Below are 71,900 nucleotides of genomic sequence, written 5' to 3' on the forward strand. Positions count from 1 at the left end.
TGTCTCTGTCAGGTGCCCTTTGGTCATAGATGATTGTCCATATACACAATACACAACACAGACATAGTGTTGAAGTAGATAGATACAGTAAAGAGATACTACGGGAAAATGTATTCTTACACAAGTTCATACGCAAGTTTTACAGAGGAAATAGTATAAATGTTGATCACAGTAAAAGTATGAAATGTTCTGCCTGCAGACAGACGCACGCTGGTGCAGACACTTGCATGTGCAAACACAAGCAGACAGACGCATCCCCACAAACACATCTAATCTATCCCAAAAATAGTCTGGCACATCTTGGCTGCAGGTTTTAACTAATTTGACAGGCATGCATGATAGCATATAGAATAACATTTAGGTGCAGTTTCCACAATCTGCTAATCTGCACATAATAGTGAACTCTCTCATTAAAAAGTAAATCTGTCACTCTCTAGTATTAAAAATTAAAATCTGTGTATTTTAGTAGGTCACAGCAGGAGTCTCCTCTTCATTTTCTGCACTTGCCTTAATCACAGTAAATGAAATCCTCTTTCTGGGCAAAGCAGAAGCTCTCTGGCTACAGCTTTAATGGAATAATATGCAGAATCACATGGCGCATTATGAGAGAAAACACTGTGAGGAGGCTTTAAGGTTGTTAGATTGCTACTGAATAGAAAAGGAAAATACGCAAAGAACCTAAAAAGTTAAACATTGACGTGCTGAGTCAATGTGAATAAAGTAAAGCTGTACTCAGGAAATACAGAGCGTGTTTTACCTCTCAACAAGCAGCTTCAGTCTTTCCCTCTGCCTCTGAGCAGTCCTGTCTGTAGAGAGGAATACACACTGCCTCCCTCTCTCTCTCTCATACAAGCTCTCTGCTCTCTCACCAGCTCCCTTCGCCTCCCTCCCTCTCTCACGATAACAGACACACTCCCACTGTGCCAGCAGCACATGCAACATCCCCTCTCGCTCTGCCTGTGTCATATGCACAGAGACAGTCAGGGACGTCAATGAGTGCTTTCCCTCACACGTGCGCTCGCATACACATCAATACGCCACATGCAGACAGTGGGCAGCCCCAACAGAGTGCTGGTGTCCACTCCAGTGACCTCTCCTGTGGCCTGAGGCTGAGAGAGAGATGGCAAGTTGGAGCTGGACAAAGGGGGAGAATTAGATGGGCTGCACAAAAGATACCAAAAAAGATGGAAATTAACCTAGTGCTGGTTGATATGGAGATGATAAAAAAAGGTGGCAGAACACACTGGTCAAAGCATTTATGACTTAAAAAGAAGACAAAAAAAGCAACTGAGAAGGTGGGAAAGCTTTGACTGTGACTGTAAAACATCAGGAAATGTGACAGAGATGAAAGGTAAAAAAAAAAAAGATGATGACAATGAGACGCAATAGATAAAAGGAGAAAAAAAGGAAGAAAAAAAAGCAATATGCTGACATATGAGCAGCACATACAACATACAGTCAGAGCATATAGCGTGACATGAAGCAGACAGCAGCCTTGACCTAATGTTCCCCTTTATTTATGAATACCCCCAATTGGGACTGATTTTACACACACACGCACACACACACACACACACACACACAGTCTGCCTCCCCAGCTGCCTCTTACTTATTTGCGACCCCCCCACGATCACTCACTGGCAGGCATCTACGGCACTCTTGTTATTTTCTATATTTACCCGCTCAGACTTCTCCTATCCACATTGATCATCGTCCCGTGTGACGATGTCCACTCTCGTCCACGGCGCCTGCCTCTCCTGCAGCCACCAAGGGTTGTTTTTGGCTATTGCTGTGGTGACCAGGGGGACGAGTATGACAAAAATAATAATCCTCTTTTAATACATGCTGCTAAGGCACAACAGCTGGTAGTGCCCAGTTGTACACCATTACAGAGTGCGTGTGGAGGAGGAGGTGGGGGCAGGAAGACAAAATTCCTTCCCTTGTCATGAAGCCTGCAGGATTTTAACGGACGTGAAGAGCTGAGAAAGAAACGCGATGGGTCCAAGTGCAAATGTGTTGTCTCTCTTTTCTGTGTGTTCATGCTGTCGGAGAGTGAAGCACAACAGCACAGTTACAACAAGGTCATGAGCCCACTCAGTGGTGTGTGCCACTGAGCTGCTGTGAGCGGGGTCACAGGAGAGCAGAGGCAGCTCCTGCCAACAGTTTGACATAAGCTGCGGACAGGGAGAGTGCTTCTCTCTTGAACAGCGCAATCATGTCCTCTTGTGATAAAAGAATCCACTCAGAAGCAACAAAGATTAGGAAAATTACTCAAAGCACAATCTGTTGCATAGCAGTCTCATCTATTAAGGCCACCGTCTGTGGACAAAATTGTGTCCCTGCCCCCTCTGTGGTGAATTCTACTGTGATCGTTTAATGGCAGTGCAACACGGTGACAGGAAGCTATTTCTCTTTGGTTCTGAGGGACTGACAGTAACATCTCCTTAAAATGTTTTGCATTTGAGCTCAGCTGTAGCAGCAAGGTCAGTTTTTTGTATATTTCTATATATATTTATTTTTGATATCTTTAATCCTACATTATACTTCCATTTTGGCAATTAGATGCAGTTTATAGCTCTTTCAATGTAATGTACAATGACAGCATGATGATTTATTTCACACATGTCATACATTACATGTGAAATTCTATGGAGTGTCAAAGGTAAAAGCCATGATGCCCTGACAAATACAGGATGATCTTCCTTTCCCTATCTCCCTATAAACAGACCGATGCAGGGCTCAACAGTAATGGTCTCCAGGTTGCCACTGGCAACCATCTGGAGAAATTGGCAACAAATTCTTGGCCTTTGGTTGCCATCAGTGGCAAGGACTTTTAAACACATAAAATGTGATAATGTCCCCAGTGTGGGCTTAATAAAGTCTCATCTTATCATTTATCTTAAAAAATAGGGACAGCAAACAGCAAAAGGTGCACCCTAAAAAAATACTGCAAGTGATGTTGGTGTGTAAGAAGGCATAAAACAGCAACCTTTTTCTTCTTCTCTCTCTGCTTTTTCAACCACAAGAACTACCAGCAGCCTGAACAGCTCCAACTAGTGTAAATACTTGATACCAGATCATCTTAACTTTTCAGTAAACAGTAAACTATACTGTGTCAACAAGAAGGTACATATAAATTCAGTAGTGCACATTGCAAGTTTTCACTATTGTGTTTACATCACACAACGTCACACAATACTTTTATCTGTTGCATTTGTGATATTTAAATATCGTTGTTACAGACAGAACCGGAACCAGACAACTCTGCACAAGTGTTGCTGTGTTTACTTGCGTGTGTACCACAGACTTTAAAAATAATCAACACAGCTACCATGACATCACCCATCCCATTGGTTTATGGACTCTTAGAAGACTTTGGCATTTAAGCCATAGCCACCTTGGTTTTTTGGAGTCAGAAGTGACCACATTTGGGTGTGAGGCTGGCGCTGTGGAGGAGTGAGGGGTGTATCTGACTGAGAAGCTGAGGACACTATCAGCAGACAGCCTGTAACTCAAGCGGCCCCAACCTTAAATATGAGTAACTTTAAGCCTTCATAAAATGAAAACAGGGGATCTTTCCACCCCCTGGGAGTTGCCACTTGGTGGTATAGGCAACTGTTTTGGACAAAGGTGAAGCAATTTAAGTTGCTTGACTGTTGGGTGAAAGGTTGACAAATCCCTCAACATCACAAACGAATGGCAAAATTGATTCAACTAACCGAGAACCAGAAGAACATACTGTAATAATGCTTTTAAACATTCTTCTGTCACATTTTTATTATTAAGCTGAATTACAACTGCACAATATTTTAGTTCAAATAAGGTGACTAAAATGACAACTATATTTTCTGTTTCAGCAATCTACAGCTGATGCCACCAAGTCAGTGTTGAGCCCCACTCTGGAGGATTGACCATTGTGCATTAGAAAATGTATTTTTGGCAAAAAAAAAGTAGCTTCTAGTTGTCTCCAACCAGTTCAGTTCAGCTCATATTCTGTCATCTACTTTCTTACTACTTAAAGCACACAGCAACAGATCTATTACAGCCTGACAGACAGCACATAGTCAGTTTTCCTGCAAGATGCCATCTATCTGAGTTTTACTGCATCTTGTGCTTTCTCCTCCCTCACCGTGAAAGCTCACTACTGCCCCCCTTTGATAAGCCTAATAGCACTTCTCACAGACAATACTAATGGGTATCATCAGAATATTGTGTAAAAAATTATTCTTTAATAAGCACAAAAGCTTCAAATCAATCTGTATTAGACCGTCACTGAGACTTCCCAGTTGTTCGAGGACTCTCGGGAGCTCCTGCTATGCCATGTTAACACATGACTGAATTACTCATAGCAACCTGTCTGGTTACAGTTGGGGGGGGTGGCCTTCTTTAACCAGACATCTAGGTCAGTGCACATGGCTTACTCCACTTAAGACTCACACCATATTAACATCTGAACCTCTGACAGGAGAACCATTTGCTGAGGACAGGAGGAAGGTAAAGTGGTGAACTTAGGGAGGAGACGTTGGGCTTACCTTGACTTCACATGTCTTGTGAACTGCAACCTTGCACTCTGCACAAAGAAAAGAGAGTAGATATTTTATTTTGACAGTCAGCTTTAGACACAGAGAGGACAGTCAGGGTGAGCAAATCTCTGTCAGACCAAGGTGTGTGTGACTGAGATGTGGACTCACCCTTGCAGAAAGCCCCGGGGTTGTCGATGTTCTCCTTGCACACATCACACACCCGTTTCCTCTTGAAGCTCTTCTCCATAAAGGCGTGGCTCCCCGCTTTGGCGAGCTAGGGACACACAGGGATGTCAAATCTGAGCATTCTCACAACAAATAGGTGATAAAGGAAGTAAATCACCTTATTATTGAAAAGACTAAAACCATACCAATGTGTAAGTGACTGTGACATGTTCAGCTTTAGCATTTCCCCATTGTGTCTGAAGGCATTTTATCGCCTGCATCGCTACTGTCCTGTCAGTTCAGATGTGTGCCATTTCAGTGACGCACCAGCATGGAGCACTGAAGCTGTACCTGCTGTACACTCAGCTTTCTTCACTAAAAACTCCTATCATATCACACTGTGTTTTAAGGCATCCTGTTGTCTTGTCTTTTAACTTGTCCTCATTCTGTCTCAGTCTGTGGGGCAACTAAGACGATGAAAAACAACCAGTTTTCTGTGCTGCCAGCCCCCTCCTCTAATGTGCTGCATGGTCACAGGTGAGCTAAATGTAATTTAATTAGACGGATGTGGTTGTTCATTATTTTAGTGGTGACCTTTGTGATGCTGTTGGCTGACTTTAGGCCCCTGGCTGTCTGAGTCTAGACTGAAATGTGGTACTGACATTTATTTAGGCAAGTGTTTGGCAATCCCCTGACTGCAAACAGCAGGTCAAAATTTTCATGTGTGCATTACTTTGGCTTACAACCCAATTCTTTTTAAACTAATGGCATTCCTTAGCCTCTGCTGTACGCATGTTTAGTGCTAATTATCAAATACTTGCATATCACACTTTAGCCCTTTGAAACCTGGATCAACATCAGTTTTCTTGTGCTGCATTTAAACGCCTTTCACAAGCTATTTGACTCTTTGAAACCTGAACAAATTTGTTTAATTTATTTCAGGATGAGGAAAAAAAGGCCAGTGACCAGCTTGACAGGAAAAGTCCCACAAATTGCAAGAGATCTGACCTAAAATTTGTTTACTTTTTTCCTGGTAATTTTATTGTCAAGTTTTAACTCATTTTTTGCACATTTTTGGGCGATTTCGTAAGTTGCTCAGATTTCAAAGGGTTAAACTAAAATGGTGAATGTTTTACTTGCTAAACATAAGCATGTAAGCATGCCATGATCGAAGCTGTACACCACTATTTGATTTTTCCAATGGAATTTGGTAAGGACATTCCTGTTTCCCAGAGAATGACCTCTGGCATTAATTCACTTGGTCCAATATATTGGTTTAAGACCAAATTTTCCCGATATGAAGGGCATCCCTTACGTCTAATGCTCCTTTGCTCTTTTAGCATCATCCAAACACTCTAAACTAAATTAACGAAAGTATTAAGCATTTTGATAAATATCAACATATTAGCATTGTCATTGTTAGTATGTTGCCACGCTAGCTAGCATTTGCCTAGTAGCAGTCTTCAGCTGGCACAGCATAGTGCTCACCGTTGACCTTAGTTATTCTTCGTCCACCTTCCATAAATAACCAATCAAAATGCCTTTTGCCTCTCTCTACGCATGTCAATACAACACATATAAAACTACATATCATGCAATTACTCATTAAAATACTCCCGAACAATATGGCAATAATATAAATGACTGTACTGGCCAACAGTTCACCTGACAGAAAAAATCTTTTGCTACATACATTGTAAGGTGAGAGAGGAAGGTGCAGAGAGCTAACGGCAGAGGCTAGTTAGCATTAGCTGCCGGCATACGATGAAATGGAGATTTCTACGCTGTTACTCTATTCTGCAGTACTTAATGTTGACCATACACGCCAGGTCTCCACGGCACTATATTCTCTAATCATAAATAGCAGTTGAACAAAGACAACATAACCTGCACCTAACTCTTTGCTATGCTGTAGATGTCGGTCAGTCAGGTGCTTAACTCTGAACTCTAGCATATCGCAACAAAGCAAAAAGAAGGCACCACCTTGTGGTGCTATTTGGCATTGCAGTACTACCACAAATAGGCTGATAGAACGTAGCAGTACCATATTTGAGTAAAAGTACAGATATCTTAGTAGAAAATGACTGGCAGAAGCTTAAATCACCTATTAGAATATTACTTGAGTAAAGGTCTTAAATAATGAGATATTTACTGTACTTCAGTATCAAAAAAGTAATTTATTATAGCCTATTAAATGTAGTATAGAGTATAAGTAAGAGTAAAAGTACAAGTAAATGCTGTTAGTACAAGAATTCTGAGAATTATTAAGGTAATCTCTTCGAACATACAGCACCTAAAAAATGGAGCATACTAAACAAGGTCTTTTTTTAAAATAAAACAAAAACAAATGAATGGTTGCAGTTAACAAAATCCAGTTTTTCCTTTCCTCCGATTACTTCATTTGTCCGTCCGCCCCCTCCTCTCTTCCTTAGTTCCTACCCTATTTATATAAGTAGTGAAGAAGTATAATGGAGAAAAAAAGTACACATTTTATTTAGGAAATGTAGTTGAGTAAAGTGAATGTTGACAGGAATATAAGAACTAAAGTAAAGTACAGATACTCATACAAAACATACTGTAGTATTATTTACTTTGTTGAATTACAACACTATATATGTACTATCTCTTATAAGTCTGTGAGTCTGGCTGAAGTAGCTCTCCTTTTTGATTACAGTGTTACTATTAGTTTCCTCTCAACACTGCGAGGTGGTACAACACTAGACCATCATGGCAGCTGTGTAAACATGCGACATGAGCTTTCGTTGGTGAAGCAAAGAAACAGACGAGGATAAATCCTAAACGGACAGACCCACTGATACTGTTCACTGTCTTTCCCAAAATGTTAAAGTCAAATCTCTCCCCTTCTCTCACTTTCTCTGATACTATTTTATTGACTAAAAAGTTGGATATACTAAGAATTCCGCAATGGAGCGGCATGATAAGAGCATAAATTTAGATGATAGAGAAGATATGAAAACAAAGCTCCAACCCTGGAGAAAACCCCATAAAATGCACAGTTTTGCACACACGCACGCACACACACACCACACACACACACACACACACACACACACACACACACACACACACACACACACACACACACACACACACACACACACACACACACAAATAAACGTAATGCCCTGAGTCATAATCCATGGACTTTTCCTTTTATAAAGCAATACTAAACTGTCCCAGTAAAAAGAGGGACAATGTTTATATAAAGCTATGGTAATGTTCTCCCAGAGCAATGCCTTCTGACAGCATGTGAAGCACATTAAACCATTAAATCTTTCCTTGAGCAGAAGGAGGTGCCTGGAAACATCAGGAGGGAGATGGTGTTTGTACTGTGTGTGTGTGTGTGTGTGTGTGTGTGTGTGTGTGTGGCAATGGGTGAGGTGGTGGAGGGCCACAAACAGCATACCTGAACAAACTGGTGTTTCTTTTCCTGTTAAATGACTCGATGCATTTCTCTGGTCTTAAAATAACATTTTTCAGGCTTTTTTATTTATTTATTTTGAACTTTTTCCGACGCCTTGGATTTTCCTAACAGACGGGGCATTGAATTTAACTATGAAAGGTGAAGGTGCATGCACTCCAGTCTCTCACAAACAACATTTTTATCCAACACCAGAGTCTCACTTGGCCCACCATCTTGAGTGGTGGAAGGAAACTCATTCTCATTCATTAACCACAGTATATTATAAAACAGCCACGTCTCTCCAGAGGAGCATGTCTAAATCCTTTATGACTAGAAATGTATAATTAATGTTTAATGTGGCCCTGCCCTAAGCTTTGTGTGATTACATAACTGAATGTAACTGCAGCAGATTCGCTCCGACTGAACTTCTCAACCCTCAACAAAACAAATACACAGAATTTGGGACTTGTTTCATTAAAAAAAAAAAAAAAAAAAGCTAAATCTCTACTAAGTGTTTTACATCTACCTACAGTTGATAAGTGTAGGTAAAATAGAACAGTTTAGTAAGTAGCAACATTTAAATACACAAATACATCACTTCATTAGTTAAAGAGGATAATAAAAACTTCATTAACTACATACTCAACAAGACAGAGCTTTTAAGTGTGAAATTTTGTGAAATATGCTCTCTTGCCAAAACTTAGTTGAAATGATCAAGATTACTCTCATGTCTGTGTACTAAATATGAAGCTACAGTTAGGAGATAATTAGTCTAAAGCAAGGGAGTCCATTTTTTGAGAGGAGGCCAAATAAGATAAAGGTAAAAAAAAAACCCTTTAGGGCCTTAAGCTCTTCCAATCATGTGTTATGAAAAAATAAAATAACATACAAATGAGAGAAATGCAACAGTTCCATCTTTCAGTAAAAAAGTATTCAATTTCCCACCGCTCCTGTAAGCACTGGCCCTCGCTGTTGACTTAAGTCTTTTTTTTTTATATACGCTTGTTTACCGTCAGTTAATGAAAACACATAAGTTCTGTCCACAAACTGTATGATAATCCTGTCATGTTGAGGTGAAAATAAAAAAATGCTTAGCTAACTTACTTTGATGTTGTCAATCTGACCCCAAATGAAATTTTTTGCCATCAAAATATGTTTTTTATACTTTTTTATACAGTCCAACCCATTACCACACTAATGTGTGGTAATGGGTTGGACTGAAGTAAGACTAAACGTGGAACACAGAAATGATTGACAATTTATACAATATGCTTTAAATAAAAGTCAAAACAGGGCGGGGTCAGAATGACCCCAGAGGGCAAAAGGCGTATGGCAATCGTCTTGTGCAATGGTGTAATGTAACAAAGTAATAATACTGTTACAGAATTTTTATTTTTGGGGAGTATATATACCATACTTGAGTTTCTATTTTTCTGTCAACTTTTACTTTACACCACTACATTTCCCCTAATCTACTTACTACAAAACATGCAAGGAAGGGAGGAAGGGACAGATGGACAAATAAAGGAATGGGAGGAAAAGACAAACAGCATATTGTTCAAATCCTTTAATTTGTTAAAAAAAAAAAAGACCTATTTTTTCTCCAAGTGTAATGTAATGGACTTGCTTGACTAACTAATATTGTATGGTGGGCCACATGCAGTATATTTTGAAAAACAAGCTGTGGGCCATTTAAAATCAGGCTGCATGCCATGATTGGCCTGTGGGCCAGACGTTGAACATGCCTGGTATAAAGCCTACACAGTAGCATAAAGCCTACAACAGAAAGAAACAGAAAGACTGGCTCTCTGTCCAAAAGAAAATAAACTTTTTTGCACATATGCATTTCAATGTATACAAACAAGATACAATGTATTAATTAGTGAGCTTAAACCTGCAGCGGGGCAGTGTGAAGCAAATAAAATATTGTCAAACAGATGCTTAATTGCAGAGCAGTTACAGAGCAACATCAGACTCTCACTCATTTGGAGTCATGTTTCTGTTCACCTGGAGAAATAGAATCAAAATTTCACTTTCTTGTTGCACTACTTTTGGCCTCTACGACCTCCTTTGGGAAATATGTCAATCTATTTCTTACTGAACATCACAATCACATGCATTTTGCTTAAACAAACAGAACAAAAATAGTATTTAAGTCTGGCTTAGAAGAAAGCATAGATAAGTTTCATTTTCAATATGATTGAATAATAAGGTTCTTTAGTGAAAATATATGTGTTTGGGAAGTATTCAGTACAGGGCTAGGCCTCTTTTGGTAAACATGGTTCCCAATCACTCAACAAATCAATATGTTCGCCATTTTCCGTAGAGGCATGCAAAAAAAATCATTTTCTTCATGAATTTAAGGTAACATGGAACGACTAAATGACCATTTTGTGGGTGACGTGTTCCTTTAAACTCACTATAAAGCTCTGTAAAGCCGAGAGGCGCGGCAGATTCAGGTGATAACTCTCCGTAGGTTTATCACTGTGAGCCAGGCCTCTCCCATTACACTTTGTTTTAGCATTCTTATTTTATACAATATTAGAATAAATACATATGCTATGCAGCCTACAGATTTTGCTAACTTCAACAACAGCTAGCCTGGCCAGAGCCACTTGTTTCCAGTTTTTAAACTAAGCTGACATAAACTAAGCTAAGCTAAGCTAATCAGTTGCTGTAAGTAGCATGCTATTTAGTATAGACATAAGAGTATCAATCTTCTCCTCTAACTCATCAAGAGAGCAAATGAATGTATTTTTCAAAATATTGAAATATTCCTTTAACTATACAGTCAACAAATCATAGATTTCCAGCACTGGCCACTGAACAAAGAAGTAATCCTAATTCAGTGTAATCTGTTTGCCACTGTAGAGAAAGTTACAATACATGGTAATAGCAATGCCTATAATAATAATAATAATATAACAATATCATCAGCCATACTATCTATTAAATTATTGTAAGGTGTAGTCTACCAAAAGAAAGGCATAAGCGATAAAATAAATGCATTGTTGCATTCATTTTTCAAAAAAATGTAGTTATTCTTCTTATCATATTTAACAACAAAAACCCTCGCATGTGGATAAACAGTGTTTGTTTTGATCACTGACTGGAACTGATCAGATGCTCACAGGCACAGATGGGACACATTATTATGATGCTGTACGTATTGATCTTATAATCACAGCAGCAGAGTAACATTGGACTATTGACTTATGTCCTCTTCTGTTATGATAAATGGAAGCTGCTATAAACCATGGCATCCATTGAACGTGTTGATTATCTGTGTTTGTGTGTGTGTGTGTGTGTGTGTGTGTGTGAGTGTGTGTGAGAGAGAGAGAGAGAGAGAGAGAGTATGTGTGTATGGAGGGATTTAGGAAGAGAGACAGTGAACCTGACAAAAAAGAGGGCATGTGAGGGGAAAGGATCAACATCCCCTCCAGCTATTTACATTTTAAATGTTATTACATAACTCACAAATTTTGGAGCTTGAATCAATTGGACTTATGTAATGGCCCACTGAAGTGCTGTACATGTAACTGTGTCCCTTCATAAACCTGACCTGAGATCACTTGTAGTATAAAAAGTAAAATCCTCAGTAATAATGCTAAGGCGTTGAAAAAAGCTACAACTTTATCAGACTCATCTTCTTTCCACACACAGAAAAATTGGCAGCATGAAATCTCAGAATATGCTGAAAACACAAAAGTCAGAATCCGCTAAAACTACAAGATAAACATTTCATAATGCTACTGTTATAAATATTTCTCCTACATCCAAAATATATATTTTTCCTCTTACCTGTAGTACTATTTATCAATCTGGACTACAACTATTGCTATTATTTTCTTTCCAGCAAACCACACCCACAGCTGAATCCCCACTTAGAAGTGTGCATCTAATCAGATATGAGAGGCTCGTGCTCATGACGGCACATGATGTAAACATTTATGGTGCCAATCTCAGCGGAGCTGTAACGTTATAGCTTGTAGGGTGTAGTTCAGTAGAAAGAAAAATAGTTCATTTATTCAAGAGAAGGCAGACATCTCTACAGCTGATATTTCTGACACTCGGCAAATCACAACAATCTAGACTGATGAATAGCACTACTGGTAAGAGAAAAGATATGTACTTGTGATTTTGGGGTGAATTGTCCCTTTGATATTAAGTTTACGTGATACTACAGGAGTTAAAAATACCAAAATACCATAAATAACACAATGTAATTAGACACTGAATAGACTTTTCCTTTGCCATTTGCTTTGGGACAACTAAATAACAAATGTTTTTTCCACGTTTATCAATGGATTGGAGTTTTTTGGCAGCATATTAGCCAAGTCTTACTAAAATTAAAAATCACTGAAAACATAACTCCATAATATAAATTACCACCCAAATACATCTTAAGAGACTATAATAACTTGGAGTGCAGCCTTGTCTCCCTCCTAAAGGTCCCTGACTTCTTTCAAGAAACAAAGATCTCAGATGATGGCATTTCGTTTTGGATGAACACCATTTCATCAGTTCCATGTTGAAACCTCAAAGCAATTACACATCTTTTGATGCCTGTGTGACAGTTGGAAGTTCAACCTAAAAAGAGCAGATGAATCAAGGGTACCACCTGCTGGACGAATAACAATATAGCTTTTTCTTGAATGGCCTAAAGAATACAGACCTTGTGGTATTAACAGTGTTGCAACTGCTGTCAAAAAATCACAAGATGACAAATGTCCCTTAAAATAAATTAATCGTATTTTAATCTACAAACACACACCCACATGTTTATATCCTTCTATTCATTAGCTCTTATTTTGGAAGCTCCGGGGACAGGCTGTTTAAATTATTTACCTCCAATTAAGTAGTTAAACCTGTGATGAATGCAACTAATGACATTCAGGATTTAAGTGAATTATTTTACAATGAAGATGCTCATTTTATGCACATTTTACCTTAAGTAAAATGTCAAAGGTTTCAAAAGGATAGGGATGGGATTTTGTTTCCTTGTGCTACTGGGCATGATGAAAGGTTTGCAGTCGACCTTTTCTGTTCTCCAAATAAACACATTTCTAAGAACACAACATGCTACCAGAGTTGTCAGCAGCTGGTTGGTTGATCTAGCACTTTAGCTGAAATTGTGTGATATTAATCATCTGCAAAACAATGACAAATGGTATCAAAGTGCAGTCATTAAATTTAAAACTGACAAATTAAATGACTCATAAATCTCACAGCGTGGGGGTGTCTTTTTACAAAATGTCTCTGCCTTTAGACTTCTCTCTCAGCTGTTGTTTTTGATTTCCATTTCTCCTGATCAGCACATGAGAGAACAGTAGAAGGAGAAAGCATAGTAAGGGTTGACACAAAATTAGAATCCAACCACATTGACAGTATTTGTTTTATGCGCTATAATTTTGAGCATTTTAAGCCTTCAAGAGGCCTGGTTTTGTTGAGGATTGTTTTTTTTAATATTTAGACTAAATGTGGACTGCATTTCACTGTACAGGTGTTGTACATTTGATAGCAATAAAAAGGAACTACGGTTGAGGGGACATTCAGTCTCCAGAGGCTCCCGTGACTATCAGCAGTGTTGCAGTATTGCATTGCAGTATTAAAGAACCCCACCCCACTTGGATTTTTGCAGCCAAAGCCTATGTCACTCTACAAGCATCTCTGACCACTGCAGAGAGCCTAGAGCACTCCACTTCTAACATGGAGATGAAGAGAGGGTCAGGCACAAACAGAAGCATAATGGATTTCTTTATGACTGTGGCTGCATGCGCTTTTCATTACTGTGAGGACAACAGCAGCGGCAGCAGCAGAATTTTATTCCAAAACAACTCAAGAAAGTTTTCTAAAGCTGAGTTTGTTTCAGACATTTCTGTTATGTGTCTGAATGCACAGAAACAAACATTTTATGAAATGCACACATTGTGCTGATTCATTCAAACAGCACAAATATGCAGCTGCAACACACACATGCAACTCTGTACTCCTTTACTTGTGAGGAGGCCCCTCATTGACATAATGTATTTGCTAGCTCCCCAACTTAACCTTAAAGGGGCAGATCAAATCGAAAATGCATATTTTTCTTCTTACCTTTAGTGCTATTCACCTTCTACATTGTTTGGGTGTGACTTGCTGAGTGTTGGAGATATTGGCCATAGAGATGTCTGCCTTCTCTCCAATATTGTGGAACGAGATGGACACTTGGCTTATGCTGCTCAAGGCAAACCAAACTACCCCCACCCCCCCGTATCACAGCATAGAAAAAGGCATGCATCTACTCTATAAAGAGAAAACAGACTCTACGGCTGATGAGCCTTACAACGAAGGTCTTTGAAGGTCTATCCCAAGGTGATGACTGACCAAAATATCCTAACTCTCATGGTCTAAAATTCAAATTGGTTCTCACAAAGATAGACATGCACACACACACACACACACAAACACACACTGTAAATGAATACAGAGTGCAAAGACACACCCCCTCAGCACTAAATGCCTTGGTCTGCTAGAGTGTTTTTTTCAGTGACACCTCAATGGTGATGACATGCCGGAGAGCAGTAGCCACAACCTCAAGCTATGGGTAAGACACACACACACACACACACACACACACACACACACACACACACACACACACACACACACCACTCAGGAAGGGACGGGAGCAGGTGGTGAGCCAGGGGTATGCTCTAGCTCTGGCAGGGTATTTATAACCTGCATGAGTCGGGGCCGTCACCTCTAAACAGCTATGAAAATGCTGAAAATAGGTGCGGGAATGAGTGTATGTTTGAAAGAGAGAGAGACAGAGAAAAGAAAACAGACACTACAAATAACATAAAGAACTCCTGGACTGTTTGCATGTATGACATATTTCATTCCTCTCCACTGCAGAGTCCACCCATTCAGTTGGGACTATGTTATCATAATCTGGCACAGTCATACACACACACACACACACACACACACACACACACACACACACACACACACACACACACACACACACACACACACACACACACACACACACACACACACAGAGAAATTCAGACAGACACACACGATCCCGGCTTTAGGGGATTTGAAGCCACATGTGATCTGAGTAATGTTTTTGTTCCAGCAAGATCCAGGAGTTCACTTGCAGCACTGTGTGAAAATAAAGTGACAAAACTTCAAATACATTTTCTCACTTTAGTTATTTTACTCTGACATGCAACACACTGGACTGTGATTTACCCTGACAAGAGAGAATGCACACTTTCTGGTGCACCCTTGCTGCAAAGCCAACAGATCCTTTTTTTAATTCCAAGTCTCTATAAAAGCCCTGCAAAGGCTTTACGTGGTTGCTCCTAAATCCATACATGTTCCTAAATAGAGCCAGCAGCCAGGCAGACGACAAGTCGGAACCGGACAGTAACTTATACCACTTCCTCTTGACCCCCAAGAGGCATGATCAAGAGGGATCAAGTGGGTCATCCACCACTGCCTTCTATTTTTTTCAGGGCCATTGCCAGTGATCTCATTGTACACAGTAGGAGTGACAAAATGACGAGGCCATTAAAATCAAACTTTGGACAAGTCTCATTAATGCGTGCAAGTCATGCTTCTAATGCAGGTCTAAATGAGACCTGCAAAACACATGTTTATCCTTTGGTATGTGAGCATGTGCGGCATGAGATGTTTCTGTTCTATTTAATGCTGGCAAAAACACAGAGGAGGAATATTTCGTAAGAGAGAAATGCTTTGAAGTCATCCAATTTGGAAACACTGGTAATTCTTTGGATTCCTTTGGTTGATAGCATGCGCTGAATGAAGTGTGTAACAATTAAACAAAGTTGAGCTTCCTCTGCTGAGTCAAAGACAAATCCTAAGCAGTATTCATGGCTTTTTGAAACAAGTGTCCTAACATGCAGGATCATCATGCATTGGTTTCATCAACCTTTTGCTCTGTTTATCCTCAAAATCAAGATGCTCTTTCCCTTTAGCAAGACATTTCTGCCGTGTTCAAACCAAATGTGTCCCCAAAGAGCAGTTATTTACTTACCTCAGCAAGTTGAAGGATCTCAGGATGCACCTCAGGGTCCGCCTTTATGGGGATTCCTCCTGTGTCAGTATCAGGTCCATGTTTCTTCATCCTGACGGCGCTTGTGCTGTGAATGCACCCCATACTTCCTGCACACACCTCTTTTTGCCTCTTTAATTTCCTCAACTCCTTATCGCTCTTTGAACATACAAGTGCTTTCCTCCAAAAGGTCCTCCTCTTCTTCTCCTCCTCCTCTTCTCAGCGCTTCATGTTTTGGAGGGCCTCCTTATGTTTCTGCGACAGCTAACGTCTTCCTCTCCAACATGTTCCTTCTTCCCCCAGTGACTCCTCACACCTCTGCCCTTCTCTCTGACAGCTTGTCCTCCCTTGAAATCCACCCCAGATGACTTTTTCCCCCTCCTCTCTTCTTACAACCCTTCTTTCACCCCTCCAAAAAGTATCACCAAGCACAGTTCCTCTCCTCTTACACTCTTCCCTGTTCCTTGCTCCCTGGCTCTCCTCACTCTCAAAGCATGCAAGCACACACTCACCACCTCTCTCTTCCCTTCCCCCTTTCCACTTGCCAATACCTTCGTCTCTTCCCTTCGCCTCTACAGACCCTCAAATGCCTCGTGTGCCGCTCTCTCCCTCTGCACATTTACAGACCCTCCAGTCTTCCCTTCTCTCTCTCTCTCTCTCTCTCTCTCGCTCCATCAGACTCCTCTTGCTGTCTCTCCATGGGGGAGAAGTGGGCAGCTGTTTTGGCTCGTTGATGTCAGGCCCTTCCCCTTTCCTTTGGCTTCAACTTCGGCCCCCTCTCACTCTCCTCTTCCTCATGGGGGAGTGATTAGATAGAGCTTCTTTCACACACGTCATCCCTCTGTGTAACTTTGCACATGAGAACATGCTGTTGGAGGCTTGATCCCACTTCATCCTCCTGTCGGCTTGTTGAGAGGAGTTGTTTGGGGTTTTTGGTAAACAGGATCTCTGCATCTTTCTTGGATGTGAAAATGCTTGATGTAATGAACTCCGAGACCCTGTTTGACAGGACACATGACACATTAATATCTTTTATTCCCTCAGTTTCTCTCCATTAAAATGAAAACAATGATAGGCTTTGTGCTTAAATCTCAGATCTGCTTCTTCCCTTGTTGAATTCCTCCAGCTCTCCCTCTGTAACACACACATAACTGTAGTTCCCCAAACTGGGTTCTCCAGACAAAATACTGCTTTAAGCTGGAGATTTTAGGGTTGTGAGGGGAAAAATCTCCAACAATAAGCTCTTTCTAAAACCATGTTTTTGGCCTCTGGTTAGATCATACAAAGCGCTCCTTGATTTAAACTGAGACAAATCTGTAGCTGCAAGCTTAATTAGGCGACAAAATCATCAATATGCATTAAAAACAGCATGAGTAAAATTCTCAGCAGCTTCACAGATGCCTCTGTATTACAGCTCCAGTGACGACATCAGCAGACACAGTGTAGCTGACCATGACAGATTACATGTATTTAAAGTTGATTAGGAATTTCACTTGATACATCGTCTGGGGACCTGAATGACGCAAACCTGAGTCATGTTGTGGCTTGAAATGGAAGGAAGGACCCTCCTGTGTGGACCAGCTGCTGATTCATATGGCAGCAGGGGTGGGGGCTCATGGTGATGGGTGGATGCACAAACACACACATTTAAACTCTAACATGCAACCCTCTTTTGCAGAAACAGGGCTGGAATAAGTATTCAGATCTTTAATTTAGTAAGTGTAGCCTATAAAATGTGAAAAAAGAAATAAAGTTATTTTGTACAATAGAGTACTTTATACAGTATTACCAGCTGAAATGTGGCAAAGTAAAAAAATGCAATGAAATGAAAATATTACTGCAAATTACAAGTGCTTCAGTGTGATTGATTACAGTACTTAAGTAAAGTAATGTACCAATGTTATTCCACCTCTGGACATACACTTTGCAACCTCACAATGAAGAGGAACCCTTTGTGATCATACAGAACAAAACACTGAAAGTATAAAATAGTAGTGTGATTTCCTTTTTTCCCCTCCTGAATTCAGGTTCAAGACTTTATATAAACATGATTTCCCATATCAGTGCCAACATTAACAGAGATGCAGATAAAACTGAGCAAAAACCTTCTCCCCACATCAAGTCAGCATCTTCCTGTCTCACACAATTTATGCTCCTTAAATGGCCACATTAATATAGGGGTGTAAATCATAAGTTTTATAATGACACAATATTATATTTATTCTTTAGACAATTATACAATATTTGCTGATATTATGGTCTTTAAATTTGATTCACCAATCAGTAAACATCCTCAGTTTTTTTTTTCTTGGCTGCTATTGTTGCCTGTATGATGATAGGCTGCAAGCACTATTTGAAAGTTGAAGAGGGTTTTGCTTGGACAGAAACAGTGACAAAGTATATCATGGGAATTTCAAAATAAAAGTGTACGTTAAAGATGAAACTGTCGCAGTGTTTTGACATGCTATGATTTTGGATTGACCAGTGAATTTATATTAATCCAGACTGATATATTGTTACAGCGCTAAAACAGTATAGTCTAAAATAGAGAGCATGATGTACTCACTTGAGAAAAAGAAACTGCCCTGTTTTTTTTTTTGTAATATAATAATATTATGTTAGAATTGAGAAAAAAAATTGATGAATTGTTTTTCTGAATAAAGTTTTTCTCATTAATTCACAAAACCAAGAGCGGATTTTTTTTCCCATAACGATGAATGTGTACTGAACAAAGACAGGACCAGTTTGTAACACCTATAAAAGCAGACAGCGCTGACAATCACCAAGCTTTAACACGCACAAAATCCTTCATGATGTGTCAAATTATTTCTCATGAAAACATATAAATCTATATTTAAGCAATATCACAGGAGAGGGAGTGCTGTTGTAGGCTATTGTATATCATCACAGCTATGATTCGGTCGACTACGACAGTTCAACAAGCGTCATTTATTAATTAAAAGTAGTACAGGACAACAGATAATGATTTGTTTATCTAATTATCCGCCGACACAAATAGTTCGGTGATAGCTGTTGCCCAGCAGCACAAAACTTTTTCCTGTCTTAAACTTAATTTGTTAGGTCTAAATGTTATGCGCAGAGCAGTTATCATGTACAATTATCCTTGTGTTTCTAGGGGGATAAGTTGTGTGTCCCTCTTGACTTGCCGAGGCGGGTAGGAAGAATCTTCACCTGCTCGTACCTGCAGTCTCCGCCGCCTCCCGCACCCGCGCTGACAGCCACCTCCAGATGCCTCACCCAGCAAAGGAAACGTTTCCGTCGCCAATTAAGGGCTGAGTCCCCGAGGCTGACTGCTGTCAAACATCCCAGTGCCGAGTTTAAAAGGGTCTCCGCGCCACGTTCGTAACATAGTTGTGAACAGCCTCGAAGCACCATGCGGGGGTTAGCCAGCTAGCTATAGTGAGGCGGCTAAACTAAAAACAACAGCACGGTTAACGGCTCCACACGTCCACAGAAAAGCCCTCACAGTGGCTCGTCGAAGAACACCGCTGCCACCAATGTACTGGCTGTACCAACTTTTTTCTCCCTGCTAAAGGACACTGCAATCTACAGTAATGTTAGGTAACTACCGACTGTTAATATAGGCCTAATTAACTGTTTTGCACACCTGTAAAGCGGAGTGATACGCGAGGAGTTAAAAGTCCCGGTGCTGGTGTACTGTGGACCTGCCTCCCGACCAATGAAATTGCTTGGTTGGAACGAACTGTTTTATAATAGTATTTTTGATACTACACTGACACATGCTTACTAACAGTCACCATCCCCCCTGTCAATTTCTAGTATGTTGATGTTCACTGAAAACAGAGTCTTGCTGCTGAGGGATCTAAATGAGTCCTACTTTATTGCAAAGTGGTTGCCCTCTGTCTGCCTGTGTTGGTGTGTGAGGGATGTGAAGCTCAGCGGGATCCTGACCAGCTGTCACCAGGAGTGCGGCCCTCAGCAGGAGGTTAGACTGAAGAAATCCTCACAGACCACACCAGGAGACCACACCAAGCAGAGGAATATACTTTGTCGTTGCATATAAAAAGGATGCACTTGATGATGAAATTCACCATCACATGACTGACACAGTTGCATGGTATTTTTCTTTTTTAAATAACAATACGCTGTCACCTAAATATGTAGGGCCTAATCATGTTTATATAGACAACACTTTAAAAGGCAAGCACGAAATCTGTGTTAAAGGCACAATTCAACCCAAAGTAAAAAAAATATGTTTTTCCATCTCTCCTGTAGTGCTATTTAGTGTGAGTTGCACAGTGATGGAGATATCAGAGATATCTGCCTTCTTTTCAGAAAATTCATTTGAAAACCATTTTATTGCATGGAGGGAAGCATGCGAGCTGTACATTAGAGAAAAGGCAGACATCTCTACAGCTGATATATCCAACACTCAACAGCTCACACAAAAACAATTTGGACTGGCAAATAGGATTACAGTAAAGAAGATAAATATGTATTTTGGATTTTGGGGTGAACTGTTCCTTAAAATATTTTTACTTTTGGCCCTTGACCTGAGTTCCTCCAGTAATGCTTCCATAAACAATGACGACATACTATTTCAATGCACATAATGACCCCAATTTATTGCAAATTGGAAGACAGGTTCATGTAATCTCATGTAACTCGTCACATCCTGCTATAGGCAACTCCAGACTTTCCCCAAATACTTGTTTTCCTCACTTCAGGAGGACTGAATGACTTAGACAGCTGTGGAGAATTTCTAAGATGGCTGGAAACGACCATTATGAGCCTTTAATTGATTTGATTATTTTGTCAGAAGGTGTAGAGATAGAGAGACGTCAGTACAATGATTGGGCATAATAGTATTGGCACTTGATTGATTCTCTATGAGTAAGAATCTTGTAACGGCGTTTTTTCTTTAGACATACAAGTCCCTCCTGCAATACTTTAGTGTATGACACAGTCCTCTACTTTGTTGAATGGTGTACACATAATGACAAACATTTTTTTTTTCAATTAGTAACCAGTCTCAGGATTTATGACTGCTGGTATTGGAAGACAGGATATTCTTCACCAATTTTCATGAATGAATTTAAGAAAATTATTGAAAATAATTCTATAATACTAAATTATTTACTAAAGAATAAAAAGGGCTTATGATGAATAGTTATGCATTTAATCTGTGAATTATGCAAGTCAATAACTCAAAAATGGCTAAAAATTAAAAAAACAGATTCCACTTAGTAAACTACATCTTCTGTCATATCATCCAACATTACCACAACTGTGATTCACAAATATACAAATTCATTTTTTCCCCCACTTTTTCCATTTATTTATTACAATTAATTCAATGTTATCCATCAGTTTTCCATGTGTCAGCTACTCCTTTTTTCCATTTTAAAACAAGTCCAGTATGTGACTATTCTTAAGAAGCTGAATAGTCCTGAAGGTGGGGCGGGGGAGGGAGGGTGTTTTGAAAGTAAAGGACAGGTTTGCAGGAGGAAAGGAAGGAGGGAGTGATGTCCTCCCAGGAGCCTTGTCCATGTGAGAAGTTTTTTTCATAAGCTATGTGAGATTTTTTTTTTTTTCTGCGGACGTCGTTTTTCTCCTCTTCTTGCACTTTCGGGCCTCGTCTCGTTATTCGCTCTCTATTCTACGTCCTCTGCATCATCTCCTTGGTCTCCATCCATTAGCAAAGCGGCGTACTTACTGGCTGAGCTGAACTTCTGAAGGCACAACAAAACAGAATCTAGATCAGTGCATTTTGCTTTGGATGCTCAACAAATAAGAGCACATATTATAGAAAAGATTGTTCTAAAGAGGGACTGACATTAGGGACAACTAATTTATGACTGATGATGGGCTGTTTATCTACTGTAAATAAAGGAGGGTGTTTTTAAAACCTATCATGTGCGGGGGAGCACTGCTAAAAACAACTGTAGGCTTTATGGAAACCTTTTAATGAAGATTAATTTCGGTGACGTTAATGTCTGACTTATCCTTGGCAGTGAAGGACTTACGGGGGTTGGGGTTTCTTCAAATTTCTTTGGCTCTGGGGGTGGTCTGGAGTCTCGGTCTCTTCTGTTATCCCTTCTACAATCAAAGCGAACACTGAGGTTAAAATTTATTGATAGACCTCAGTGCTGAAGAGATGACCCTTGCTGTGAATCTTCAAACACACACGGCTTGAAAAAGACAAACTACAGGAGCACAAATTATGCTCATTTTTTATCATTTGAAAATTTGCATCCAAAGCTGCTTGGCATCCAGTTCACACAACGCTCAGTTCTCATTTTTAGAAGAAACGTTTCACATAAAATTTAGAAATGTCCAAATTATGTTGTACTGTTGAAGTTTGGCACTCAAATTGATCATTTCCTGTTCTGCATCAAAGTGAATGTAACTGTCTGCATCATCAGTTGTGTAACTGAGCTTAGGCCATTCTTTACAGATGCCCAGTAAATGTCCTCCCTGTCTCATTAGGAACTTCGGAGTGGCTAGCTTTGGGTGGCTGACCTGTCTGCCTCCTTTCTTCGGTCTCTGTTGGGCCCCTCTCCTCGGCCCCGCCCTGCTCCAGGCCCTGCAGGCCCCCCTCGTGCCCGTGGGGGCCCCCGGTCCCGACGCACACCATCAGCCTTGTTCTCATCTTAAAGGAGAAGCCAGACAGTCGAGTGAAGGGAGGTTGTTGGACTTCATACAGTAGACTACACTCACAACACACTGCAGCATGAAAAGCCACTGGGTTGGATTCAAAAAGTGTTAGTCACTGATGTAGGGCCAAATGAGAGGTGCACAACTGATTTGAATGCAAGCCGAGCTTCTTCAGTTTTTACTCATTTGATTTAAATTTGATTTTGGCATTAAATTGTTCCAAATGTTTTCAAAACAATAGAAAAGTCCTGTTCCAATGAAACGCTGAAAACACTGTGGCCAGACTGCTCGAGTCCGATCCTGATATTTTAAGTCAGAACTGTGGGGCATGTGGAAATGATTATTTGTACAACAATGAGACTAATAATGTGAGACATATTTCAGTGCTCCCCTTGTAATGAATACACTATGAGTTTATGACCACCTCCTGTCAGAGACATCCTCATTTTGCCAAATGTGTCCATTATGATACAGTTATGAAGTAGGGTAATAGGTAAGGATAAAAGCTGCTCTTGCACCTCATATAAATGATCCAGTCTTGATCAAAAGCACTGGAGCTCTCATATAACTTGCGCTGCATAATGAACTGACACCCTGTCTATGTCACGTTTGACCTTTCATGGACTTCACAGAATGCAGACCTAAGTTGCCTACAAGAGTTTCTAAACCATTTTCATATCAATGATCACGAAAGGAAATCTCTTCAAAAGAGTCTGAATCTGGCCTCAGATAGCAATTTTCTGCAGCTACAGCCACACTTAACTGAAGCTGCCAAAAAAATCCACAATTAACATGGACACTGTGTAGACTGTTGACCACAGTCCAAGATGAAACTTTATAGGAGGGTTTCCAGATAAATAGAAATTACACTTTTACTTTTTAGCCAGGCCAGCAACAATGCTCAAGAGATGGCAGCGCCAGTTGGTCTTTGTATCAAACACTTTGGTCCAGAGTTAAATATCTTATTAACTGTTGGATGGACTACTAAACAAGTGGTGAATTCACATAAGTTATTCAAGATCAAGCAAGCATTACAATGTCTCCAGACTACACGTTGTTAGCATGTTAACATCTTATGGTTGTGCACATGCATGTTAGCATTAGCTTTTAGCTCAAAGCACAGAAAGCAAAAAATAGTCAAAGTCAAAGAAAGCTGAGCCTAGTCTGAACCGAGCTTGACAAGAAGAGTTTGAGATGTCCTAAAATGTCCTAAAATGGTCCTTACAGACCATAATCCAATCTGATTTAGATAACATGGCTTTAACACTGGTCCTAAAATTTGTAATTTAGTTGGTAGTGGAAGGGATCTAAAAAAAAACACTTACACTGTCTCATTTTCGTCCTTCTACAATTTTTTGTTTTGTGTGGTATGATCTTTTTTGTCTCAAAGGGTTGCTTATGAGCGTGTTGACTTCAAGTCGCACATTTTTGCAGATTTCGGCAAGTTCTTTCTGCTGTCATGAATGCCCTTCCTTTGTCGTGGTGGAGGCCTCTTCAGATGCTATGGTTGGATCACTTTTATTCACAGTCTACTCTGGTTTGGTTTGGGTGAAATCCCTAAGTCGTCAGTAGGCCTTACCTTTCTCAGATCCTCTTTCATCGGCAGAACTTCAGGAACCAAAGAGAAAGTAACAACAGTCAGAAAGGGGCATCAAAATCACTTTTCTAAAAGTCTTTGAAAGACAATTCTGGGTGTGAGATGTTTTGAAATGGCTGTTTCTGAGCAGTGTGCTGCAGGAGTTCTCACCTGAGCTTGGGAGGAGCTGAACCACTCGGGGAGACAGGAGAGGTCGGAGGTCGTCCATCACCCTCGCTGGAGCCCGTGCTGGCTGCGCTTCTCTTGGCCCAGGCGTTCTCCTTTGGAGGAGGTGCAGGCATCACCTTCAGCGGCTCCTTGGAGGAACTGGTGGAGGGGGGCTGGGGGGAGGACCCGGGTGAGGAGGGCTCACCTTCTCGTCCACTGAACACCTCATTCTCCCCAGAGCGCTCGCTATCTCGACACCGGGAACCTGATGGATGAAAAGGACAGCATGTTTTTTCCTCATGCTTTATGTCACCTAAGATTATTTTTCAACACTTTTACCACTTGATGAGATGTTCACTATTATTAGTTTGTCTTGGATTTGTCGTTTTTTTCCCTGAAGATATTTTAACTAAATGGGTACAAAAAATTAAAACTTTGATTTCTGTTTTATCAAAGATTACAGACTGAGTTGATTTTGATTAATAGGACAAATAGAACACAGGTCCTGTGGTGATAACTGTGTATTGATTTAAAGTCTCACGTAGAAAGACAGACAGAAAAATAAGTTACACAGCCACTTATGAATGCTGTAGTGCCTCTTTAGGTTTCAAAGGAGAAATCATACTGCTGAAGCAAAGCTCTATGAAAGTGAAATGCAACAGTACCTCTTCCAGAAGTACTTCCATGCTGTGAAGATTCGCTTCCTGTGCGAGATCGCTCAGTATGAGATTCTTCGTGGCGCCAGCTTGGGTCCCTGAAAACAACGGAAAAAGCTTACAGAGGCCTGCATACTCCAGTGGGATCAAAATGGTGATAGTTCTCAGAATATGGACAGACTTCACATCGCACTGCTTTCAATGTGACGCTGCAGCTCTTAGGCCAAACACAGCTAAAATAGTAGAAGAGGGGCTACACACTATTTTTTTCACAGAACACGTAATCATATAGATTCTTGTTGCCCTGTGATTTTAATGCAGCAGAATTTTCCCACTAAATTCTTCAGTTCAACGTGTCTGCCCACGAGGAGTTTATAACTATGATAAAAAAACAAAACATGCTAACTACAGTAAAGGTTTAGTTGTCACCATCTCATCAAAAACTACACCATGACCATAAATGTCAACCGCTGACCTGTCTCGCATCTTTCTTTCGGGTGCCCGGCCTTTGTCCTCCTCCAGCTGCCTCTGCAGCCTCTCCTCCTGTTTCTTCAGCCTCTCCTCCACCTCCCTCTCCTTGGCTGCTGTGTCAACCGGCTTGGCCGCACCAAAGATGGAGGAGGCCCTGCTGCCAGAGCTCTGAGCCGCTGCTGGGGAAGTTCCACCACCGCTACCGTCCTCCTCCTTGGGCACGCTACGGGGCTTAAGGTTCAACTTGGGTCTCTGCTGAGGAGCTGGTGTAAGAAGAGGAAAATGTAATATTAATATGGAGTGGTGTGGCTGTGAGTATCTGGAGATGGTGTTAGCATAATCAAACCCTTTGACAAAAAACAAACACGCTTAATAACAGACTCTAAATGTGAAAATATCTCAGCATAATTCATAACTTTGAAAATGATTTTTTCATTTACATTAATTGAATGAGGGATAAATAAAGAACACCAAAATTACCATCAAATGTAACGCACGAAGACACCAACACTCACAACCTTATTTGCTTTGTTCAGTGAAATAATTCTGGCGATTTCTATGTTGTACTCTCACCTCTCTCCTCGCGTCTCTCATCCCGCCTCTCATACCGCTCGTCACGGTCGCCATAACGATCCCGGTCACCATAACGATCACTGCTACCCCGACTGTCATCATAATCGCGGCGGAAGCCACTGCCAAAGGCACGACGACCTCCACCACCACCACGAGAGTCAAAACCTTGATGGCAGGCAAGTGAGATGACTCGTTAGACATGGAAATGGAAGTTTATCAACTAGCCATCAGGGAGTCATGCAAGCCAATGACGTGATTAGGATGGACATGTTAAAGAACACTTTGGGGATTTTATGATCAGGACGCAAAGAGTTGCTGTTACAGCCAGGTAGATCTGACTCTGAACACAAGGTCCAAACAAGCACAACACACCTCCCCTATCGAAGTCTCTGCGGTCTCTGTCATCGTAACGATCCCGGTAGCGGTCTCTTCCTCCTTCATAGCGGTCATTGTCCCGCCGTGGCCCATCTCTGTAACGATCCGACTCATAGCGGTCCCGTGATCCTGCAAGAATTGTAACAGAATAATGATGCTTGTTAACTTGATTCTGTGTCAGAAACAAATAGAGCCTGGAGGGAAGAAATGCACTAGATTTGCAGTCAAGTTAATATTCTGGATAAAAACACGAAAAGCACTTTAACATGGTTTACAACTGAAAGGCCGTCACCCCAAAGCAAAATCAGGAAAAAACATTTTGCAAAGTGAGTGAATTTGAATAGTTAGCTTGGTGTAACAAATTGTTTCAAGTGATATTCTCTTTGGACATGAATGTTGTATCAATGTTATCAAAGTGAGATTTGGATTGCTAACCATGGATATGTAGAAATAGTTTTCCTTCTGTCCAAAGCTCCTCGGAAAATTATCCTGATATCATGTCTGAAGTAAATATAGATGTCGAAGCACAAAAAAAGCCAACTCTGACTCACTCTCTCCAAAGGCATCATCTCTCCTGGGAGGCCCATCGTCAGCATCTGCACTGGGCCGGGCCCTCCAGTCACTGTCTGTCTTGTCGGGACCCATGTCCGACATCCGGCCACCCCTGTCTCGTCCTCCCATAGGTCCATTGTCTCTCTCTGAGGTGTGAGGAAAAAGAATAGGAGATCTTAGGTTTAACTCTAGAATATGAAATTTTGGGGACATATTTTCATTTGCTAACTGACGATAAAAAGGTTGTCATAGTGGCCAGAAAAAGTCCCAGCAAAGGAGTTAGCAATGTACCTTTGTCATTAGACTGGTCTGCAATATCAACACGGATCCTTCGGTTTCCCAGATTCTGTAGGCATGAACAAAAAGACAGGACAAATAGTCATATTTCTGGTATTATTTTTTATGAGAAAAAGAAACTGATGGTCTTTTATAGTAAAGTGTTCATTCTGTACAGCAAGGCCAATAAATAAACTCTAACACAAGCTTTTATTGTACAGTACAACAATGGTTACGTTGTACACTAAGTTGTTCTAGTTCAGATCCAGGTGTTAAAATACAATGCAGAAAGACAAAAACAGTTCTTGTTGCATCCCCTCACCTCCTCATTGAGACTCAGAGCCCTCAGGAGAGAGTCCACATCATCAAATTCAGCATAGCCAAAGCCCTTGAGCCTCTCTGGGTTACTGGGCTCTCGAGGGAGACGCACTGCACTGATCTGGTGATGAAGGTGGCGACACAATAACATAAAACAGAGAATGCACAGATCTGGACCAAACACTGTTTAGTTCACCCATAAAAAAATCAGGAGAAACACAGAGCAATATCCAAGTCAAAAATATGGAATAAATGGGTTGATAAGATGGACAGGTGTCATTCATTTCTGGTCTACAGGGATGGCAACTCATCAGGGGTGAAAACGGCAACAAAGATGTGAACCCTGCAGCAAGGTCTGGGGGCATGCAGATTTTTTTTTCATTATCAGATTTAAAATGTGGATTCAGTCGATTGTAGCACGAGGATATCGGGAGAAACTCTCCCTAGAATTAATGAAATCTTACTGCTGAAAAAGTAATGTATGGAGAGCATCAGTTCAAATCTCACACCTGTCTCAAAGTGCTTTAAAACCTGCCCCTCTCTCTAAGTTCTCTCTCATTCTGAAATAAAAACATTAAATTCACAAACCACAGTTATACTTAAGTAAACCTTTACCAAAGTTGCCACCTGTCTTGCATTTACTCACATCATTTTTCACAGGAATAGCTTTGCTTTTACCTTAGCATAATAAATTGGAGCAATCTAATGTTTGTGTTAAGTTAGTGAGGAGCTCAACTTATGTTGTACTTGATGGCAAAATGGCTTCATTAGTAATGTTAAATGAGTAGTCCCAGAGCGTTAACATCAGTAACATTGCACACGTGGAATTTGGAGCAACAAGTGTGCCAGCTTACGTTAGACTCCATGAAAATACCGTTAACACCCAACGTTTGATCAAAATTGTTTTATCTAAAATTTTCTGAACCTAAAAAGAAATAACAGATCAGGACTACATTGACAAATTTGCTAAGTTTTCACACTAATTTTATGACATGCAGGTTGACAGGTTGTCCCGATTTAAGGTAAGAGACTTTATAAAACGAGAACATGAGAAAGGCATGAGAGGACCTCATTATCAAAATGTGTGTATGTGTTTCAGATACACTTCAGCGCTGGCTGAGTAGTTCAAAGTTTTTCAGCCAAAGTTTTATGACTGAGATCCTTTTGCTGTTACCGAAACAGCACTTTTACAAAGCTAGGCTAAATAAAAACAAACAAAACCTGAAGATACAAAGAGAAACCAGGTTGACCTGTGTATCCTGTTTTTTTTTTTTTTTTTTTTTTTTTAAACACACACAAACTACATTTCCACTGCAGTGTTTAAACTTTCCTTTCAGACCTTGCATGCATGTGTGTGTGTGTGTGGTACACCTACTGCCAAGCCGCGGAAGAAATCTTTGATCGAGTCTTCAGTGACATCATAGGGCAGGTTGCCCAGGAAGGCCGTGTAAGGCGGGCTGCGGGGCAAGCGGGACCGGTCGATATTGGGTTCACGAGCTGAGCGAGGCGCTGTGGGCAGGATGGAGCGGTCAATGGGCGGTGCCCGGTATGAATCCTCCTCCGTGTGCCACGAGGTCGAGACTGGAGGGATGAGAAGATAGACATTTATTTTTGTAAATACTAAACCAAAACTACCTTTCGGTTATTGAGCAACAACCGATCATTTTCTCTTTTAGACCAGGCCGTTCATTTCATGGAGCTCTTGCATTCTGACATGCAAGAAAGACTTCGTTACAGAGAGTCTTAATGGAGATTAGTCACTTATCAACATCCAGAACAAGAAACCAGGTTTCACAAAGTGACAAAGCAGCGTTCAGAATAAGTTTTCAATAACTTAAAGTAACGCTGCGCGCAATAATGCAGCATCTCTTTCCCTGTCACTCACTCTCTCAAACACAAGATTCAAGTCTTATACGGGAAAAAAACAGCTCTGCAGGCTGAACAGCTTCAATAATAACCTTCAGAACTTTTGCAGAATGGAGTTATGCCATCATCTGAAAGTATTTCATGACTTTATTCATTTTAAAATATTTGTATCATGGGTTCCAGACAGCTATTCTTGGCAACATGCATTTAAAGGGCCTAGTGGGCATGAGTATCACCCTCCTATCGTATTGTGTTTACATCAGGGTTTCTGATCTGATCAGCTCCAACTGGACTGATGGATTAATTATCCACCTTGCGGCTCCGACTCCTGAAACTGCTGCTGCTGGAAAAAAGAACTCAAGTTCTGTCTGCGCTGCATTCACAGACCCCTAAAAACGTGTACATTTAGAGAGGTGACACAGAAATGTCAGGTCGGCTACTACCACTCACAGATTTGAACTATGTCGGAAACACTGCATTGTGCATTTGCCTAGGCCTTTTTATTTCCATATACTTAAGCAAAAACAAAAAAAATCAATACGGCTCTGCCACAACACATACATAAATGAAGCAAGACCACGTTTGCTCATTTTACATTCAGTGACTACAACCCTCAACATATCTTTATTTCTCCCCACTAAACCAAAAGATAACCTAGCAAAAGAGTGATATTGATCTTACTCATGTTGAATGGAAAATGCAAGACAGATTTGAGGTTTGCAAAATACATTCTTTATGTGTGAAGTTTAGTGTGTGCTCACCATCTCCATCCAGGTCATCAGTCTCATCAGCCCAACTAGTAGACTTGGCAGGGTAGCTGGGGACTACATTACTGCCTCCACTGTCCTCCGCCAGGAAGTCAGTCAAAGTGAGGGTCTTCCCCTTCTTATTCTTCTTCTTAGCTAGAAAGGAGATGAGCACAGAGTACATTGTCAACCATGACTGAAACATGTCCATCAAGGAAGTCTTTAAAGCTTTTATCCACACACCATGGTTTTCTTTAACAAACCTGATATATTAGAAATTCAAAGATGGTAAAAAAAAAAAGAAATAAAAAAACATCACACTGCAAGTTTGGGAAAAGCAGATGTTACAGGTGGTGTGTAAATTTATTATAATTATAGTGTCAAAACTCTTGCCAGTGTGCTTCACTAGCTTTTATTGTATTTCAGCTATGATTTTTAACAACAAACAAAAAAATGACACAATATTAAAGTAGAGAAATGCTGCACCACTGAGACATTCATTCTTCTACACCAACATAACTGTCTGGGTTTTTGTCTCTGTGTGTGTTTGTCTCTCCACTCATGTGGACAGCTGCATCTCTACACAGACAAACACTATTTGTAGTGTTAGAGAGCTGCAATGTGTGAGTGATAACAAAAACCCTAACTTAATTTCCTAATGGAAAATAAACACACAGGGAGCTGTCTGCCTGTCCAACGGGTCAGAAAAGGCTCGTCGTCATTTGTTCATCTCCAAGATTGCAGTGGAAAGTGCATTAGTTGTAACATGTTTACAACACCGATCCACGTTTGCGGCATTTTCGAGGAATCACTTGGAGTCTGAATCAATGAGCCATATTTGCATCGCAGAACATTCCTCATAGTGTCTATCTGAAAGGCAAACAGTTGCCAGTAGCCCATGGGGGCTTCACACAGATCAACTCATAGAGCAGGTCGGGCTTGTTTTGGTCTGAAGCAAAAAGAGGGGAGCCACAAAGCTGGCTGGGAGCTTTATTGTGAAAATCCCAGCTGTCAGGACATTCTTTACACACATCGCTACAAACCTGCACACATACAGAGAGCAAAACAGACGCTTAACAACTCTTTCCCACTGCATAATGCTAAGTCATTGTTTACAATTAACAGGCCTAACTGGCCTCGACTGCTTGGACTGTCTAAAATAAACAAACAAAACGAAACAAATAATAAAAAATAATATACTGACAGCTTCGTAGATTTCTTAGCGCTCCGCACTAATGTGACATTAGCAAGCTAGAAGCTGCGGAAGGATAACTTTTGGCAGACTTCTGCTAATAGCATATCAGCTACAATGGCCAACACTGCCAGTGCAAACACGCAAGTTGTTTGTCATCTACGCAGATCGCTTTTGTCTTCATGCCTATGCGGGCTTAGTCAGCAAAGGAGTGCTGACGGGGGAGGTATCCCTGCTTAGCTAGCTAGGTTTTAGGGCCTAGTGGCAGTGCACGTCGCAGCGCCAGGATCCAAGTGCGCCATCATGGAAGCAGGACTTGGCCGGCCGGATGGGACGCCTCAAAGTTGTGAAGCTGCCAGGGAAGTGTTTAGCATGCGACCAAACAGGCCCAGCTGCCCCGTTTCATCAAACACCGACACCAGGGAGGCAGGCTGCACACGTGGGGAGACTCCTCGGGCAGCCCGGACTCCTCGGCCCAACCCCTCCTCCACGAAACGCGCTTGCGCCCGATGCTTATCTGCTCTGAGCGCCACGGCGAGCCCCGCTACGGGGATACAATGTGAAGGCTCTGCACGCAGTTAGCAGCCTTTCGCAGCATGCCACACAATATCCAACTCACGTAATACCGTGTAAACCCGGAAGCAGACAACCCAAACACTATAATAACAGTTTTCATGAGAAAATACCGCATTAAATGTAGGTTTAAATTTTCAGATTGTGCAAGTCGCTGCTTCGTTCATTCGCCTTCCTCCAGCAGTTACGTCTTTACCAGGCCAAAACAACCGACGAACCGATTTTTACACGCGGGACAACGACGCCAACCAACAAGACGAGGCATTAACAATCCTAAAACCGCATATGTTTGACTGTATCGAGGTATAACCCGCTGAAATCCCCTCCAACCGACCCAGATCGTTCACCCTCATAAACCTCACCTGACGCCGCCATGTTGGAGAACGAGTTCGTAGTAGTTCCCGGATGAAGGCGTCAGAGGTTTATTGTCGGGAGCGCGCTTCGCCGTTCACGAGCCTGTCTCCTCCCCATGATCTCCTCCCTTGTTTGCCTCCTCAGCCACATCTACCAAAAAGTGACATGTCCTATCCTGATCCCTTACTTGATTAAAAGTATTAATACCACCCTGTGACAATACTCCGTTACAAGAAAAAGTCTAAAAGGAAAGGCCTACTTAAGTAAAGTAAGTAAGTATAACCAGAGAAATGTACTTTAACTACCCTATTAAAAGGAAAAGGGCCCAATACGGCCAAATCTTAAAATAACCCCAAAAAAAACCTTAACCCAAAAAACACTCCTAAAATCATGAGGGGAAACAACAACAACAACAACAACAAAAAAACAACAACTCAAATGTATTTTTTTTTTAAAGAAGAGAGACCCAAATACTTGAGTAAATGTAGGCTGTTGAGTTAGCTGAGGAACCATTATATGAAATGGGGGGTTTGGGGTTCTTCAAAAGATAATTTTGAGCATCAAATCCTTCCTGCATGATGAATTTTTGCATGGTGTGAATTTTATCAAAAATAAAAGTCCTCTGCTACTTTCATGTTTAAATGGGGGCTAACATGCTAATTTTACACCTTTAATTATTCTAAAAGAATGTATCCTATTTTACAAGTTCATCATATGCTTCTTAATGCAAAATGTTTGTCTGGAAACAAGTAGCTACAGCTGTCAAATGAATGAAGTAAAAAGATGCAATTCTATTTCTGATATATGTAGAAAGTAGTACATGGAAATACCCAAATTAAGAACAAAAACCTTTAAAGTGTAGCAGTATTAAACTGGAGAAAAACATGATTAAAAGAATACATTTTTCAAATGTTCAGCTCGGCAGAGTATGCACTGTATTCTAAATGACAGCCTTCATCTTATAAACCAGTCTATTAAGCTGTGAACAAGAGAAGCTGAGTGAGAATAAACTGGAGTGAATAGGTGAGATAATATTGCACATTTTTTAAAGGCAATAATATTTAGGGAGTATGTCTCTTGGCTTGTTTTTAAGTTCTTCTGCCCCCTAGTGGCCAAAAATAAATTAAGGCAGCTGTAAGCATCCAGCCTGGTTTGCACATGGCAAACCAGGCAAACAATTATAGTAACATTATTTTTCATAATTAAGACAGCAATAAAATCAAATCATGTAAATAGTCAGTCATTCTTTTGTAGGGTGTGGTCAGGATAAATGACATAATCATCTGTCAATAATATTATGCCATTCCTTTATGCTTCTCAATCAAAAAGGGAAATAAATATGACAATACCTTATGACAAAACATAACATGCATATTCTCACATTGTGTAATGATAACAAAGGCACAAGAGCCACATCTGTGGGTCAACAAGTGTTTTTTTATTCATTTTTATTTTGATATTAGGTCAGCCAATGGTTTTATTTCAAATAGCCCTGCCTGATTCTCTGCGCTGTGGCTGAATGCCTTTATTCAGTATTGCTTAAATCAATTATGGTTGCACAGTATGTGATCTTGGATCAAATTTGGCTTTAGTTAATTGGGCCAGCATGGATTTTTTTCCATAATGAATAGTTGTGGGTTTCTCTGCTTTCGTTGTTGGGATGGTCCCAGATTCTTTTTTCCAAATTAGCTCGTTGCGGCCAGCTCATCCAGTGCATCCTGGAGCCTGTACAAAACACAAACGAAACATTTTGACTTTCAAAATATTCATGTTGAACTTGCCATGTGAACTGACTGTAGCTACTGCCTCCCTCTATGATGTAGTTGTACTTGACCATGCAAACCATGCTAGCAAGTGATTGAAGTATTCACCTCCACCACCACCACCACCACCTTGCTTGGATCTGTTTTTTTTTCTCCTCCACCTAACCCTTACTTGAAGTCACCACCATCCAGCAGACCCTTGTAAGTGGCGATCTCAGCCTCAAGTTTCATCTTCATGTTGAGCAGCGTCTGGTAGTCTTGGGTCTGTTGCTGGATGTTTGCGCGCAACTTGGTCAGCTCCTCTTCCAGGCAGATAATCAGGTTGTTGTACTTCTCCATTTCCATGTTGTTTCGCTGCTCTGTGTTGCGTAATGTGTCCTCAAGGGAGGCTTTCTGATAAAGGATTGAAAAGGAAGAATGAAAAGGTGTGCCAAATATGTTTTTTGGTCGGTAAGTCTAATGTAGAAAAATTCAAAACTTTTTGAAAAATTATTACTTGGGAAATTTTTGTTGTTTTACAAAAATATATGACAAAATTTGGGGTAGGTGTTGTGCAGTGATTGCAATATTTTAATGTCAAATATTGCAACAAGAACTTAAAGCTATTGATGTGATTTTTAAAAACAGATTATAAAGCATATGTTTGTAAAATGCATGCTTACTAAGCTCTGTTGAGATGCAAGTTCAATTTCCAGAGTCTGTATCTGTCGGGATAAGTCACCCCTCTCCATCTGGGCTCCCTGGAGAGCTTCTGTGTTCTGTGATACCTCGACCTGCACATCCGCAATCTGACAGACAGATGGGAAAAGGGTGTTAGGCAGCAAAAAATACAGCCACTCTTATAAAGGATAACCCTTTCTCACACTGCATCACCTGATTCTCATGCCACCGTTTCAGGTCCTCTGCGTTCTTCATGGCTATCTTCTCGTAGTTTCCTCTCACGTCCTCCATGATCTGGGCCAGATCCTGACCTTTGGGAGCATCAACGTCCACTTGCACGCCTGACTGGGAGATCTGATTCCTCAGCTCCATCACCTCCTATGATACCAACGCAAAGAGAGAAATGAGCGAACACATTCAGGAGACTTGTAAGCCACTGCTCCAATAAGAAAGTGTAATCTGGATGCACTGTGATCTCACATTCTCATGGTTCCTCTTGAGGAAGGCAAGCTCCTCCTTCACAGCTTCAATCTCACTCTCGATGTTCATCCTGGTCATGTTGGTGTCATCTATGACTCTCTTCAGCCCAGCAATGTCAGCCTCCACAGACTGGCGGATTGCCATCTCATTGTCGTACCTGTAGGAGTGCACAGACATAAACTCCATTACAGACACACTCATCTTGTATTAACACCGTGCTTTGTGGTTTGAAGGTACAATATGCCATTATGAGCATATAATGTGAAAGTGGGCTCCTGGGCTCAAAAATGCAAAAAGCCCAACCACCTCTCCTACATATGGGAGCAAGGCACAAAGCCTTTGGGGTAGTTTTGCCTTTTTTGTTGTTTTGTGTCTCTTAGTAGTTATTATGTTTTTGTGGATTTGTTTGTCCATGTCATTGTTTTATGTGTCTTTGTTGTTATTGGTGTCTCTATATGGATGTTTTGCCCCTTTTTTTGTGTCTTTTAGTTTTTGCAACTCCTTGTTTTCTTTTCTTCTGTCTTTTATGGTCATTTTGAGTCTCTGTCTCGTTGGTACGCATTAATTTGAGTGAAGAGAGTGATGGCTATGGGGCCCCCTGACCTACGTCCAAGGTGGCATTTTGCAGGTGTTATGCACTACATGGTTGGATTACTTAACAGGCCTACAGGGCATAACAGAAGTTTCAAAGAAGCGTTTCAGATGTTGCGTAAATCCCTTTCTATTAGATTTTAAGATATTAAACTAAATGCAGTGTACAAAATCTGCATTATATTTGCAAAGTCTATAACTTTTACACCACAGCCTGTCTTTGAATAGGATGTGTAAGCCTAATATATAATAAATAAATTACTGCGATTCACTTTAAAACAACATACTTTACTTTGAAGTCATCAGCAGCAAGACGGGCATTGTCAATCTGGAGCACAAAACGAGCATTGTCCACAATCTTGTCAAAGATCTGCAAAGAAAAAAAAATTCATCAAAGTGTTTTCACTGGTTAGAAAGAACACAACTGTTTCACCAGAAGCCTCCATCTTCAACGTTGCTTTCATTAGGTGCTGTAAGACAGCAGTGTTTCACACAGCTACAGAATGAAACATATGATTTGAATCACTATTTCCCTTATGTAACAACAGAGTCAGATTACACGCCAGGGCCACAACATGACTGAATCCATAGTAACATTCAGTAAAAAGAGGAACCACAAACTGAGGGACAGGAAAAGAGGATGTTCTTGTGCCAAATCAGAATCTGGTTTGTTTTAGCATTGTTGGAACAAATGGGTTTCCTGTCTGAATAACTCATACAGAGAGATTTTTCCTCTCTCCAATTTTCATCCAGCTGCACTGTCTCCGCCTGTCATTGCCTTTGTATATATCACTGTATGTGTTTGTGTGTGCAGAGGCTGCAAAAAATTCTTAATGCGTGAGTGTGTTTGTGAGTTTATACACTGTGTTGTGTGTCAGATGAAAAGAGGAAATACTTGTGCCTTTAGGTGTCCAGAGAGACAAAGTGCCACCATCAATGTGCCATTATGTGACACTGAAGATCTGGAGTCTGTAGAAGAATGTGACATTTGACTCCACAGACTGGAGCTGATTGTTATCCAACCAGTGTGCGCACACACATCTCTCTCTCTCTCTCTCTCTCTCTCTCTCTCTCTCTCTCTGTGTGTGTGTGTGTGCATACACTCTCATGCTGGCAGTTTGAGATCCTTTGTGTGTGTGTGTCATTACCACACATCTGTTTCACATTGAGGCCCTCCTACACTAGAGAATGCTTGCAGAATCATTTGCAAGCCAGACCATTTGGAAAGGCTTCTTTGAGAGCTTTTCTCTCGTGATAATGCCCACATGCTGGTGATTCATCAGAGGAAGTTCCCAACAGTTTGTGGCACAAACTAGATTTATGGGAGGAGGGTCTGAGCGTAGCAACCACACCCTTCATTCTCTTGTGTGAAATTTGATAACCTACAAAGGAAATGCTGCCCATTTCAAGAATAACATTTATAAATTTACAATGTTAACACAGGCAGGTCTACATTTGAAACAGTATGTAAAGATGATTGCCATCACATGCACTCATGAATTAACACAGTAGAGGCCCCATTAAGCATTTGTAAAGCTTTTAAACACCTCAATTATTGCATTATGTCTCATATTGGTGAATCAAACCACCAACAACCACAGTTTCCCGATTTTCAACAATTTTTCATCCTTAACTTCTCACTTTTCATTTGAATGATCATTATACATTAACACACTTACCTGTTTTCGCAGGTCTTCTATGATGGGTTCATACTTGCTGTAGTCTCTCATGTCGGGCCCTCCCCTCTCCAGAGCCTCCTTGATCTTAATCTCCAGCTCCTTATTGGCCTGTTCCAGGTTCCTCACCGTCGCCAGGTAGTTGGCCAGGCGGTCGTTGAGGTTCTGCATGGCTCCCCTCTCATTGCCCATGATCCCAGCACCAGCACCACCACCATTTGCCATTGACGCACCAAAACCTGAGCCTATACCACCACCCATTCCACTCACCCTGAAGGAAGAGGCAGAGGAGGAGGGGGCACCAGGCCGCAGAGAAGATGTGGAGACAGATGAAATGCGGACCCCAGATCCACCAGCACCGCCATAAGTGCTGGCAGCACGCTGCTGGGGTGCAGAGCGGGTGAAGGAGATGTGGGAAGAAGGTATCTGCTGAATGGTGGATTTTCTGTAGCTCATTTTGGAGAAGCTGAGACACAGCAGAGAATGAGATGAAAGATGAGACGTGGAGACTCGCTGCTGGCCGGCTTAGAAAGTGACGCTGGCAACGGGAAGTTGGGAACTTATACTCTTGCTGCTCTCCCTCAATCACAGCTGGTCTCTCAGACCCTGCCTACTTTAACATCCCCCCCAGTCCTCCTTTCCTGCTCCCCCTCCCTTGTTCTCTCGTGCTCTGATTCACCCACATGTTCCCTTTTTTTTAACAATGTATTTTCTGTCTCCAAGGAAATGTGTATGGTATTTTTTTGTTGTTGAAAAAACACTAATAAGCCTTCACATCTGAACAGACAAAGCCGGTAGAGACAATTTAAAACAAAAGAGAGAAAGCAGTAACAGACATGCTGTCTAAGTTACAGTAAATGCTCTGGCCAGAAAAAAATGGAATAGAATTAAAACTAAAAGTTAAAGGGTAGAATATTCATTCCCAGATGAGATTTACTCTGTAAACATGCATTCCTTTGGTTTGCCCATAAAAGGCATAATGGTAGCCATTTGCTGCATATTTTCTAAGTTTGTGGGCAGCCATGTTCCAAAATAAACTGATTTTGACTACCTTCCTATCTTGACTAAACTGTCAGTAAGATACTGTGCAGCAGCTGCAGCACTGATTCTTAAAGTTGAAGTGAAAACAGAGGGGGTAGGGGACCTTATTTGTTAAGTGGTTTATACTCTGAAAGTCCAGAATTAACTAGCAGCAATGAATTGTTTACCATAGTAGCTGCAGACAGAGACAACTGAACAGATTTACTGATAAACAGTTTAATCACAATCATGTTTCAGCACAGACAATAGGTTGAAAAGCATGAACAATGAATCTGCCATACTGTAAAAGGAAACCCAAGGACACCCAAGCTTCAAATATACCCACAAGACCTGAAAACAAAGTACCAACCCAAAGAAAAGAAAGAAAAGTAACCCAATAGCACATTGTTTAAAGGACATGCAGTCAAAGGAAAGAAAAGATGCCCTCATTCACTTATCATACTGCAGGCGATTATCTGCTCAAACCAGCTCTGTTGATGAGAGCAGTTATCTTTTAGACCTTATCAGGCGTGTCATGAGAAGTACCTTTGGTATCATTGAAAACTGCCCTTTTTCCTTGACTCTTTGTGAACCACAGGGGGAAAAAATGCAATCAAAAAACAATGAAGTGGTCAACCATTTTGGGGAGTAACTAGTTACATATAATTAATACGTGTTATAATAACCAGTAGCTTACTTAAAAAGGAGAAAAAAAAACAAGTTTTATCTTTCACTAAAAAGTTCACTTGTATAAGACAAACCCACTAATGCCATGCAACACCACATGGCAGTGACTTAATATAAGACCTAAAAAAGCAAACTTTATCAATTCATTACATGAACACATGATTTACTTTATAAGTAATAAGATGTAACCCTGACCCTTACCCTTACCTAACCTAAACCGCCTCTCTTTTCTAACACTTCATAGCCATGGATGTATTATAGGGAGGTCGTTCATAGCTAGCTAAACATAACTAGCATATTAGCTAACATTTTCTTCAGTGCCTCCGGACCAAGAAGCAAAGGAGGCTGATTGTGGACACATGGTTGGCGGGTCCTATAGCTTATGCGTAGGTCGCGTAGAGTTGCTCCAGCCGCAGCTATACCTACTCAGCTTATTTGACTGGTTACCGTCTGTTTGTGAAAACACATAGTTTGGCCTGCATAGTTCATTGGTGCATGTCTACAAACCGTATAATAGTTTTAGCATCCTGAGGTGAATGGGAAAAATAAGTTAATTGACCAATGTTGTGTTGTGGAACAACTACAGTTTATTTTGAACAACAAGCCTCGGGTCATTAAAAATTGGTCCATTCGCAATGATTGACCCCTTGGCTGGACTTTGGATACATTTGAGTTACTGATACTGAAAAAAACAGACTAACTACTTCTTACTAATCAATATGTTGGTGACTGCAAAGGGGTTACATGTGGATATTTTATTTTAAGAAATACTTTATATATAGAATATAACATTCATACTGTTGCTAAGTATCTCTTTGCTGTGCAGAATGCCTTTTTTTGGCACATTTCCAGACATTTTTCAATTCTACTTCCCAGTTTAAAACATTTGTTTGAAAACTAATCAAATATAATGAGTTATATTACTTTTATAAGTAATTAAAAATAATTAGATTACATGTTACATTTTTAACACAGTAACTCATCTGTCATCTGTTACCTTTACCTTAAAATTCTGTAGGGTATTTCCTCTATCAAAGTGATTAAATGCTTTACTACCTACTATATGAAGTAGGATACAATTTGCAGAAAACTACAAAATGCTATCATAGAACCAGCCCTTTTACCTAGAAATTGTATTTGTATGTTACCTTCTTTCTTAATTACATTGTTGTGACAACATAATTGCTACATGGACTATGTTTGGAGACAACCTTTCTTTCAGGCAATGAAACAGAACATTTTTTGACCGCATAAGGTTTGTGAGGTGGTGGTTGGGGAGGATGGGGGGGTTATACAAAGTGCATGATCTAGTCACCAAAACTTTGGGTTTGCATTGAGACTTGTCTATGGTTAGATTTTGGCCATCAAATGCACTCTGGTTAAGGCTGGGGAATGATCATTATTTCTGTTAAATATTAAAAAGAAAAATAATAAAAATATTGTTCATTGTTACAGCTGTATATGTTCTGAAATGTTGTCCCTTTTCTCTCCTGCGGTTCTTCCCAGGTGTGCTGTATCACCTAATGATGTGCTTAGCCAGCTGAAGGAGCTGCTTAAGAGCTCCTCCTCCAGCAGCAGCAGCCTGATCTCAAACCTCCAATGTGACGACCTGAGATGAGAACACATTGACAACAGAGGAGAGAGTCTTGCTGCCTCTCTACCTGGGATTTGAAGATGTTTTATTATTTTGGGTCAGTGGTTGAGTGTTGTTCATCACATAGAGCAGCCCAAAGGTGGGGCACAAGAGTCACTGAGTAGATAATGTATTGCTAAATTGCGTATTTTGGTGGAAATAACATTGTTAACATTGTGCTGCATTCTGCACATGTTTTCCATTATCTTTGCAATCCACCTCATTATCTGTCCATATTGACAAGGTAAAGCAATTCTTACCAGATTGCCTTAAATTGCAATCAAATGACAGCAAAGAACTGCATGGGACAAACATAAAGTGGGCATTTCTGTAAAGGGGAGATTCATCAGTATCTATGGAACCCGTTTTTATTCAGAAATCTTGAGGTCAGAGGTCAAGAAACCCATGTGAAATAACCATGCCATTTTTCCATCCAAAATTTCAAAATTTAGCTGAACTTTGGAATGTTATTCAGCCCCCATCTCTGAGAAATTAGCAAAACTTTATTACTGGATGACATAACACTGGATTCCTCAGGTCTTCTAGCTTCATATAACACCAATATCATCACAACAAACCCATTATTTCTGCCTGTGTAGTTCCTACCAGTGCATGTCTACAACTGTATATGTATGTGTGTATGTGTGTGTGTGTGTATATCCCCTTGATGTTGTCCATTTTCTCTCCTGCAGCTCTGCACAGGTGTGTTGCATCACCTAATGAGGTGCTTTGCTTGGCGAGGTGCAGCTGCTTAAGAGCTCAGCAGCAGAGGAGAGAGACTTCTAATGTGGAGAGTGTTTGTGTCACTCTGCCTGGCATTTATATTGTATTTTTTTGCATGTTTTTGTTGATAATCCCCATGGGTTTTATTGTTTTAAAAGTGTCTTATGCAGTGGTGTAATGTAACAAAGTAATAATGCTTCATTAGAGTTCTTATTTATATTTTTCCGAGTCTCTGTACATAACCTGAGTTTGTCAAGTTATGTACAGATAGTTTCCTTTATAAAATGTGCACTTTTACTCCACTACATTTCCCCTAAGCTTACAAAAAATGGAAGGAAGGGGGGAAAGGACAGATGAACAAATGAAGAAATGGGAAAACTGCATTTTGATTAAATCCTTTTAAGTTGTAAAACAGACCTAGTTTTGTGTATGTTATGAAGAAATAAACTTCAGAATTCTCAAAATAATGCTTATTTTTTATTAACAGCTCTTACTTATACTTTTACTTTTAATTCTTAAGTACATTTAATATCATATTACTTTTGATACTAGTGTACAGTAAATATAAGTTACTTTAAGACTTTTACTCAAGCAGTATTTTAAATAGGTGACTTAAACTACCACCAGAGTTATTTTCTGGTGAGATATCTGTACTTTTACTCAAGTGTGGATTTCAGATACTTCATCCACCACTGGTCTAATGTGAGTATTTTGGGTCAGTGGTGGAGTGTTGTTCCCCCCATAGGCCCAAGGGTAGGGCGTAACATATACACTGTATTGCTAGATTGTCTGTTTTGCAGAAAACAACTGAAACATGTTGTCAGTGAACAATCGGATAATACATTGAGTATCAACATTTTTATGACTTGTGCATGTACGTTAAACAGCAGCATTTCCTCATGTTAACAGAAAATTTGGCTGCTTGGCATGATGTTTCCCTTTAAAATTCCCTTTTTTGCAATTTCAGATTAGTTGTATATGAACATGATTACTAAAAGACAGGGCAGCAAACAGTGGGAGAAACTCATTTACCTAAAAAACCCAGCTTCAACATGCATTGTTCTAGCAGAATCTTGGAAAGGTTCATATAAGTTTAAAGAGGAGTTGTGGTCAGGGTGGATTTTTACACTGGGCCCCAGAGAGCTGGATAACAAAAACCTTGAACCTCCCCCCAGGGGAAACAGGCAAAGGCTCAAACACCCTCCTGAGCTTTATACAACCTAGTTCCTTTCTCTCCTGATCTTACCTCACCTTCATGGTTGATCAAGTTTCAGTGTTTCTTACACTTCACACCAGCCCCTTGCTGTTCATTTCTTCACTAATCTTTTTCATTAGGTAGGGAAAAACAGCATATAGAGTAAAAAGCAAAGGAAACTCTGAGCCTCAACTGTGACGAGGACAGGCATATATAAAGAGGAACGATGAATTATATCAGTGTGACTCATACCACATGACAGTCACCACTGTTTGTCTGTTTGTTAGAAAGTGTGTTGGCAACATTTTGCCTCACTCGCCTGGACACACACACACACACACACACGCACGCACACACACACACACACACACACACACACACACACACACACACACACACAAAAGCAACAAGAAATTGTCAAACAGCAACAGGGGCGTACCTTAAAGACATAGTTTTATAGAACATATCTGGTATATATTTTTGGCACATATCTGGATTTTCCTTTTGTTGAATGTTAACTCCCCAGATTTTATTTTCCTGCATACAATAATCTCCTCTAAATTGCACACCTCTTTCTCAGATAAAGCAGAAAAAAAGAGTAACAGAAGAGAAGCTGGAGTCTGTGAGTCATAGTAACACACAGCAGGAATCTGGAAACTACTGCAGGAGTTTATGAGCTTCACAAATCTTGGACAACTCTCAGATTATTACCGCTCTCAGCCTAGCGTGGCCTTGAATGAACCTTACTTCCCTCCCTCCTTCTCTCCGGTTTCCTTTCGCACAGCTGCAGTGCACAGTGAGACTTCTCACATACTTATATACTAAGTCAAAAGTATGTATTTGCATAATTGCATATGCATATTTATGCATATGATTGTGTGCACCCTGACAGATGCAAGAAGGAATGCAGACACACATTTGAGTGTAATACACTCACACTCACTTTCTTTCTTACATCCTCCCTTCCTCTCTGGATCATGCCCTCACTGACCCACACAAGATGCTAAAAAGGCACCAAAAGAAGCATTTTTAAAAAATGTGCATTTATATTCTGGTTTTATGGCCAGGAGTGTTGGCAAAGTGTTGGGGTCACACATCAGAGGTTAGTGAAATGTATCGACTAAGAGACATTTTCTCTGTGGGATGTCATGTCCATTTCTAGCACAAAGACATTTCACAGGAAGACATAAAAGGAGCAGTGAGTTAGAACAATTACAGCTGAGTCACCTATTCTCCAGTTTCTCATGGGTGCACAACTGACAAGTTACACTGACGGATTTAAACAAATCTGAAATGTCAGATTTATCTTTTAAGTATAGTAATTACACAGATATATGTCAAATGTGTAAAAAGCTAAATAACTCATGACATACTGTGTTTTTTGACACCTTTGCTATGTAAAAAAGCACATTTAGTTAAGAACTGGTGCACAGCACAAGACAACATCTGGATACAGTTATTTGGAACAGCAGTGCTTTGAGCTAAAAGCTCACATCAGCATGCTGACATGCACACAATTACAATGATGACATGATGATGTTAAGCAGGTTTACAAGGTTCACCATCTTAGTTTAGCCTACTAACACTACATTTGCTAATTATCACTAAATATAAAATAGTTGAGGCTGAAGTAAATTGCTGTTCTGCAAGTATTGTCTTATTTTTTGAACGAGCTTCAAGTGGTCATTTGAGGAACTGTAGTTTTTGTACCTTCGTGTTGGCTTTATTTTCCAGCCCCAAAGGTTGCTGCTTGTCTGAATCATAAAAGTCAACCTCATGAGTGTGCCAGAGGAAACATCAGGGGGGTCATCAGAGTCAGTTGGTTTCATCCATGTGGACTATGAATGTAACTTTTCCTTGCAATCCATCTAATAGTACAAGAATTTTCCATCTGGAACAAATAAGTGGACTGACTGGATAACACTGCCATCCCCAGAGTCATGCCTTGAGTGTGGTTAACAAATCAGCAGCATCCTCTAGCGTGATCATTTTTCATGCAGCAGATAAGCTCATAGTCAGTGAGTAACAGAGACAATAATGTGTGACGAAATCATGCCACTCCTCCATTGCAATTCCTCAACTGAAAACATACACCTCCATCCTTCAGACACCAGGGGGCGTGAGTCTCAAAGCGAACAATCCCTCTGAAGTGAAAGAAGAGCGAGGAAGTACACAGAACTGCATGTTCTGTACCTTTTTCCCTGACATGTTACAATGAGTTCATGTGTGCTCCCATTGTTTAACTCCATGCACCCTGCTTCTGTGTGAATTTTCTTCATGCCTGTGCCTGAGATTTTCTGTTTGAACAGGCATCACAGGGCGAAGCAGGAAGGGAGTTTTATAACCGATTCTACTGATAGTATTAAGGGCTAGGCCGAGTCCTTCTCATCACAGCAAAGTCCAGCTTTAAGATGATACCATCACCTCTTAAAATACTCTCTTACAGACAGGCTTTTATGGTGTTTGTCTTTCCCTTTAACTTGCATTTCCCTGTTCTGTTTTTACGACTTTTCCCTCAATTTCAGCCTTTAACTCTGGTCTCGGGCTTTAATACATTTCTGATTTACTGTGATACAAACCACCGATACCAACCATCCCTGCCCCTCAGGTTATCTTGAAAAGTTTTACACAGTATTCCAAGGATCAAAACCAAACAAGCTAAAGCAGCATTTAGTTTCTATGCTCCTCACCTGTTGAACAAGTTACCTGAATACCTGAGGTCTGCTAGAACTTTTAACTCATTCATACAGGGCTTGAAACAATATTCCTTACTGTGGCTTTTTAACACAACTTTTTCTTTAATCTGCAACTATTTATTTTCACACCTTTACTTGTTTGCTTGTCATTTGTCTATGTTTTCCCCCCAATCTATTCATTGTCTTTGAATGGAATATTAATGTTTTTTTTATTTATTTATTATATTTAGAGTATTTCTATGTCCCTGTAAGAAAAATTTGCATTTCATAGGAAATGAAAACGAGCCCTTGCTATAGTGGCATACATGCGTGTCAAAAAAAAGTCTAAAGAATAAGAGGAGGAGAATGTGGAAGCGGTGGTAGCTGTGGAAAAGAGGCCAACTTGACATGCCAATTTTGCAACAAGAGCTCGAAGTAAGTGTTAACATTGACTAACATTTAGTATTCACTAGTCGTACTAATTAATGCATCATTTAATGCTGCATTTCTATTGGTTGGTTAGTAGACATAGCAATCACACAGTGAGATGGTTATGGTTGGTTTCTGACACTGTTAGAAATTTATCCCAGGCTGTCTTTGATCTTAAGACCTTGACAACTGCCATCCTTAAAGCTCTCTTACTGATTGGAGGGGCCATTTGTGTTAGGGCCACAACCAAAGTTATCAATATGTTTTTTTCATGTCAGACATCTTTTGTCTGGGACGGCCCAAAATCGCACAGTATATATCAGGCTTTACTCAGCCTCTTATTGGCTCACCCTTACATTCTTAAAATAATCCTAAACAACCCCAGTACTCTTACTTAAACCTTACTAATCCAGCTATTGAAGGCAACAGGTAGCCAGTTAAAGGGAGAGTAGGGCAGGTCATTCCTTTGCTGTGCTAAAGGCTAATTCACCCCAAGCAGCAACATCGAAGGCTGAAAATGAAAAAGCCAACAGTGAAGTGCCAAAAACTGCCATTCCTCGAATGGCTAATTGAGCCTGGCTCCAAGACAGAATAAATCCCAATAGACACTAATGTTAAAATACCCAAACTTACAGCATAAATAAACAACTTTACAGCCTTGTACAAAAAAATTGTTGTGGTCAATATAGCTAAATTCAACATCCATGATAACTGAATGGGGGTGCATTTTTTTTTTTACATAATTCACCTATTTCCATTTTATTGAGGCCCAAAGTTATTAAGGATGGGGCTGCTCAGAGCTTCTGTGAGGCGCCGTTATACAGTGCGTGAGTCAGATCGACTCCTCGCTCCTCCAAAGTGCCAACCTCTTGTCCAAATATGGTCACTTCTGCCTCCAAAAAAACAAGATGCTGACGGCCAAAATGCCAAAATCAAGGTTTCAACTGCGCTATGCAGTCAACAAAACAATGAATCACATCGTGGTAGCTATGTCCATTATGTATACAATCTGTAATTTGCCCCCTGTAAAGCACTTTAAATTGCATTGTGTCTGAATGGTGCTGTATAAACTTGCCTTGCCTTTAACTTGATTTCATTTTTGGATTGTTTATATTGTCCACAAAGCATTGCATGCATCAAGGTCATTATATAATTATAGCCATACTATAATGTGAAGATGCATGCAGAAGCAAAGTCATCACCCTTAGCCAGTTTAAGATTAATCGTTATGATTCTCAACCCATTCTGAACATCTTAATCTGTCATTCATTGTGAAATAGGTTTGTTTCTTATCTTTGCTAATTGTCTTCTCATGCCCCCTGCTTGCTCATCTTTTCTCTCCACCACTCCCCTCTGTCTTGTAGCATGTATGTGTTTCTCTCAGCACATTCCTAACTTGATGTGTCATATAGCAGCTTCATACAAACGAAGACATCACTGGCCTCTTAAGAGACTTCAGGTCAGGGGGTTAGCTTCTTAAATTACCATCTTCTCATGCACAAAGAATGAAGAATCCTCTTATCAAGAGCAAATACACTTAACTTGATTCAGTTTGAGTCATCACGCAATAAATAAAGCTTTGTTCATCTGCTGATGTATTTGTTGGAGAGGCTGACTTAATGAAACAACAAAAAACTGGTTGACTTGTACATATATGGTTGCCTCCAAGTTTAGCACAGCAGCTCCATTGTGAAGAGTCACGTCACTATTTGAGACATGCCAAGCAAAACAGGCAGTTTTTGATTGGTCTAAAGCCTGAGAGTCCCTTTCAGGTTGTTAACTTTCCACAACATGTGCCCCTTTTGCCGTTCCATGTTTAGTTTCCACAGCACAGTACTGTGGGAGTTTTTTTTTCCTTCATAAATCTTGAAACAAAAGAAGGAGGGGTGTGGTGAAAATGATTGTTGAGGGAGCAAGGGGTTTCTTCTGTTGAAAATTAGGCAACAGTCATCAAACTGCTCAGAAAAGATCATGAGTCATAAATCTGCCCAGCGTCAAATGAATCATGATTTCCACAGTTTCAGATGATGGTTAGGTTCATGATTTGAATAAGAGTGTTATGAAATGATAAGGTCTGATCAAAAACTGTGTTTTGATCTTTAATATGTGCAACCATAGAAAAGAATATACACAAAAACAATTAGTCTATCTATCTATCTATCTATCTATCTATCTAGTGTCAGCATTTTTATGTTATGTTTTTTTTGGGTTGGGAAAGATGTTTAACACTAAGGTAGGTCCAGTAAAAGACAAAGACACTGTTTGCTCTCCACCAGGCCGATATGGGAGGAATGCTCATCAATAGTCCTTGAGTGTGTCTGTGTGTGTGTGTGTGTGTGTGTGTGTGTGTGTGTGTGTGTATGTGTGTGCATAGCCTGGTTTGGTCCATTGATCACATGGAAACATCTGCCACACTGCACCTTACATGTATGCAATGTGCACTACCTGCAAAAGTGAACTTAGTTTTTTTTTTTTTTATAACTATTTCAATCATTTTTTAGTTTCATGCAAGGATTTGTTGCAACTTTCCTGCTAAAAAAAAACAACCTCTTAAACAACACTTATAGATAGAGGAACATATAAAGTGGGCAAATCAGGTTCTCCTAAAATTATGAGACATACAGTCACTGCTCACACAACACATATAGCACATCACACTGGGCAACTACAATTTACTTTGCAATATGTCACGTCTATGAGAAATGTTGTAAAGTAGAAGAGGAGGTCGTAAAATTATGTGCCTGTTCATTATACCCAAGGTTTGACTTTATATTGGGGTGTTGCGTGTATGTGTGTTTGTGTGCATGTTTGTGCACAGATGATGGAAGTAAGATGTAGTGTCTGTTTGAAGTACAGTATGTTTCTATGGATGCAAAATGATCTGGGAGTGTTTGCTATGTAATCATGTAAAGCAACGGTTTATGTTTGGAAAATGTCATTTCAGAATAAAAAGTTAGTCAAAGTCGTCCAGTGTTTCTGCAGTAGTTTTACAGAAACTGGCAGAGTGACTATTATGTAATTCTTGTACTCTCTCCAACACACTGTAAATGTGTAACACGACACGGTTTTCCTCCCTTACATCCCCCCCTTCCTCATCCTTCACTCCCCTGCCAAGGACACCAGCCAATCGCACCTCGCGGGGTCCCTCCCCTGCTCTGATAAATAGCACCAGGGACCAGGGAGTGTCTATCTGCCTGACTCTCCTTCCCTCAGCAGAGTCTCTCCTCTCTCACCACCTCAGTGCTACAGACTCCCTCTGTGACCATGTCTGTCAGAGCTGTGAAGACCACCACCTTCTCCACTGTGTCCTCCCAGAGGAGCCCATCCCACGGCTTCAGCAGCCGCTCCTTCTCTGGCTACGGGGGCTCTGGTATGGGTAGTGGCAGGCAGAGCTATGCTGTCCGCAGCTCCTATGGGGGACTGGGCAGCAGTGGGGCTGCTGTGGGTGCTGGGGGTTTTAAAGTAGCCGGTGGGTATATTGCTGGGGGGTCTGGACAAAGAGGAGGCGGAATAGAGTTTGGCTATGTGGGCTTTGGTGGAGGTATGGGAGGTGGCATGGCCAATGAAGTGGTGACCCCCATCACAGCAGTGACTGTGAACAAGAGCCTGCTGACCCCCCTGAACCTGGAGATTGACCCCGACATCCAGGCTGTCCGCACCCAGGAGAAGGAGCAGATCAAGACCCTGAACAACCGCTTTGCTTGCTTCATTGACAAGGTCAGTCAACTTAAGACTGAGATGAGATAAGGGGACATTTTGTCTATTGTGATATTTAAAACTAAATGTGGAGCATTGCAACAATAGAAACAAACATACAGTATGCTGCTTCATCGCTTTTTTGTTTCTGATGTTGTGTTGGTTTCTGTGGCTGCAGGGGGGAAGCTGTTAAATCCCACACAGAATAGAAAAATAACCCAGGAAAGTCAGCGGAAATTAGTGTATTGCAAGCCAAAATAGCTCAAGGTGAAAGAGGTCTGATTTCACAATGAATCATCCTTGAGGCAATTCTTGTGAATATAATAAAATCCCTGTATATATAACAATGTGCAGCCTGCTAAAAGCCATGCACAGAGATACAGCGGAGTATACAGGCTGTTCTGAGTAATGGCTTAACTTCCTCACATGTTTTCACTCTCAGGTGAGATCACAGAGCTCAGATAACAGGATCAAGCTGGATACACAGAACATACAGGGCTGTGATGAGGAACAGAACAATTTCACTTGATCTGCATCCCAATGTGAGCAATATCCTGAACAAAAAGAGATTTGGTTGTTATGAAAGTGGGTTAAGTGCCAGGTGTCCTCTTGCATTCTTGTTTTGCAAAATCTTGTGTTTTGTGCTATTTTCAAATTTCCTGCATAATTACAGCCTGTACAAACACTTACAGGAGAAAAAAAAGAGTGGGTGTGGTTGGGGAAGGTTTGAATGAGACAAACTTGTTATATATTGAATGGGGTAGATCCAGTGTGGTATTCTTATTGTTAATATTATGATTAGGATTATGATTACCTTTTTCTTTAAATTCTATGTGTCACTTACAACAAAAAGAGCTAGTGAGACATCAACAAAGCTGAACAGCTCTGCTAACAAACAATAATAATAAACAGCATTGGACATAGCACATTTGGTGCCTTGCCCATAATCCCCGACATACACACACACACACACACACACACACACACACACACACACACACAAGGAAATATTATTAGAATCTTATATTTGGTATTTATAATATTTACAACTTACAACAACACAATACAAGAGCATGGATGAGAAATCAACACAAATAAACAATTTAGCTAACAATCAATAGCAATAAATAACAAATAACAAATAACAGAGAGAATGGAGAATGTGAGGATTTTGTCTTCTGCTTGTTCTAAATTCTGTGCCCCTGTGCACTCCTGGGTCTTACTCTAATGCTCTCCAAATGCACTTTTTTTGATACCCACCCTCCCCCATTGGGTGGCGCTCTAGACAGCTGCATGTGTTTTTTAAAGGAAGACCTGCCAGTCATCAAATCACTTTAGTAAATAAAAAACTCAACCGAACACCATCAGTGATCAGAACAATACCCACTTTATAGGGCTGTATAATAGTCAATAAAGCAATTTTCAATGACAGCAATATTACGTACCCACTATCAAACAGAGATTCCTGACAGCAGTTATCTTATCAGACAGAAGCTTCCACTCCTCTCCACCTGACATTGATTCTGCAGTTATCAGCCATTGTAACATTCTTGTTTAAGGAGGAGCCATGTAGGTTAAGCTGCGAATCAATCACACTGAGACTAATTCTGCAGGTCGTAAAACAGAGCTTGCTGTGTGTTTCTCATTGTGTTTGCTGAGTGGTTGTAGGACCCCATCCAGGGTGAGGACGCTCAATAGAAGAGTTACAAAGGGGAGATTGGGAAACAGTGCCTCTTTGTGTTGAAATGTGGTACATGGGTTAAAACTGAGTGAGGTAATTGATGTGACATTTTGAGTGTGTTTGAGGTGGGAGAAGTTCAATTAGTCATTTTTCTTTCAGTCGATCTTCATGCACTTCTTTGTCCATCAGCAAACAATTGGATCCATTCATGTTTTCTGAGTCACGCCTACCATCTCTTTACATGCATTCTTTTCCTGTCCACACCACATATATCTCACTGACCTCCCTCCCCATACATTATGGAGTTATGAATTTTATTTTGCAATGAGAACACAAATGCACCACCAACTTCCCTATCTTTCACTATCAATCCACTCACAGTCATTTTTGTATCATTCTTCTGTCTGCAGGTACGCTTTCTGGAACAGCAGAACAAAATGCTTGAGACCAAGTGGAAACTTGTGCAGGAACAGACCACATCTCGCTCCAACATTGATGCCATGTTTGAAGCCTACATTGCCAACTTGCGTAAGCAGCTAGACAACTTGGGCCATGAAAAAGTCAAACTTGAGTCTGACCTGAATCACATGACAGGTCTGGTTGAAGACTTCAAAAACAAGTGAGTTGAACAGAGGAACTCAACCTGCAGATTTACCATAACTTCTTAAAGCAGCTAAATGACATTGTTATATTAACAATGGATCAAATTGCTGCTTGTATATTAAAGGAGTTGCTCATAGTGACAGATCCACAGAGAATGGTTGCAAAGTCTGGTGTTTACCTCAGCTCTACAGATTATTTTGATGTCTGCACATTCATTCAAATCTCAGTTTTCTTTCCACTCACTGAAATCTGTTCCCAGATGCAGGTTTTCTTTTGAGGAAATTGCATCTTCTTAATTTGAATGTTCTTTTAGCACTATTATTAAAATTCTTATGAAAAAAAAGTAAATACATGTCATGTGAACACTGTTCCCCTCAACTCTGGAGAGTATTTTAGAATATATTTTAGTTCTTTGCTTTGATTGTGCAACCCAAAATTTAATTCACTCTCACCACTCCCATCAGTGTCATTTTCAACAGAAGGCAATTGTTTTCATTGAAAAAGCAATAAAACCCACAATACACTTCCTGCTCCACACCACATGCCAAAGTTTGTGACTATCTAGTGACAGTAACAGTTAGCATCGACCACAACATAGACAGGAGAGCAAAGTATGGACCTATGTTTGCCACATGGCCAAAAACATAACAAGCAGCGCTCTGGTAGCTTATCTGGTAGAGTGCGCCCCATGTAGGCTGAGTCCTTAGCAGCAATGTGGGTATGATTCCAATGTTAATCCATATCTGCTGGATATTTAATCAGGCAAGTGATGGCTAACATGTTCACCAGTACTTACTTAATTTAAAAGGTGATGATGTCGTAGACTAGCATGAAATTCAGTGCTCTGTTTACAACTTGTGTCTGCAACCCCTAAATGCCAAATAATGCCATTGCAGGTTATAAGTGGATGTAAATATGATAAAACTGCCTACATGTATATTTCCTGCATGTGGATCAGATATTAAAATTCAATTTCAATTCAAAATTATGATTCATTTTGAATTAAAAGGCAATTATACATCTAAAATTTCTCTTTTTTTCCAGGTATGAGGATGAGATCAATAAGCGCAATGAGTGTGAGAACAACTTTGTCCTCATGAAGAAGGTCTGTTTGGGCTTTCCTACATATTCTTAAAGTTGAAACTATAATTAGTTTTCGAGCACAATGAGCCCACACAATGGCGAATTGTACCTCAGGGTCAGGGCTACATGCATCAATGAATATTCCCAATGTTCCTGTGCAGGACACGGACGCAGCGTACATGATCAAAGTGGAGCTGGAAGCTAAACTGGATGGGCTCTCTGATGAGATTGAGTTCCTGAGGCAGATCTATGATGCAGTAATAAACTTATTTCACTTTTCAGTTGCACGCAAATGAATAACTGATTTAGCTATGCATCATCTTATCAATGGGCATTTTCAAAATGATGTGTTTCCATGTCTTTTTTTCTTCTCTGCTTATGTTTATGTATTATCCTGCATAGGAAATCCATGAGCTGCAGAGCCAGATCAAGGACACATCTGTTGTGGTAGAAATGGACAACAGCCGTAACCTTGACATGGATGCCATCGTTGCTGAAGTGCGTGCCCAGTATGAAGACATTGCCAACCGTAGCAGAGCCGAGGCTGAGTCATGGTACCAGACAAAGGTGAGAACACTGTGATATTCATGTCAAATTAAAACGTGACAAAAATTGAGGCTGAAAACAAATATAAACAACTTACGTTGGGACAACAGACTTGCAGTTTTCACGATGCATTTTGATGTGTCAATGTGAATTGTCCCTGTCTGTACCAGTATGCAGAGATGCAGCAGTCCGCAGGCAGATATGGTGACGACCTGAAGTCAACCAAGGCTGAGATCTCTGAAATGAACCGCAGGATATTGAGGCTCCAGTCTGAAATTGACATGGTTAAAGCACAGGTGAGAACTACATATTTATTTTGTATATTTAGACACATTTTACTGTAATAGGATTTAATTTAATTTCTTTATTTGATTAAATAGCTTCTTTATTCCTTAATATTAAGCAATAACTCAGGAAACTGTATTAGTAGCACAAGGCCTGAGAAGGACTGGGATGTTTGTACTATACTTTACTCTGCTTTCTTCTCTTAGAGAAACAGTTTGGAAAATCAAATCGCAGAGGCAGAGGAGCGTGGTGAGCTTGCAGTGAAGGACGCTAAACTACGCATCAGAGACCTGGAGGAAGCTCTCCAGAGAGCCAAGCAGGATATGGCCCTTCAGGTCCGCCAGTACCAGGAACTGATGAATGTGAAGCTGGCTCTGGACATTGAAATCGCCACCTACAGGAAACTGCTGGAAGGAGAGGAGTACAGGTAAGAGGTTGCTGTGACAGCACACCCATGTGGTGGTGATATGAAAAGTCTTGTTTACAAGAAGATTATTGTATATGTCTCATGGTTTTCTGCTTGTTCCTGTCTTTATCATTTTTTCCCTCCAGGTTAGCCACTGGAATCAAGACCAATATCTCTAAACAGACTTGTAAGTACAGCATTATATATTATATAACATTATATATATATATTCAGATTGTCATAGACATGTGCACACCCAAATATAACAAATATAAATATTTTTTCAATGATTGCCTTTTACTTCTAAATGCGCAGCTGTGAACTACAATGCCTATGCCCTAGAGAGCTCTCGTACCCCGTCCTACGTCAGCTGCTCCTTCGGTGGAGTCAAGGCCAGCACCAATTCTGTCCCTGATCTTGAGGAAGCAACAGTGAAGAGCACCACAGTCACCAAGACAGAAACTGTGGTGATCAAGACCGAGGAGAAGAAGGAGGAGAAGAAAGTGGAGGAAAACGAGGAGCAGAAAGAACAGGAAGAGCAGCAGCAGACAGCAACTGAGGAAGATGCTGCTGAGGAGAAGACAGAGGAGCAGGAGGAGGCTGAAGCTGTGCCTGAAGAGTGATTTGTTCTTCTTTTGTCTGATTGATGATTTTGGTCTTGGAAGTTAAGAAAAAGCATACCTATTATGCTTAATTGTTCTGTTCCTTAATGATCCCTTCACCAAGCTGCCTTCATCAAATAATGTTTCTGCTGTAAGAGGCGTAAACACCTTTCCCTCAGATATCATGAATGAAGAGGTGCTAATGGATGAGTCTTTGTTCAGGTCTTTACTGTCATCGAGTCTGAGTCACTGCCTGTGGTTCAGTATTCACTGCACCACACTTGTTTTGCCAGCAGGTGGCACTATTGTATGTGTTTTCCTCTGCTGTTCTATCTTGTCCTGCACTGTTGTCACTACTGTTGTCACTACTAGTGTAAAAGCAAACTGCTGACAGGAGTCATGTGGGAAAACTAAACCATCACCATGTCGAACCCTTATGCTTAACCTGCTGTACTCAAACAGTAAAGTAAGATGAAAATCTGTCAATCTGTCACCAAAGTCTTCATGAGTATTTCATAAAAAAAACTTTTTTTTGGTGTGCCACTGCAGCAACACCTGGAGTCCTGTTTGCTCAACAATAAATCTTCTTCAAACAGTACTTCACATGGTGTCTCTTTGTGTTTTAGTTGGATTATAAAGTATCATATGAGTTGGTGCATCTTTCAGTTCTTTTAAAACACTCAACAGGAAAATGGGGACTTTAATCCTCTAATGGTTAACTTTAGAAATATATATATATATATGTATATATGAAAAGTAAAGACTCTGTTGGGAAAACATTTGTAATCATCCTGGAGGGACTTGCTGTTATGTAATCTGGAGTGTCAACAGATGCACGCGCGCGCGCGCGCGCACACACACACACACACACGCACTGTTTACCCAGTATTCTTTTGTGTAAATTAACATTGACTTAAGCCCCTTTTACTTTCTCACACATACTTCCCAATGAAATACTGGGATAACCTTCCCATAACTGGATACTACCCACCACTAATAATGTCTATATTCACACATGCGGTATATTCAGTAACATTTCCATCTTACACCATACCATGGTAATGTAGGAATAGATGGGGCAACGGACTGTCCAGCAGATGGCGATAATACAACACTTATGGATGTCAATTAACCTCAACAGAAGAAGAAGATGGGACAAGATTTATGCAGCAGAAAATATACAGTGCATTATTTTTTTGGAACTTGGCTATCGAGGAGCTGTTTTTGTCTGATGTCAGTGTTCTTGCAATATATGTTAGTTATCAAATCACCTGCAAAAATATTGGCGTATAAGATTCCCATGAATATTACTCCTTGCTCCCATTCACACATGACCCCTTGCAGGAATGTTCCTGAACATGCCATTGATAGACTGCATTTGTGATAGAGGGTTTGTATTTATTTCCTAAACACCTACCCTAAATCCCTACTTGCCTAACCCCCTAATCCCTAACCCTAACCAGGGATCCAAAAATCAGCTTATTTTCCAAATGGGGACATGGCTTTTGTTCCAGATTAGACAATCCATTTAACCAGGCTTTAGTGTGTTCCTGCCTAAGTCATACATATGCACATACATGCACTCTGTAGGCAAACAAGTTGGAATTTGAGTTCAAGGAAGAAAACTTACATAATATTATATACATTTCTCTGTCAGGCCCCAGCCTGCCTCAGTCCAGGTACACGCTAGCTGCAGGGGTTCCTCTTTCACAAAATGATTTGAAAGTCATGTTTTCCTATGAAATGTCAGCAAATGTCAAGTTTCCAACATTTTTAATTCACCTTCTCCAAAAAAACAAAAGTATGGCCCTTAAGTTCATACAAAGTACAAACAAAACAAACAACTCCAACATACAGTCTTATTTAAATACTCAAATAGTTGTATTGTGGATTATAATCGAGCAATTTACGCCAAAGCTAATATGTGTGAGAGTCAGTGAGTGTACTGAAGTATAACATGCGTAATTTATCTAAGGAATAAGATATTTTTTTCTTTCAGTGAATGATTACTTAAGAGGCCTTTGCAGCCCTGGAGGAACAGGTTTGAACATGAGTTGTGGGTGGTGGCGCCGCACCCAAGGCTATACACCCTCTCATGAAATACAGGACAAAAAAAACGGCATAAATCCCACAATACCACCCACTGTTCGCTGCTCTTAACAGAACCCTGGCTGCTGACACAGGTCTACTATGGAGCTTTTTCATGTTTGGAGGCTTTATTAGTTAACTGCATAAACATGATATTACAGAGAGCTTTACACACAAAAATGTCCACAGGAATACTTGTAACAGTTGACCTGAAATGAAAACTCCACCTCTAGTCTTATCGTGTCTAAAATATTGTGCCCTGCATGAAAAGCTGTGGTGGTTTACATGGACTCTGCTTTTACTTAGAGATTTAGAATATGTATTTGAAGCAAAGCTGGAGGAGGGAATCCTGTTTACTTAGCTGAAAACAATATCACAGTATAAAAAAACCAAGCAAACAGTATCGCTGCAAGTTGCACAGACCACAATGCAAAATAGTGACAAAGCAACTTAATTCACTTAATAATAACAAGATAAAGTTTTATTTTAGTTAAAAAGTTTCTGATTGCATGATTCAGATGTATCATTATTTTAACTGACCAGTAAAAGGCATCAGATTAACAGCACGTATCTGCAATGATATCTGAATCATGCAATCAGAATGACGCGGAGCGACACGGAAAACCATGGCAACAAATACCAGTTGCCTTTGGGTGTGTTCATTGTCATGTTCACAGGAAAAATCTGTTGTTGTCTGTTGTGTTTTGTGTGACTTGCAGCTTTTGTACTCAGTGGTGTTTTTTTTCCCAGCCTGTCTCTGCTTTTGGCTAGGTTTTCTTACATTGCAGCACATCATGTCTAAATGCTGTGTGCATGTGAAGTTTGTTAAGATTTTTTCTTCATTTGCTGGTCTTTTTAATTGCAGTGTCTTGAGCTTTGGTTAGTTACCTTGTTAGATAGTAAGAATGAATAAGAAAACCAGTACTGCATCTGTTAAATATATGGGCCCTGACACGCCAAACTGCAGGTTGGTCGTCGGTCACTGTTGGGCAGTTTTGCGGTGTGTACTGCAACTTTGGAACTAGCTGGCCTTGTCAGCTTTTTAAAAATCTGATTCAACATGTTGAATTGGCGTTAGAGCCGTCTGACCCTGTCAGTGAGAAACATGACTGTAAATGGCTGTTTCACCCTGTCTCCACAGAGTTGTATCAAATTCTCACAGACAGAGAGCAAATAGGCCTGTTTATCAAAACTGTTGCTTTAAGGGAGTAATAGTAACAACCTGTATGTATCAAAGTAGAAATAATCATTTTAAAACACACTAATATGTGCTAGCATTATTTTAATGTTGAAGCTGCAGCATCTAAGCCCTGTCACAAACTAATTTCACTCTGCATCATATTTTATAATGTTTTTTGTGGGTGAACATTGTACTTTGGAGCTAACTGCAGCTATCAGATTACTGCAGCAAAGGAAAACAATTACAAATGCAAACTTCAAAGATTCAAGTACCTGAAAATAGGTAGAGTAGATAAGAGGAAAAACGTATGTGGTAGCCGTTGTTCATATTGCACTTTTTTTTCTACTTTTGTGTAATAGCGTCAACTTGCACAATGCCGTTTAAACTGTGTACTACTCCATGCAGTCAGCTGATGAAAAGCACATAGTAATAATAATATTTTGGTAAAAGGTTATTAAGTGCATTGTGGATGTCAGTGTCCACAGAATATTTTTACAATTGATGATGGTAGGTGCATAAAAAAATGCACTGTGTGACAGGAGGTGTTTGCCCTACGGTAAACTGCATCTTACCCTGTTTACACTGATTTAATCAAGCACCATTCTTACTATATCTTATCTAACCATGTTAGTGATTGAAGTTTGAATCTTTGAGTGTATTTTAGGTGTTGGCCTGATTGTTTGCCCAGCAGAGGAATCTGCTGACAGGCTCTATAACTCAGACATATTGACTGCATACTGCTGCAGCTGCTGGTGATTCTAGGAAAAAAAGTAGGTCCGCTGTTTAACGCAGATGTAAATCCACATTTTATCTCATAGAATAAAATGTATTCATGCATTCATTGATTATAAACTTTTTTTCATTAGCTAATGGTTGCCCAACTTGCCCCTAGGAGGCATGGTACTCCTCTTAACATGCTGAGATGATACATTAAGCTCAGATCATGCAGCCTCCTCCTTTCTGCAGCCCTGCAGCACTAATGTGCACTGTTCTTGTTGGAGCAGGCAGAATTATCCATGCCGCAGGCCAACGTGCTGACCTGAACCTTACAAAAGCTCACCTTGAAAAAAAAGCTCTTTCCAAATCTACACCTGTAAACCTTTGTAGGAATGGCAAGTGCAGAAGCTGAAAATAAGTCCTAACAAATAAACACTGAAACAAAATACAATAGACTTCCAGATCTGTAAGTGCAAAGTATGGGGTGAGGCTGCAGTGACAAGAGTCAAACAAGAATGCTGAAAGAAACTTGGCGGCATTACTGTGATTGATTGATGAGCAGTTCACATTCTTTGGCCTGACCTGGGGTTAACAGCGTGTCGTGTAGTCACAGGTTCCAGTTTTACCTTTACGTTATGTCATCTGTACAATGCTCCTCTGTCTATTGCTGTACGTTAGAATCAAGAGTACAATAAATACATCCACACCTCAATGACAAAAGAAAATCAAGTGATTCATCCAACTGCCTGCAGGCAAATGTTATACCACTGCACTTAAAGTTAAGTCCTTTGTCCTCTATATGTGTTATCTTTGTGGGAACACTCTTTTTAAATCTGCAAACTGTGCACCAACACTAACAGAGGTCTTTTAACAGAGTATCTTTTTAATATAGCTCTTTCTGGGGACATTATTTTGATGGTGCAGGCTTGCATGGCAACATCTGTTTCACCTGTGTTACAGGATCTGACAAACAACACACAGACATACAGTGTATAATCATAGAAGGAACAAACAGGTAAGTCAGTCCATGAGCTCATCAAAGGCAAGATTTTGTCTCATTGAGATGCCCTAAAATATCTGACACAAACTTTGGCATGGCTACTGTACAGTTCAACTTTATTTACCTATTGTGTGCAATGACAATCAAACAAATGTGCAACCTGTTCTGATTCACTTGCATTAATGCCACAATAAAAAAAACGTGATGACTAAATAATTGTTTGATTTCTCTCCAAGGTTTTATTATATGACTATGTAAACTGTCAGATTTAATAGACTCATTACACTATAACGACACCAGAGGCAAAACATTTAATCATCATGTCAATATGTCTCACCCGCGATATGTCTATACAGGACTTGATATAAAAAGTACAAGACTGACAAGTGTTTCCACATCATAAAAAAAAAGAAAAGAAAAGAAAAAAGGTGTTCTTTCAGCTCGAGTAACAGGTCTGAATTCCTCTGCAAGCTTGGGGTGGGGACCGCTGACAGATAAAGGGATCAAAATCTGTTGAGAGGAAGAGCTTTTAACTTTTTGGATGCCACGGTGAGGAGTGCCCCTTTTCTTATGTTAAAACCAAAACATGCAACAACAGCAACGACAACAATGAAGAAGTCAGACATTTGAGGTTTGGCTGCAGGACAATGCCATTGCATTTCAGATGTGATGAAATGCAGAAGTGCAGGATCTACTGTAGTGGACAACTGTCTAGTTCCTAAAGTGACATGACAGACATGTAACATTGATTATATTAAATCAAATTCAGTAGCATTTGGTGGTAAAAAGGTAATCAGTGTAATGCAAAAAAATAAAAATCTTTCAAAAACATTAAAGATGGGAAAATGAAGACATGCATAAATGTACAATTACATTATGTCATGCAGATTTACAAATATATAAACCACATTGTCACTGCGTTATACCATACATTACCATACATTGACGTAATGCACCCCAGTAGAACCAGCCCAGAAAAAATGGCATGCTCCATTTCTGCAAGCTGCAAACTTATCATATGTAATATATCAGCATTTATAAGGTGGCTTAGTAAATGAGCTGAGTTTGTCATCTGAAGGTGGAGGGGATGTTGGTTAGTTTGACTTCGAGGTGAGATGCCTGCTAATCTTCAGGCCATAGTTTGAGACCAGTGAACAAAGCCGGTTGTTTTACCAAATCAGTGCTGATCAGTGTACACTGTAACAAACTGCTGTGAAAACAATAATATGAAAAATTCTAATGATTCTAATGTAATGAATAGTTTTTTTTTTGAAAAATACAGCAAAACAAGCCTCACAATCTATTGTAGAATATTGTAATAAATGTAGCTTTAATTTATTGTTGACAGAATTTGCGTTAGTGACCCTGAAAAATAACGGTAGGATGCTGGCAACTACAGCTGCCAGTAGTTTATTGCATTTTCATGGGAAAATTTGTTACAGTAAAAATTGCACGCCCAAAATCCAGCAGTAATGTAGTTTTTCCAAAATACTGTAAAACACCATACATTTTGGTGCTTTTTGAAGCTAATATTAGTCATGAATTTAACAATGATGTACTGATGATGTAATTTTTTTTTTCTGGTGACTGGGTTGGTAGAATAACACCACCAACTACAGCCTCAGTAACAAACATGAAATAGAATTATGCACATAGGACCAACAAAAGAGACAAACAGTCGAAAATGAACCTACACCCAATATCACAGAAACCATACAAGTATCATTCATCAGTTTCACAGCAGCTGCAGTAAAATGCAAATTTGTTAAAGTATTTGCAACACTGAAGTAGTATCAAGTCAGGCCTTGTTACCAAATCTTGTATCCCTGTGTACCAGAGGGACTTTGCGTCAAATTTAGATGTAAGACCTACATTTATTGTGTTATATTGTGTTCATTTGGTGCAGAGTATATTACATTTTTAAAAGCTTGAAGAGTCCGGTAGGTTTTGAAGGTGCATTGCATAATGTCATTGGTGAGTACAGCAGTGGAACTTGACCTGTCTGCCTCAGATCACTTGGAGGCTCCACTTAATTTGTGAACAATCAAATTACTGCAAATGAGCTGACAAACAAAAGACCTGAGGCCATGTTTACCAACATAGGAGCACTGGGTGATCCAACTCCAGCAGGGTCAAACTGTACAGATGACCTTGGCCCAATGCCCACGTGGGTGCACAGCTCAATGGTTGAACTTTAAATGGGATCAAGTACAACAATTTGTTAGTCATATGCATGCAATCGATTTATTGTTATCATTAAAACACATTTGAACTTGACATCAGATACCCCAACTCATGCAGTTATTGTGAAAATGGCACAGCTGAAACTTGTGCTATTATTATAAAGATGTATAGCAAACTGTAAAATGACTCGCTAATTTAAAATGCCTTATCCAATATAAAGGGCTCAAAGAATAAAGTCAGGGTATTAAGAGATCATAAAAATTAAAAAGGGCAGAGAGGCAATAACCAAATTTCTTGCAAAAAAATGAAGAATAAAGTGATTGTCATGGGCTCAGTTTAAAAGCATACTGGTACTAATGGCATACCAACCATACCGCGCTCTTTTGCCAGAAACAGACAAAATATTGTTCAAGTGACATTACCATTTTAAATATTTTTGCATACTGGGGTCTTGAAACAGTCTTGGAATTGAGTGTTGGTATAAGAGGTAATGGTGACTGGGTGGGTGGTGCTGGAGTGGGTATGGATAAAGGGCCCAATTTGGAGAGTGAGAATTTGCAGGTGACCAAATGCTTATATAGAGATTATTTCAGCCAAAAGTTATTTGAACAAATTGAGGTTTAAAGGTTAAACCTCCACAGCATGTCATTCACACCTTCACTGCTGCAGCCCTCCCAATCATTCTAAAAATTTTATTTCAGAGAAGACCTGTCAGACCTGTCAGAGAAGCTCACTGGTTTTTAGGTTACTATCATCTGTCATCTCCCACTGAAACTGATTGACAGGTCCCTGCAGGCCTTCCTTCTCTTGAGGACAGGTGGTCAGAGACACTTTTTGTTAAACTGCTGCATAACTCTTGGACAACTGAAAGCTGGACTGACCTGCCAGCTGAACTAGTCTGGTTCCAGCTAGGTATCTAAGTTATGATCTGACAAGACTAAGCTGTCCTGCCTGGAGGGTGGTGTCTGGGTGTGGAACACTAAATGCTAGATGGTATCCAACCTCAAGGGATATTTGCAGAGTTACTTGGAATCACAACTCAACAGTGTGCCCATCACAAATTGTTAGATCAAGATCTTACTCTACAGATATGATAACAGCACACTGGCAAAGTTGCTCTGTTTGTTTTTACTAATACGTAATTATAAAAGTAAAGCTTTTGAATAAAAAAACGTTTTTGTTCCTTCCTAAATCCTCACCTTTTCTTGCAAACATTACATTTATTTTTGTTGCATTGCTGTGCAAATGCTTCTTTGTTCTACAGTATCCTGTAAACTTGGTTGTCAAAAAGTTCTGCACGTATCAGGATGCATGTCTGTTTGAAATGCCAAATATGTTTCTGAGCTTTCTTTGTACAATTTTATGTCAACAGGAAACACAAAAGCTGTGTGATGAATGACAAAATGTAACATTAATAAGATGTGGTGTGACTGTGACATGTTGTTCAACTATCACCACTGGGTAACTCGCAGTCACTTGGTTTATAAGCAGATCATGCCATAAAAGGTGCATGCAGGGTTTGTTTGATTTTGTGTTCCGTCTGCAATACGCTCAGTGAGATACTTAAGGTGTGGGGCTGTCCTGCAAACTTAATCACTGATGTCCGACTCTGATAAAAATGCTTGTGGGCGTGCACAAACACAATCTCTCTCTCTGTCTCTCACACATAACTTTCGCTGTAAAGAATGCACGGGTGTGTCTGACTGAAATCTCCTGGTCTCGCATAAACTCTTCAACACTTTAGTTGGAAAACAAAATTGTGACTTTTTCCATTTCATTATTCATATATTTAAAGACATGCAGAGAAATTATATCTTTCGCAAAAGCACAAAATACATTATATTTCATATAATGGAGCTGCATGTTGGTGGCAGGACGTTGTCAATAGGGTCTAGATTTTTGGACGATCTATCCAAAAGGTTCTTATTATGAAAGGATTACACTCTAAGCGGAAGCTTGCAAGACTTTACTCTCATTTTACATTTTGTCATTGTGGCTTAATTCTTTGTTTGGTGAGAAACCAAACAAAGGTTTCAGGAAAGGTTTCAGGTTCACTTACCCCCTGGTTATACTATAGGCCTACTGTTTTTTTTTTATAAAGTAAAAATGTGTCTTCTGACCTATGTATGCTGTATTTTGTTCACTTCAAGATTACACTTACAACACTTATGCTGTTTTATTATTTAAATCTTAAAAGTTATCATACTTTGCTCCTTTATACCTTCTTTGACTATCTAAACACTGTGTGAATCAAGTTTTACAGTATCACATCTTGAATGCTGATAAGTTTGCCAGCAGCAGAATTCTTGGCTTCCTGTTTGCAGAGTGCGGTTTATGAGAACAGGTTAATAATTTTCTACTATCAAAAGTGGCGTTCTGGAGGCTAAAAGGGTGGGGCTGTTGAATAACACATTCTCTCTCACCTGTTCAAACCTGCAAGTATGCAGGTATGTGCCAAGGAGTCTGCTGTTAGAGGATTTTCTCTATTGTTTTTCACCTGCGTTTTTATAGTATCACTTACACCATATTTACTTAAGTAAACTAAATCTTTACTCTACAGCTTCACACAGAACCTCACATGAATGACACTGAGTGACAGTTAAGACAGTGGTTGCTAGGTACTGCAGCAACAATAACAAAAAGCAGCTACTCATGTTTGATCGTGAATTGTGTGAAGGCAGTGTTATCTGATAATAGCAAACAGATCCACAAGTTACTTACTCAACTGATTTAGGATATTCAAATAGTTAATCATTTAATCTGCATTACCCCAGAAATGTCTGCTTCAATGCAAACATCAAAAGAAATACTCTTTTCTTCATAAAATTCTTAGTACATCAGACAACACACATTTCAGTAAAAGATATGACACATTTGGGTTTAAATACTTGAAAATAACCTACATGTCATTGTGATTCAAACATAATCAGCCACACATTGTCATATCATTTCTTTAACTCCCAGATCTTGAATGGGAGGTCCAATTGCAACACCAAAGAGGTTTCACACCCTATAAGAGCCTTCAAATTATGACTATGTTTACTGAGCATCTACTGAGCAGTCATGCCCTTTCATGACTCGATTTGAAGACAGCTTATATAGGTGTCAGTGTATATAAGGAGCATATGGTACTAAATTCTACTTATTTCAGCTGAAACTGATGATGGATATGTGGGGTGAGGCCTGAGTCACCACAGGGCCAGCAATAGTGCTGAGCCTCCAACTGATTGGGTGGGTGGGGTCCTAGGAATGTGTTCATTGCATGCAGAACAGACCTGCTTAGACAAGTTGCCTGTGTGTTGTCAGGACTGCCCAGAGGGAAATGCCAACAATCAAAATAATGACAGAATATTATTCTTAGAGGGAGTTTCTATGCCACTTTTGTTCCAATGAGACTATGTGGGCATTCAGACCAAAAACGGCCCTTCTTTGAACAACAGTCATGTTTTTTAAGATAACAGTGATAACACCCAGGAAGTCCAGTTGGATGGATGTCAAAGGGACAGTTACCCAGGAAATGAAATATACATACATATTTTTCATCTTTCCTGTAGTGCTGTTTATCATTCAAGATTAATTTGGTGTGAGTCCACAGAATCAACTTGTTTTTTTGTGATGCTTAGTAAGCCAGTAGCAGATGCACACTTCCTTCTGCGTGGTTTATATAGTGGGCAGGTGTAGTTTGGCAGATAGAAAATAGTTCCTACATAAAACTACGGTAGAGAGTCATCCACTAATCAGAATATCAAGGGTTCGATACCCAGCTCCTACAGTCTGCATTTCCAAGTGTCCTTCGGAGAGAAACTGAACCCCAGATTAATCCTGATGGCTGATCTATCTGTGTGTGAATGTGTGTGAATGTTTAAGCTAAGAAGCAGGTGACACCTTGTAAGGTAGCCTTGGCCTCTTGTGTGTAACTGTGTGTTGATGGGTGAATGTACATACAGTGTTAAAGCACTCTGAGTGGTCTGAAGACTAGAAAGTCACTATACAACTGGAGATACATTTACCATTTAAAAGCTGAGGGCCATCAAGTTCCATGATATTGAAGAAAAGGCAGACATCTGTACGGCCAATGTCTCCAACAGTCTGCAACTCATGCCAAAACAAACTAGTATGATAAAAAGCACTACAGGGAAAAGGAAAAAATATGTATTTTTGTTAATGGGTCAAATGTCCCTTTTGACCCATTAACAAAAATACAACAAAAATTGACGTTTAAAGCATTATCAAATTCCTATACAGTCCAAGGCAGTTAATACTCAGACTAAATTTTTAACAACTCTGGAAAGTTAGTGGTAAACAGTAGCTACTGCTAAAGTACCATTTGTGAGTTACAAAGTAATCCACAAGGAACATGGGCTTTGAAGTGTTTGCTTGGTCATTGCAGGCACTGACATGCTGATTTTTATAGATTATCAAAGTCATTTTAATGTATTTTCTGTGGACCTTGAATATTTGTACAGAGCTCATGGTAATCCATCCAGGAGCTTATGAGACCATTTAATGTGGATAAAATGCAAAGAAGTCGAATTTATTTGTTTTTCATCTTTTAACAGCAAGATGACTGTGTGTGACTTCATGCAAGAGCTGTTGTTGTCAAACGTCAACTCACACAAGCAACAGTTTGATTCTGTTGCTAGGTTTTTATTTGGCTAGACAACCTGCGTGATCTTCCCTGTCTGACGGAGAGTGAGTCATGCAGTCAGACTGCAGTTTGTGCCAGAGTTCCCATGCCTCACTTCTTCCCACAACTATAGTGAGGCGGTGTGTGTGTGGGCTATAAGCAAGGTGTAAAGTCCAGAATTGTAAAGTGATATCTCATGGTGATTTTTAAGCAACAGTGTGGATGTGTTTGAAAACGTGTTAGCCAGCCAACAAATTGTTGACTTAACAACCCTGTGTAAAATCAGTGAAAAAAAACCCTGCAACTCTGCAATGGGGCTGAGCTCAGTGAGACATTCTCTGAGAAACATTCATGACATGTTCTTTGTTTTGCACCTTTTATTCTTTACATGTCTTGCAGGTTAACCACCTTCTCTTCACTTGGCCTCCCAAAGATATTTCCATGCATGACTTGCGACCGCTGTGTTGTAAGGGTGTGTACCTTTTTGCAGGTGGTGAAACTGTATAGACCAGATTAAAATCCAATCCAACAACACTCCCTCACGATGAACACACCCACAACCTTATGAGGACGCCAAAACAAGCACGGAGGGGTGTGGTTGTGTGTATCCAAAGGCTTCAGATTTTCTCTTTCATATGGTCAGTTCTTCATTCTTCATATGGTCAATGAATAGTTTGATTATACTCATTCAGATCTGACAGGACTTTCTGACAGGCCTGCTGAATTTCCTGAGCTTTGCTGGAATGACGTGCAAATGAACACTGTATTGGAACCCCTCTCTGTGATTTTACAGTGAAAATATACATGAATATGGCAACACACGGCATGGATTAAGTGCCCTTTACTGTGCCGTAAATCAAAACATATACGATATCAAAGACTGGACAAAGATGCTGGAGATAGACATTAAGAAACACAATCCTCCTCAAGCTCCAAGTTTAAAAGGGACTGCCAAGTTACTCCAGTTGTCCATGCATGTGTGTCACAAAGAAAAGAGGTGTTTTATTCTCAAATAATATAATACATATGTGAGTACAAATTACTTATATAGGCCTACCAGATGTAGCTAAAAGTTCTCTTCACTGGCAAAGCATCACAGATCCCAGTCTAACCAGTCACCCTGAACTTGTGTTTGACCAAATTCTTGACATTCCACTAATGATCAACAGATCATGTACTTATAATTTAAGTTCCTTTATAATTACAGGAAGTAGCTGATTATTCCAGACAAAACAGCAAACCCGGAGGCTGAAAATTGAAACCAAAAATGCAGTTCCTGTAATGACCACTTGAGGCTGGCACTAAAGCAGAGTAAGTCCCGGTAGATCACCATGTTAAAATTCCCAACTTTACAACATAAATAAACATGTTTACAGCCTGGTACAAAAAACTGTCTCTAATAGTTAATTTCACCATTCAAGTTGCACATATTAATTTATTCCACTGAATGCCTTGGCATATTTTTTTTATTTTTATTAATTTCTAATCTGTTCATGTGTTTACATGTTACTGTATGTGTACACAGCAAGCTGTTTGAACAAATTGCCCCTGGCGAGATTAATAAAGTTGTCTGAATCTTAATCATTAAGGGTGGGACTACTTGAGTGACACGTTGTCTGCAAGGTGTCGCTACAGTCTCTGAGTCAGATCTACCACTAACTCCTCCACAGCTAGACCCTGTCATCCAAATTTGGTGATTTTTAGCTCCAAAAAAACCAAGATGACAGCTGAAATGCTGAACTTTAAACTTCAAAACAGCTGTCCACAAACCAGTGGGTGAGATTAAGATAGCTACATCTATTTTATAAAATCTATGGTCCAGCGCTATCCCCTAAAAATGACAGTAAAACTTATTTGAAACAGCAAATACATTTTTGAGGGAAATTTTATGCCGAGTGAATTCAATTTTTCAACAAAAATTAACATGAACAGTCACAAAAATGTTGATATTGAACATATGTTGACATCTTGAAGTTCGTGCAGTTCGTCAGTTCACCCGGCGTACTGTTTTATCTATATATAAATATATATATATATATATATATATATATATATATATATATATATTACAAAATATGTCACCTTAAGCTCAGTGAAAAAGAGAAAAAAGACAACTTTTACTATCTTTAGGGAAGTCCTTTAAAAGCGTTTAGTATTTCTTTCAACTATTGTATTTCAGAAGTGAGAGTCACAGTCCCATGATGCTTGCAAAGATTCATGGCTTTCAGACTTTCACAACCTGTGACTTATTTTGACAAGAATGTGCTCCACCCGAAGAAGATGCACACCAGATATGACGGTGACTATGCTATGTTCTCAGGAAATAAAAAAAAGGATGGAAGTGCTATTGCACTTGTGGTTAGAAATATGTGTCAAAAGAAGTAGTTTTAATTCATTAATTAATTAGCAATAGAAATAACAGTGGATAATGATCATGAGACACTCCTTTGTCACAAACTAAGAAGAATGTTTTATGTTAAGTGTGTTAACTAAACAACTGAATTTAAACAAACAAGAAAGAAAAGTAAATGACTTCGAGACATGGGAGGCTGAAGCTGCTCAACAGGTTTCAGCATCCAGAGGCAAAGCTGTTAAAACAGCAAAGGAAAGTTAAGAGCACAATGCCTTAAGCCATTTAAACACTTGACATGTGGAATTCACTGTCAGTCTGTGGCCTTTGGGTGTGATGAAATTGACAATCATAAAACAACACTCATTGTGCACTTTTACTACAGAAAATTCTTCGAACATATTGAACATATCTGTCATTTTACACAGCAGACTCTGCCTTGCTTCATTGCTGAGTCTCTATCATTTCACTTTGCTGCATATGGCTACTCATTCACATATTTAGTATAGTCTGCCAAACTACACTCGAGACACTGTAAAACACCCACACCCAATTTACATATAGTGCAGAGGGACAAAAGGAAAGTCTAAGGAGCTTGCACCAAATGACTTGTTTTAATGTCTTAAGTTGAGGAATTTAATCACAAAGCATTTTAAGAAACATCGGTTCTTTGCGGCATTTTGATGCAAAGCTTTGGCACACACTTTATTCATTCAGCTGTAACATTCGGTTTGCAGCTTCAACAAAGTAATGACAAAAACTTCTGATATGATTTCATCACTTTACAGAGAGTGAAAATCAGATATGGGTAGGGGTTCAGTGGAGGGTATATGCAGGTATACAAGATACATCCACATTTTATCTTATTTTTTAGCTGTGCACACTATATCTACCAATAAGCAAAAAAGTAATTGGAACATAAATGAGAGTCTACCTGCTTCCCTCTCAGTAGCCTGCCCATATACCTAGTAGTACATCTGCCTCATCAACTACCACTACATCACTGTGTATGGGGAAATCAAAGCCCGAATCAGCCTGTTTGTAGAAGGTGGAGGTAGTAACACATTTATTGGGTTTTTACTGTGAAATCATTTTACTTTTCACGAGTATTAATCGATTTTATTGAAACTTAAAAGGTCAACTCTCTCAAACCTAAATGACACAAAAGGTCAATTTCCAATGACTTCCAAAAGAATGTATATGACCATCCCCAAAAAGACACAAGGTCCTAATGTCCTTAACGTTATGAAATGATGTTACATCAATATGTCACTAGTATAGCATACTAACATACTGTACCACATTGTCATTAAAATAAGTCAATGTTGTATTTGGGCCACAAAAACCAGTCTCCTGGGTGAAAGTCCTGTGCTTGTGTAACCCTTACACTGTATGTACAGAAGGACAACATGTCTCTACTTACTGCCACTGTACAAAAATGAGGCTAAAATATCCCAAATACGGCCGTGGCCATCTTGCGCTGATACGGTATTTTGGAGCAAGAGTCTGGGCAATAGCAATAGCAACAGGAGTTCTGCCCATACATCTGTCCGACCAATTACGCGCAGCGCCATTGATGGTGAGCATACTGACTGGCACACATGGCTGTCAATCATGATGTCACTGATGGATGATGGACCTGTAATAATTACTATGATCACAAGTGTGGCTATGCGTGGGTATGGGTTGAATCAACTACTCATACATTTGCCCTATATAGCTGTTTTTTTAGTGAGAGCAACCTAGATAGGTCGACAGAAATGACCAGCCTTACAAAAGAAGACAGTAAAAGAGCAAGCTTAAGCTGTACCACCTAGTGTACAATAAGTACACAAGTTACTTATTAATAATTTCTCTTTGTATGTTTGTGTGTGACCCACCTTTTTCTGCATGTGTGTTTTTACATTTGCCCATCTGTATTTGTGCCTACTTGCGTAAATTAAGTCACGATGAGGTACATTACTTATTTTCATGGAGCTTTTTTTTTTTTTACAGACTAGACCAAATACTTTCAGACAATTCACATTCCCTTAAGAAATAATGCAAACACATTAACAGATAGATGCAGCATTGTTAAAGACCCTTTACCCTGCCCCACCTACTGACAGTCATGGTCACAATTTAAGTTATTGCTTAAGGGTTATAAGCCCGTGCAGAAACATGCACCCCATTATCTCACACATCTGGTGACATCAACTTTTAACTTGCTGAATGAGGTTTTGCAGTTTCTTCAAATAATCCAGGCTTGACCAGGCTTGAGTTCTTGAGTTATGACAGTCATGACCAATGACTTTTCAGACAAGCACAGACAAAGCTTGTAACGATTCGACCTTTTCTTCAGGTTACATCAGCAACAAGGTTTTCTCAGGATTTTCATCTTTACTGCTCCAGTGAAATCTCATCACTCCTAATCCATGTTTATCGAACTTCACAATAATGAGACTGTTTGGGACGTCTGTCGGGGCCTCACCCTGCATGCCCATTGCTATTGTGTGGTTGTAATTTATGGACCTCAAATATGTGCATTGAGTCCTGGTGTTAACTGTGACACAGCGTGAGAAAGCAGTGACAGAGATACAGGCATGTGCATGTGTATGTGTGTATGACTGTGTGTTTTGATATGTAAAAGGTCACGCAATTCTCAGTTTCTTATAAAGTTCTGCGCCAAGTTAGGAAGTGGCAAAACTAGCACATAAATTTTCTCCAAATAACTGTCAGACAGCAGAAATTTGAGCTTTAGAGTAAAGTTCCACACCATGGTAGAAATTAAAGGCATGTGCATGTGAAAAGTTGGGGAAGAATGAA

At 40.0% G+C, this 71,900-nt stretch overlaps 4 protein-coding genes across 9 annotated transcripts in view; 1 reads left to right on the plus strand and 3 right to left on the minus strand.

The window, feature by feature from the left end:
• LOC121954012 (tensin-2-like) overlaps positions 1–16,941 on the minus strand; it is a 37,430-nt gene extending 20,489 nt beyond the window's left edge. For both annotated transcript variants that reach the window (XM_042501327.1, XM_042501320.1), the window contains exons 1-3: positions 16,163–16,941; positions 4,692–4,797; positions 4,533–4,570 (exon numbers count right to left, since the gene is read on the minus strand). In XM_042501327.1, coding sequence (XP_042357261.1) covers positions 4,533–4,570; positions 4,692–4,797; positions 16,163–16,285 — 267 coding nt within the window. In that variant the 5' untranslated portion in view covers positions 16,286–16,941. The remainder of the gene's footprint in view (positions 1–4,532; positions 4,571–4,691; positions 4,798–16,162) is intronic.
• A 3,819-nt stretch (positions 16,942–20,760) lies between these two features.
• On the minus strand, positions 20,761–32,589 carry eif4ba (eukaryotic translation initiation factor 4Ba). Of its 4 annotated transcripts, XM_042501366.1 has the most exons (15): positions 32,524–32,589; positions 30,412–30,552; positions 29,160–29,365; positions 27,789–27,905; positions 27,482–27,536; positions 27,190–27,336; positions 26,636–26,767; positions 26,264–26,428; positions 25,695–25,953; positions 25,229–25,317; positions 24,567–24,828; positions 24,399–24,427; positions 22,685–22,814; positions 22,189–22,261; positions 20,761–21,894 (listed from the first exon to the last, which is right to left on the minus strand). In XM_042501366.1, exons 1-15 carry the CDS (start codon positions 32,534–32,536, stop codon positions 21,817–21,819), a joined length of 1,896 nt encoding a protein of 631 aa, XP_042357300.1. In that variant the 5' UTR covers positions 32,537–32,589; the 3' UTR covers positions 20,761–21,816. The 4 variants fall into 4 exon arrangements, with proteins under 4 accessions (XP_042357300.1, XP_042357290.1, XP_042357306.1 ...); XM_042501356.1 differs by lacking the exon at positions 32,524–32,589 and having other exon boundaries at positions 30,412–30,580; XM_042501372.1 differs by lacking the exons at positions 22,685–22,814; positions 32,524–32,589 and having other exon boundaries at positions 30,412–30,580.
• Positions 32,590–33,932: 1,343 nt separating this feature from the next.
• On the minus strand, positions 33,933–38,254 carry LOC121954066 (keratin, type I cytoskeletal 18-like). Of its 2 annotated transcripts, none has more exons than XR_006106540.1 (7): positions 37,689–38,254; positions 36,297–36,379; positions 35,419–35,575; positions 35,152–35,316; positions 34,941–35,066; positions 34,387–34,671; positions 33,933–34,240 (listed from the first exon to the last, which is right to left on the minus strand). XR_006106540.1 is itself a non-coding variant. In XM_042501390.1 (7 exons), the coding sequence occupies exons 1-7, from the start codon at positions 38,139–38,141 to the stop codon at positions 34,201–34,203; spliced, it is 1,245 nt and encodes a 414-aa protein (XP_042357324.1). In that variant the 5' UTR covers positions 38,142–38,247; the 3' UTR covers positions 33,933–34,200. The 2 variants fall into 2 exon arrangements, 1 of the variants encoding a protein (XP_042357324.1); XM_042501390.1 differs by having other exon boundaries at positions 34,451–34,671; positions 37,689–38,247.
• Positions 38,255–49,215: 10,961 nt separating this feature from the next.
• On the plus strand, positions 49,216–55,537 carry LOC121954079 (keratin, type II cytoskeletal 8-like). The gene is made up of 9 exons (XM_042501404.1): positions 49,216–49,764; positions 51,835–52,043; positions 53,072–53,132; positions 53,272–53,367; positions 53,513–53,677; positions 53,827–53,952; positions 54,148–54,368; positions 54,494–54,534; positions 54,663–55,537. Exons 1-9 carry the CDS (start codon positions 49,312–49,314, stop codon positions 54,968–54,970), a joined length of 1,680 nt encoding a protein of 559 aa, XP_042357338.1. The 5' UTR covers positions 49,216–49,311; the 3' UTR covers positions 54,971–55,537.
• The last annotated feature ends 16,363 nt before the right edge of the window (positions 55,538–71,900 follow it).

This window comes from Plectropomus leopardus, chromosome 2 (assembly GCF_008729295.1).
Source record: "Plectropomus leopardus isolate mb chromosome 2, YSFRI_Pleo_2.0, whole genome shotgun sequence".
Lineage (NCBI taxonomy): Eukaryota > Metazoa > Chordata > Actinopteri > Perciformes > Serranidae > Plectropomus > Plectropomus leopardus.

Bases quoted from the DNA above. Each gene is read 5' to 3' on its own strand.
- eif4ba (XM_042501356.1), bottom strand. From the start codon at position 30,580: ATGTACTCTGTGCTCATCTCCTTTCTAGCTAAGAAGAAGAATAAGAAG. The intron at 27,906-29,159 runs GTAGGTGTACCA...CTTCATCACCAG, and splicing joins ATTTCTTCCGCGGCTTGGCA to ATCAGTGCAGTGCGTCTCCC. The intron at 27,537-27,788 runs GTGAGGGGATGC...TCATGCCTACAG, and splicing joins CTCTGAGTCTCAATGAGGAG to AATCTGGGAAACCGAAGGAT.
- LOC121954066 (XM_042501390.1), bottom strand. From the start codon at position 38,141: ATGAGCTACAGAAAATCCACCATTCAGCAGATACCTTCTTCCCACATC. The intron at 35,317-35,418 runs GTGAGATCACAG...TTGGTATCATAG, and splicing joins TCAAGAGGAACCATGAGAAT to GAGGTGATGGAGCTGAGGAA. The intron at 34,672-34,940 runs GTAAGCATGCAT...ATCCTTTATCAG, and splicing joins TTGCATCTCAACAGAGCTTA to AAAGCCTCCCTTGAGGACAC.
- LOC121954079 (XM_042501404.1), top strand. From the start codon at position 49,312: ATGTCTGTCAGAGCTGTGAAGACCACCACCTTCTCCACTGTGTCCTCC. The intron at 54,369-54,493 runs GTAAGAGGTTGC...TTTTCCCTCCAG, and splicing joins CTGGAAGGAGAGGAGTACAG to GTTAGCCACTGGAATCAAGA. The intron at 54,535-54,662 runs GTAAGTACAGCA...CTAAATGCGCAG, and splicing joins CAATATCTCTAAACAGACTT to CTGTGAACTACAATGCCTAT.